This window comes from Coffea arabica, chromosome 5c (assembly GCF_036785885.1).
Source record: "Coffea arabica cultivar ET-39 chromosome 5c, Coffea Arabica ET-39 HiFi, whole genome shotgun sequence".
NCBI lineage: Eukaryota > Viridiplantae > Streptophyta > Magnoliopsida > Gentianales > Rubiaceae > Coffea > Coffea arabica.
This window is the reverse complement of record NC_092319.1, coordinates 2,804,644-2,876,732: the sequence shown is the minus strand read 5'-3', so window position 1 is coordinate 2,876,732 and position 72,089 is coordinate 2,804,644. Positions and strand designations below refer to the sequence as shown.

At 36.5% G+C, this 72,089-nt stretch overlaps 5 protein-coding genes across 10 annotated transcripts; 4 read left to right on the top strand and 1 right to left on the bottom strand.

Moving 5' to 3' along the window:
• Positions 1 to 8,403: 8,403 nt before the first annotated feature.
• Positions 8,404 to 9,495, top strand: LOC140007154 (uncharacterized). Its single transcript, XM_072049838.1, has one exon. It carries the CDS (start codon positions 8,404 to 8,406, stop codon positions 9,493 to 9,495), a length of 1,092 nt encoding a protein of 363 aa, XP_071905939.1.
• Positions 9,496 to 25,338: 15,843 nt separating this feature from the next.
• On the bottom strand, positions 25,339 to 30,298 carry LOC113690259 (uncharacterized). Of its 6 annotated transcripts, none has more exons than XM_072050421.1 (11): positions 30,040 to 30,298; positions 29,700 to 29,837; positions 28,785 to 28,850; positions 28,474 to 28,680; positions 28,280 to 28,369; positions 28,083 to 28,178; positions 27,700 to 28,005; positions 27,533 to 27,616; positions 27,296 to 27,427; positions 27,087 to 27,141; positions 25,339 to 25,614 (listed from the first exon to the last, which is right to left on the bottom strand). In XM_072050421.1, exons 4-10 carry the CDS (start codon positions 28,639 to 28,641, stop codon positions 27,088 to 27,090), a joined length of 930 nt encoding a protein of 309 aa, XP_071906522.1. In that variant the 5' UTR covers positions 28,642 to 28,680; positions 28,785 to 28,850; positions 29,700 to 29,837; positions 30,040 to 30,298; the 3' UTR covers positions 25,339 to 25,614; position 27,087. The 6 variants fall into 6 exon arrangements, with proteins under 6 accessions (XP_071906522.1, XP_071906524.1, XP_071906523.1 ...); XM_072050423.1 differs by having other exon boundaries at positions 25,339 to 25,589; XM_072050422.1 differs by having other exon boundaries at positions 28,785 to 28,838.
• A 3,360-nt stretch (positions 30,299 to 33,658) lies between these two features.
• LOC113690068 (acidic endochitinase-like) lies at positions 33,659 to 34,546 on the top strand. The gene has a single exon (XM_027207885.2). The coding sequence runs from the start codon at positions 33,659 to 33,661 to the stop codon at positions 34,544 to 34,546; it is 888 nt and encodes a 295-aa protein (XP_027063686.1).
• Positions 34,547 to 43,117: 8,571 nt separating this feature from the next.
• On the top strand, positions 43,118 to 44,361 carry LOC113689037 (acidic endochitinase SE2-like). Its single transcript, XM_027206874.2, has one exon. It carries the CDS (start codon positions 43,287 to 43,289, stop codon positions 44,298 to 44,300), a length of 1,014 nt encoding a protein of 337 aa, XP_027062675.1. The 5' UTR covers positions 43,118 to 43,286; the 3' UTR covers positions 44,301 to 44,361.
• Positions 44,362 to 56,099: 11,738 nt separating this feature from the next.
• On the top strand, positions 56,100 to 59,939 carry LOC140007153 (uncharacterized). Its single transcript, XM_072049837.1, has one exon. The coding sequence runs from the start codon at positions 56,100 to 56,102 to the stop codon at positions 59,937 to 59,939; it is 3,840 nt and encodes a 1,279-aa protein (XP_071905938.1).
• The last annotated feature ends 12,150 nt before the right edge of the window (positions 59,940 to 72,089 follow it).

Genomic DNA, 72,089 nt, shown 5'->3' with positions numbered 1-72,089 from the left:
GTCCATGGGGTGTGTCGCGCCATCTTTCAGGACCTGAAGGATGCTTATGTGATTAAGTACGGTGAGTTACAAGAGATCAGGCTTTGGCCACTATTCTTGGAGCAGGTGGAATTGAGGCGAGCCGTGCTCCAAATCACGAAAGTTCAGTGGATTCCGCCTCAATCAGGGTGGGTCAAGCTCAACACAGACGGATGTTCGATGGGCAACCCAGGAATAGGCGGAGGAAGGGGGATAATACGTGATTCTACGGGGCGGCTAATCTTGGCCTTCTCTGTGGGTTTTGGCACAAAGACGAGTATGCAAGCTGAGGCCAAAGCCATGCTAATGGGGGTACGACTGTGTGCCCAGCAGGGCCTCACACAGGTATTGGCGGAGTCGGACTCGTTGGTTTTGGTACGGATTTTAAACAACGAGTGCAGGAGGCCGTGGTCCATTGATAAGGAGCTGGAGCATATTCGCCTTACATCGTCCTCTACTTTAAAAGTCCAACATTGCTTTCGGGAAGCCAATAGAATTGCGGACATATTGGCAAAAGAAGGGTGCAGCAAATCTATGGATGAGATTAGCATCTTTGAGAGGACGGAGGATCTACCACGGTTAGTTAGGGGAGAGTATAGGTTGGATAGGATGTCGTATCCATCCTTTCGGGTGCGACGTCGTCCTAGTCGCTTGGGTTAGTTTGCAGTCTTTTGATTTCAATGTGTCTTTCGCTGGCTGAGGTTCGGTCCATGCCCCCCTCAGGAAATTTCTGTTTCTAATAAAAAATAGAAAATTCAGTTAAAAAATAAAAAGAACGGGTATCTATCGAGTAGGACCATTAATGGATTTGGGTTCATAGGTTACTAAATTGAGTCGTCAAGTGCATCAAATGCAATTAATGCTAAACCTTGACACTCAGGCTCAGGAATCATGCTCATGTTGTCACATGTATGGGCATACGACTACGAGTTGCTACAATCGAGAACCTTTCAATAGGTTATAAGAAGTCAATTTCACTGGAGCATATGGTGGGCAGAATTTGCAACCCATAAATACTCTTTTGCTACAATCCAAGTGTTGAAGATAGAATGCTTCAACACATGCAAAAGATGAATCAGATAGATCAATCACAACAAGCCTCAATTCAGAATCTTAAGAGGCAAATGGATCAATTAACTAAGGCATTGACTAAAAGGGAGCAGGGTAGATTGCCAAACAATATAGAGATGGACATATGGAGTCTACTATGGCATTGTCCCTTTGTTTAGGGAATGTGTTGGATAATCCTATTGATGAGCCTAAAAGGATACCCAAGAAGGAAGGTGTAGTGGCTAACAAGAGAGATGAGACTCAAGAGGACATACATGGTTCAGGCAAGGAGTTTCGAGTTGAAGATAAATCTATTAAGTTGCCCAAGGTTAAAGCTTATGTGTCGTCTATTCCCTTTCCTCAGTGGTTAAAGAGTCCTTATCAAAGACTTTTAGAAAGGTTACAAAAACTACACATGGATATTCCAGCTGTCGAAACTAATGAAAATATACCCTTCTATACTGAACTTTTGAAGGCAATTGTGCATAACAAGAAGAAATTGGAGACGCTTACAAGAGTTTCACTTATGAGAAGTATAGTGCAGTACTTCAAAATCATCTTCCTAACAAAATAAAGGATCCAAGGAGTATTACAGTTTCTTGTTATTTTGAGAATATTTTAGTTGAAAGGTGCTTGTGTGACCTTGATTCTAGTGTTAATCTAATGCTTTGTCCTTTTTCAGGAGATTAAAGTTTGATTAGTTCGCACACACAAATACAAGTCTATAATTAGCAGATCATTCAATTCGATATCTTATTGGTATTGTAGAGGACATGCTTGTAAAGTTGGTAAATTTTATTATCCTATGGATTTCCTCGTCTTAGATATAGGAAAGATATTAGGATGCCTACAATTCTAGGTAAAGGATTCTTAGCCATGGAAGGGCTCTTATGGATGTATCTGAAGGGAAACTTACATTAAGAGTGGGTAAAGATGCACAAGAGTTTAAAGTTTTTGAAACTTAGGTGCTAGACATTGCAAAGGAATTCACGCCAGACATTCTTAGATTCTGATGGTCCATGAGCTTCAAAACAAGTCAGAGGCCAGACATTGGGTCGGACTATATCGGAAAACATGCCAAAACCCGATTTTTGGTAGCTTTTCAAGACTTGATCCTACAATACTTGGGATACAACTTTGAGATACTATAAAGAGGCGTTCTTTAGGTCATTTTTAGGGGTGAAAAACATTAGGCTAGTACTAGTTCATCCTTTTTACATCTTCTTTTTTTGAGAGATCAACAAGAAAGGGTGGAAAAATCAAAGAGAAAGATCAATATGGCGATCAAAGCAAGGGAAATTGAGAAGTTATCTTTACTTTTATCTTCTTATTTGTATCTTTTTCTTGAATTATTGGTTTTAATTGTGAATATGTTGAGCTAAATTGTTTCTAAGGTTAGAATTCTGTGAATGAGATTTGATTATTTATTTTAGTTAAATTCTTAACTTTTGTCTTGATTTAGTTATCTTGATTCAATTATATATTTGTGATTGACCATCAAAAACATGTTCTTAGGGTTTGTATTGAGTTGAAAAAGATATACAACCGTGCATTAGATAAATAAATACAGTTAGCCTAATCAAAGAGCAGGTTAGGGTCTGTATGACGTAATTATATCATCTAAGATCTTAAAGGGTTTAGTTGAATACTTATGATCTTGAGAGAGATGTTAAATTTAATTAGGTACAACTTAGATTTATCTAGACATAATCTAAGGTACTTACGTGTGATATACTCTTGGCATGTTAAGAAATTAACTAGATAATTAACTTAAACTCTGGATTAAAATTTGAAACCCTAGCCTTTGTAATATTATTAGTTGAAATGTGAGTATTATCCTTACTTAAGTACTAAATCAAACCACAACCTAACTATCAAGCAAAAAATTATAAGATGATTATGTAGATAAATGCTAAACTATAGGAGATAAAGTGAATGTTCATATAAATCATAAGTGAATTAAGCGGATATTAAAATTCCATTGCATGTATTTTGTATGTGTTTTTTATTCATTCAATTGTAGTAATTGGTGGTGCTTTCGGTCTATCTTTCACTTTATATAAAACTATAATGACTGAGGTGGATGTTTTGAAACTTTAGGAGGATTGTATAGTAATACGTAAAACTTTGGATAGGTTATATACATAATTTACCCTTATTCTTTTTTAATGATGTGGAGAAAATATTCACTTCTGCAAAGTTGTAATTAGACCTAGATGTCAATTTTTCAACTTACATGTTATGCATGAGGGTTAATTTTTTACCCAGTTACATATGCAACCCAACATTGTTAACCATCATCACGTCTTCAAAAGTAGGACTAGACTTGTCTCCATTATATTGAATACAACTTCTCGTCATTATATTGCAACAAAATTAATTTAAAATTCTTTTGTAAGTCAACACCGTTCATAATATATTTCACCACTTTCATAAGTCATAATATATTTCACCACTTTCATAAGTCATACATAAGATTTCATATGAAATTGATTAAGTTTTTCCCTCTTATTAATCATTACAAATTTTATTACAATTTTGACTTATTTTTCACCGTTCAAATATTTCATATAAATTGAATGTCAAAATATTCTCAAAAGAATATTATTTTTTAATATGTTGATCTAAGAATCAAAAGAAAAGTAATGACATGATCAAATGATTTTATGAGACTATAATAATTTACATATAAGTAAATGGAGAGAAATTCAATAAAGATAACCTTAACCCTCAAATGTATAATGAGTATCGATAAAGGATATGAGTTTCCATCTCAAAATTAATTAAAAATGAGTACAGTAATCCAAGACCTTATATGTGTAAGGAGGACCTAATCTGTTTACTTATACATGAATCTTGAGATCCTAATAATTTCTTGATCATATTTTTTATGGCAAGACAAAAGAAAAATTGATTAGGTTCAGATCTCCAAAAACAAAATATGGAAAGACTACAGTACTATATTTGACATTTTCAATCGAGAAACTTATTCCTGTTGTCCATTCTATATCAATGTGGATACTTCAAACAATGATTTCTTGTAGGTGAAACTATGAGCTATTATTGATAAAGCAAGAGAAGACGCTTGCTAGTAGCAGCATGCAAAACAATGTCAAATTACTAAAGAGCTGCAAAACAAGTTTATCCATACAATAAATCCTATAACACCTATGAAAAGATGTTCTTCAAAAAACTTTATTCCATACAGAAATCAGATTTAGAGATTTTCTAAAAAATTAATTTTCAAAAAAAATACTATAATAAAATTCACTCCGAAAATACTTTTGATGAATCTCAAATGCATCTACAAAAATATCAAAAATAACAAAAAAAATCACCACCCCTTGCTTCATCGCCACCATCCCCTCTCTCCTCCCCCTTTTCTCCTTCCTTCTCTCCCACTCCTTTGACCTCCCTCCTCCCCCATCTTTCCCCCTCTCCTCTAATTCTTCAACAAATAATCGCAGCCCAAATGGGGCCTCAACAGGATAATGGCTAACAACCTCAAATCCACCCACGTAAGCCAAGATGGTTGGATGACACAAATGAGAGGCATGATAACTTAGAACAAGTTGAGAAAATTAAAATGGGAGTAATTTTACAAAATTAAGATGGGCTGGTCCCAAAATTCCGTGGAAGGACAATAATTTAGGATGGACTGGTACCAAAATTCTATCGAAACAAGACAAGAATTGTCACATCCCGGTGTATGGTGATGTATGGTGCATAATTCTGTATTCAATATCTTCAAATTTGCATGAACAATTTTGTGTAGCCTATGAAAAGTTCACACTTGGATGATCAAAATAAGATAAACTTGGGTGAAGACAGAAGGTTTATTTGGACTTATTCATCATCAGTTTTGATTTACGTGTTCCAACCTGTTGCCAAAAAAATATCAAGAAAAGTGAAAATTATTTTAACTATTTAATATAAGTTATCGCCACACCACACTTTTCACCATTAATCAAATCCCTACATATTGGACAAATAGAACCAAAAACTTATTGAGTAAATTTTATACACGTTGTCGGTGTATATACTATCACCTTTAGATCTATAACACATGTGCAAAATTTAAAATTTGCTCATGTATTATCCATCTAACTGTGTTAGTGTATATACTGACAGTGTATATAAAAATAATCCAAATTTATTTGTTTGCTTTGATGACAAAAATATTTCAATCATATGTTCTTGTGTTAATTTCTTGGAATGAATTGTAATTAGTTCAAGTTCAATAATAAACTTAATTTAGTTTGACTATTATTGTCCATTACAATCACAAAAAAAAAAAAGATAAACAACAACATGATTCTTTTAAATCTCTACACAACTTAAGACAATTTTGAGTTCTAATGGTCAACAACAAATCATCTAATTTTGTGCCCTAGTTTTGTGAGCAAAACCCTAGTATTCAAGCTCAACTACTAAATTCTTCACCTCACTAAACCAACAAATAAAAAAAACTTGCCACTTAAGTAACTTAATTTAATAATTAAGCTTGGTTTAACTTTTTTTAAGGCAAATCCCGTAGTAGAGGGAGGATGCCAACCCCAATTTTATTAATTAATGGTGCATCTTTAAAAACGTATAGAATCTTGGCTTTTTGTTTTAATCTTGGTATTGTTGTTCTTGGTTCAATTATCTGCACAAACATTGGTCAGCTTTCTTGGGCAATTACATATTCAACCCAAACCTTGCTAATTGTCAGCCTTGAAGGGCAACCCTTAGAAATTAATTAACAGCTTATCATGCACTACAAAATAAAGAAGTTTAATTTATAGGTTTATCTGTAGACCTTGTAATCAATTGGTGAGTTACATTGACTAAGTGATGTATGCTGATATAACTAGCATTACATTATAAAGAAAATTGATGTGGCTATAAGTCCATTAGTATTTTGGGAAATTGAGTCTACGTAAGGGTTTGATGTGGCTATAAGTCCGTGGCGCACTCCTCCGGTTTGGTGTGCCGACTTGGATCCTAAGAATTCGAGTGCATGTTTCGGATTACAAAAAAAAAAAAATTGAGTCTACCTAAAGATCTTTCAAACCTATTTAGATCAGGCTAGGCTACGTGGGAAATTAGTGACCCATAATTTAGGTCAGGTCAGTCCAATAATCGCTTCAAGCATTACCACACATTAGAAAGCACACAGATCACGTTATTGTAGTTGCATGTTTGGATTTAATTTGTTGGGTGTAGTGGGGCCCAGGCGCACATCGGCCCGGTCCATACACACGTCAGTCCAGCCCACGAGCTCGGACTGGAGGGGCTGGGCTGGAGTGTCAGGTCAGCTTGCAGCCCCCTGCGGGCGCCGCCTCTTAGGCAGATGGGCTTGATGGACCGTGGAGGCCACGTCTTCAGACCTGGGTCGTAGAGCCCTAGAAACCAGTCCTCTCCAATGAGGACTCCTTGTCCTACCAGGAAACTACCACCTGGTGTTCTATAAATACCACACCCAGAAGAAACACAAGGTACGCTACTGATAGTACAATCTCTACTCTTTTATTTACGAGCCAGTTCTGACTTGATCGTCGGAGTTGCTTCAGGGGACCTAGCCCCGCAGCTCGCTCACGTGCAGGTCGGACGTCCAACCAGCTCTTTCCTCCGAACCTAGCTCAGTTCGGATCATCACTTCGGCAGTCGCATCAATTGGCGCCGTCTGTGGGAAACGTTTTCTTCTCTTTTTTTTTTCGCGAACAACATGCCGAAGACTAGATCTCAGAGGAATATGGATGGTACTGAAGGGGGCGCTCAGGGCGGCCCCCAACCAGTTCACCAGGAAGCCAACACAGGGGAGGTAAGGGTCGAGCTCTCGCAGATCTCGCCGGAACAACTGGTGCAGTCGGTTGCCGCAAACTTGCCTACCTTTGAGGCTATTGTGACGTACCTGAAGGGACAATCTGGACAATCTGGTGCGGTGAAGGGACAATCTGGAGTCCCTCCCAGTCCGGAGCGTCGGGTGCGAAAAACGGGCAGAACAGGAAGTTCGGAATCTCGATCTGGAAGCCCCAGGTCGAAGAGGGCGCGAAGGGAGATTACACGCAAGCAGGTCCAGGTGCCAGAGCCCTCTCATAGGAATTCCCGAACTAGCCATCCGGAGCCCGTTCTGAGGCCTTCTCGGATGGAGATCCCTCACAGGAAGGAGGATTATCAGGTCCAGGATGAACTGGATCTCCTGCTGGATCCAGAGGCGGATAGGTACACTGCCTCTCCCTTCATACCGGATATCGAAGATTACCCTCTGCCTGCCAAGTTCAAAATACCATCCATGAAGTCCTACGACGCGACCACAGATCCGGAGGATCACTTGTTTGCATTCCTGACTCAGATGCGCCTTCAGACAGCTGCTGATGCGGTCAGGTGCAAGACCTTTCCGATGTTCTTGGAAGGAAAGACCCGACAATGGTTTCAGGGTTTGCCTCCCAGGTCAGTTCGGTCGTTCAGCCAGCTCGCGCGGCTGTTCGCGGCCCAGTTCGTTTCCTCCCGCGCTTATTCCAAAACCACGGCTCATCTGATGACTGTCCATCAGGGGCCCGAGGAGTCATTGCGTGAGTATATGGTACGGTTTAACAACGAATCCCTTCAGGTGCGGGACCGAGATGACAAGGTGGTGATGGCTGCCTTCGTCAACGGGTTGCGCAAGCAGAAGTTGTATACGGAGTTCGTAGAAAGACCTCCCAAGTCCGTCCGGGAGATGCTAGATCGAGCCCACGAGAAGGCGAATGCCGAGGAGGCCAACCGTCTGAAGGGCGCCCAGGAAAGGTTGCGGGATGACAAGCGAAGGAGGGGTGCCGACCTGGGGGAGTCACGGCCAGGTCAGGACCGAAAGAGCGTATCCGAGCGCTTACCTCGGAGCCAACCTTGGGAGAAGGAAAAGACCTGGACTTCGCTCACCGCGTCCAGGGCTCGGGTTCTGGCCGTGATGGAACAGCAAGGGATCTCTCGTCCTCCTCGGCCGCTAGGGGGCGACAAAACCCAGCGAGATCAGGGTTTGTATTGTGCTTACCACAGGGATGTCGGGCACGATACTGAGGACTGTCGACACCTTAAGAAGGAGATCGAAAAACTGATACGAAGAGGTCATCTCGGACAGTTCGTCCGTGACCGGCGAACGGACCAGAAGCCAGGAGGGTTCAAGCGAGATCGGACGGCCAGTTCGCACGACCGGCCTCGAGGTCCTCGTGATCGTACTCCGGAGCAGGGGGTTCAGAACCTAGCTGGAGTAATCAACACTATTGCAGGGGGACCTGCTGGAGGAGACAGCACACGGCTCGACGAAACAACCGACCTCCCCCTAGCGGAGAAAGCTCGAGCAAACGTTTGAAAATGTACGAGGAAATCATCTACGGGCCAGAGGACGCGGTACCCTTAGCCTCTAATAATCATGAGGCGATCGTGATAGAAGTTATCACGTGCAACTATAAGGTAAAGAAGGTGTACATCGATAATGGGAGTGCCATCGATGTGCTGTATTACAAAACCTTCAAGGAATTGCAGCTGGAAGACAAGCAGCTCATCCCAGTTCGGACTCCCTTGATAGGTTTTGCAGGTCCGCCGGTTAGACCAGAGGGAATGATAACCCTCATGGTCACGGTAGGGGAGTCACCGAAGTGCCGAACTGTCCCGGTGAATTTCGCGGTAGTAAAGGAGCCGTCTTCCTACAATATGATACTAGGGCGACCAACCCTCAACGCTCTCCGAGCTGTCTGCTCGACCCTACACCTTAGTATGAAGTTCCCGACGCCTGAGGGGGTGGCCGAGGTGCTGGGGGACCCGGAGGTAGCTCGGGCCTGTTACATTGCAACCCTCAAAGGTAAGGAGAAACTGGTGGCCCAGACGATCTGTCTGGAGCCCTGGGAGCCTGCTGAAAAGGAGGAAAGGTTGGAGACGGATGAGAGTCTGGTCGAGTTGTCGATCTGCCCCGAGCGAACTGATCGCGTGGTAAAAACCGGAGCTGGTCTGAGCGAGCTGACACGGAGAGCTCTGGAGTCCTTGCTGGAGGAATACGCCGAGATCTTCGCGTGGAGCGCTGATGACATGCCCGGAGTCTCTCCCGAGCTGGCAGTTCACAAGCTGCACGTTGACCCAAACATCCGGCCAGTGAAGCAAAAGAAGAGGAACTTCGCTCCTGAGCGCAACGAGATCGTCAAGGAAGAGGTAGGCAAGTTGTTGGAGGCCAAAATTGTGAAGGAGATCTACTATCCGACCTGGCTGGCCAACCCTGTGCTGGTCAAAAAGGAGGACAGGGCCTGGAGGATGTGCGTAGATTTCACCGACCTGAACAAGGCCTGTCCGAAGGATTGTTACCCCCTCCCTCGCATCGACCAGCTAGTCGACTCGACCACTGGGTACGAGATCTTCTGCTTTCTGGATGCCTTCAAGAGGTATCACCAGATAGCTCTGGACGAGGCAGATTAGGAGAAGACTGCCTTCATCACCGAATACGGTACGTATTGTTATACCACTATGCCATTCGGATTGAAAAATGCAGGCGCGACCTATCAACGGCTGGTCAACAAGCTGTTTAAAAACCAGATCGGCCGAAATATGGAGGTGTACGTGGATGACATGCTGGTGAAAAGCCGAACTCAGGAGCAGTTCATCAACGACCTCAGAGAAATCTTTGACGTCCTACGGAGCTCGCGAATGCGGCTGAACCCCAAGAAGTGCACCTTCGGGGTTAGGTCGGGCAAGTTTCTGGGGTACATGATATCCAAGGACGGGGTAAGAGCTAATCCCGACAAGGTGAAAGCTATCATGGACATGGCTCCTCCCCGAAACATAAAAGAGGTCCAGCGGCTAGCTGGCAGGATGGCGGCCCTGAACAGGTTCCTGTCGAAGTCAGCCGTTCGGGGTTCCCCCTTCTTCAGGGCCCTGCGAAGAGGTCCCCAGTTCGAATGGACTCCCGAGTGCCAGCTCGCGTTTGACGAGCTCAAAGCCCACATCGCACGCTTGCCAGCTTTGACCTCTCCCGCACAAGGAGAAGTCTTATTCATCTATCTAGCAGTTGGGGAGGAGGCGATCAGTGCGGTACTAGTTCGGGAAGAAGGTAAAATCCAGAAACCCATATACTATGTCAGCCGAGCTTTGCAGGGGGCGGAGCAGCGGTACACCTCAATTGAGCGGTATATTCTAGCATTGGTGCACGCGACCCGGAAGTTCAGGTCGTACTTGCAAACTCACCCCGTGGTGGTCATGACCGACCAACCTCTCAAGCAAATTCTCTCAAAGCCTGATGTATCAGGAAGAATGGTAAGGTGGGCCGTGGAGCTGTCTGAATACGATCTCAGCTACCAACCCCGCACGGCCATTAAGGCTCAAGCATTGGCGGATTTCATAGCCGAAGGAATCTCCTTTGGGCAAGAACAGTTGCAAGCCGAGCTAACCAGTGGCGCAGTCAAGGCTGTGCAGGCCAGAGGAACTGTCGAGGTCGCGCAGGCCGCCGAGACCAAGTCGACCCAAGACGTAGCTGAGGCCAGGCAGGTCGGGGAAGCTACCGAGGTCGTGAAAGGCACTCAGACTTCCATGGCTGAACAGACCATAGACGCAGTCGAGGCCAAGCAGGTCGAGAGACTTGCCGGGGTCGGACAGGCCACAAAGGAAGCCAAGGCCGAACAGGTCAAAGAGGCTGTTGAGGCTGAACAGGCCACGGGCCAGGTCGATCAGACCATCCCGACCTGGACACTGTTCGTGGATGGATCTTCAAGCAAGGACGGATGCGGAGCGGGACTTCTCCTGACAAGCCCCTTGGGGGATGAGTTGGCCTACGCCCTGAGATTTGATTTCAGAGCCTCCAACAATGAGTCCGAGTATGAGGCTCTGATCGCGGGGATGATGATAGCCCTGAAGCTGGGGGCTGAGTCAATAGAAGTTTACAGCGACTCACAGCTGATAGTCAACCAGGTCGGGGGAAGTTACGAAGTTAAAGAGGAGCCCTTAAGGAGATACGTCGCCAAGGTACATGAGCTGAGAACCCAGTTCAAGGCATTTACGCTTAAGCAGGTCCCGCGAAGCCAGAATAAGAGAGCAGATGCTCTGTCCAAGCTAGCTTCCACCTCGGTCGGCACGTTGAACAAAGAGGTCCTGGTGGAGGTTGTCAGAAATCGGGCGTATGACCAGCTCGAAGCAGCTGTTATTCAGGTAATAAGCTCGTGGATGGATCCCATAGTGCGGTACCTGGCTGGTGGAGAGCTCCCTCCAAGCCGAGTAGAGGCACGGAGGGTTCTCCTCAGGTCGCGGGGGTACGAGCTCTCGAATGGGGTACTTTACAAGAAATCTTACCTACGCCCGTGGCTGAGGTGCATCACTCTGGAGGAGGGAGACTACATCCTGCGTGAGCTGCACGAGAGCATCTGTGGAAACCACGTCGGCCCAAGGGTTTTGGCCAAGAAGGGAATGCTGTCCGGGCACTATTGGCCGACCATGTTCTCGGATTCAGCCGAGCTGGTAGCTCGGTGTAAGTCCTGCCAGATGCACGCGCCGATCCATCACGCCCCAACCCAGGAGATGATGCCTCTTCAGAGCCCTTGGCCCTTTTTCCAATGGGGAATCGACCTGTTAGATCCTTTTCCCCGAGCTCCGGGGGGTTATGAGCATGTAGTGGTGGCTGTAGATTATTTCACCAACTGGGTGGAGGCCGAGCCCCTTATTACCATTAGCAGCAGGTCGGTGCAAAAGTTCCTCTGGAAAAACATCGTTTGCCGATTTGGTATACCCTGTGTCCTGGTCTCAGATAACGGACGCCAATTCACTGATAGTGCTCTTCAAGGCTGGTGTTCGGAGCTCGGGATCCGGCAGCACTTCACTTCGGTAGGCCACCCTCAAGCCAATGGCCAGGTGGAGAACATCAACAGAACCATCCTGCACGGCTTGAAGACACGAATGGAGTTTGCTCGAATTGGGTGGTTGGAAGAGCTGCCAACCATACTGTGGGCTTACCGAACCACTCCCCGAACTGCTACCCAGGAGACTCCTTTTGTTCTGACCTACGGAGCAGAGGCGGTGATCCCTGCGGAGATAGGAGTTCCTTCGGGTAGGGTTCAGAATTTCATAGTTCGGGACAATGAGGAAGAGTTACGTCTTAACTTGGACCTGTTGGAAGCAAGGAGAGAAGAGGCGGCTATATGTATGGCTAAGTATAAAGGGCAGATCGCGCGACACTACAATGCTAGGGTAAGGCCTCTGTCTTTTAAGCCAGGGGACCTGGTTTTGAGGAAGAACAGTGTAAGTCGGCTTCAGGGCATAGGCAAGCTGGATCCAAACTGGGAGGGTCCCTATGTGGTGAAAGAGGCAGATCGAGCTGGGTACTGCAAGTTAGCCCACCTCGGCGGGAAGGAGGTCCCTCGTACCTGGCACAACTCCAACTTGAGGATCTTTCGTTAAAATCGCGCATGATAGCTCGTTTCAAGGTCAAGACTTTTATGAATATTGATGTTTTTCGTTAATAAGTTATTTTGTTATAGGGGATAGCTCATTTAGGTCGGCGATGGGCCGAACTGATGTATCTTAAAGTTATGACGAGAAGTTTTACAAATGCGGCTAAGTATGGAACAAAGGAAAAGTTCTTCATTTCATTCAAGCAAAAATTGTACAATGGTCTGAGCTCTTACAAAACGAACTGTCTACTAACAGTTTGAGCCCTAAAAATCCTACTCTAGTTCTTCTAGTTCTCGCCCTCTTCTTCCTCTTGCTCGGATTCAGGAGTGGTCACTGGCAGCAAGGGATCGGCGACCAGGTCAGCCAACTTTCGTCCGTGCGTGTAGCCTTCCACCAGGCGGTCGAGCTGCTCCACGGCCAGGGGGTTGTAGCTGGGAAACTTGCCCAGATCAAACCCAGGCAGGCCCAGCCTTTGCACCTCCTCCAGGGCTTGGGAATACCCATGTTGCAGCACTGGGGTGTTTAGGATGGCCAGGTCGCCCCTGAAATCCTCCGACCTGAGGAAGGCCCGTACGCCCTCTTGGCCTCCCTCAGTCCTAGCCGCCTCGACCTGAGCAGATAGTTCGGTGCTCCTCTTCTGCTCCTCATTCAGCTGAGAGGTCAGGTCGGAGTTCTTCTTCAGCTCCAGTTCGAAGTTGGAGTGAGCTTGGGCGAGCTGCTTCCTCAGGCCTTCAGCTTCGGCCACAGCTGCTTCGTTCTGGCTGAGCAGTTTCTCGTTGGCCGCCCTCGTCTCGCTCATCAGGGGGAGGAGGCCCTCGTAGCGCTTGGCCAGCTCGGATCCAACCAAGTTCACCTGGGCCGCGCCTGTGTAATAATAGTCGAGGAGGTCAGATGCCTCCATGGCCTTAACCAAGCTAAGGTCCCTTGGAATGATGGCCCCATGAGCAAGCTCCCTGGCCACCTCAGGGAATTGAGCTCGGTCGTTTATGGAAAACTTCCACTGGGGGCAGAAGTGCATAGGGTGTTGGTGCGTGATCAGCCGCGTCTGCGGGTCAAATAGCAGGGTGGAGCTCTGGCGCTGCCATAAATTAGGAGGAGCGCCAGCACGAGCTTGCTCCTCGGCGGTATTCACGCCGTAGTGACCGCCCTGACCAGGTTCCGGCGTCGATCTCTCTTCCTGAACTGGGGAGGAGGTCGTCTCCACTCTAGCCCTCTTTGCAGTTGTCTTCTTCTTCTTCTTTTTCCCCGCCTCGACAGCTTTGGCGGACTGGGCAGGAGCTGGCTGAGGCGTTGGACCTGGCGCCGAGCTGGCCGGAATGGCTGAGGAGGGCTGGGTAGTAGCACCTGGATTGCTGGCTCCTCCGATGGTGAGAAGGGAAGAAAACCTCTTCACTGCAAAGAACAGAAGACCAGAAGGTCAGTGGGTACATAAAACCAAGAGGAGAAAGAAAAGAAAGGCCAGGTCGTTTACAGGAGGTCAGCTCATCTGGTGAGAGCGGCCTATTCTCTGGCGAGGGATCTGAGGGGTTGGCTCGGATCAACCCCACCGCCCAAAGCTGGGCGTTGCTGAACTCTTTCACCTCCAGCTTCTCGCCTGAGCTGAGTAGGCGGCTGAGCTCAGCTACAGGAAGCGGGTCTGGAAGTGGATCCGAAACCTGAGTCTCCGCCCTCCAGGTCAGAGGGGGAAAGCCCAAGTTCTTTACAAAGAAGAAGTAACGCTTCCAATCTTTGATAGAGGAAGGTGCCCCCGTGAACAGCTCGCGGGTGGGGGTTTTCGCTCCACTCCGGCGGGCAAAATAGAACCACCCAGGCACCTTCCCGCTAACTTTCATCTGGAAGAAGGCTTGGAACAGGTCATGAGAGAAGGGGATTTCTAGTGCTCGGCAGAGAATGAAAAAGCCTATGATGGAGCGAACTCCATTGGGGATGACCTGAGTTATGCGGATACCCCAGAAAGTGAGAATGAAGAAGAAGAAGTTGGGAATAGGCAGGCGAAGACCAGCCATCAGCTGGTCCCTGTAGATCGCTACGAAGCCGGGAGGAGGTCGGCTGGCGACCTCCCCTGGTTGGGCAGCCCTAGGTTCGAACTGGGCTGGGATTTCATATTTCTCGGCCAGCCCGTCAACATCTCTCTGTCCCAGGGCTGGGGGAATAGTGTCGACCTCTCCAAAGTCGCCACCGGGTTCCCCCGAGGTCCCTGCGGCCGTCTGAGCTGAAGCTGCCTGTTCTGCAGCCCCGACTTGAGGCTGGGCAGTTTGTTCGGCTGGGCTCATTATTTGGACGGGGGATTGGATGGGAGAAGACGTGGATACTGACCCAGATGAAGTGAAAGGAGAAGAACTTACAGGGTCGGGAGAGGGGCTATCTAGGAGTATGGGACTAGCCGCTCTATGCCTAGGGGCTGAACTGGTGACGTCAGAACTATCGGAACTGTATGAAGACATAAAAAAGAAAGGGAACTTACTAGTGAGAGGAGATCGGATGAAAGGCTGATCTAGGTAATGCGCGAACTGACTCTGGGCTCCTAAGGCAGGGCAACCTGACGTGTTCTCGAAAGAAAATGAAGCCACGAACTAAGGACTGGAGGAGCGAACTGATAAAGTGGAGGAAGCGAAGTGAAAATGATGCCCGAGAGGCCTATTTATAGGCGATCCGTAGGGCGGGAAAGCGAAGAGGCGCGCATTTATTTGAATCATTTATGGGGAACCGTTCCGGACCATCATTACTGGTCGACGTGACGGTTGAGAAGACAGACACGAACCGACGCGACGGTTGCGTGCACCACGAGGTGAGGGTCCCACACCGAGCTGACACGATACCCAGAAAGTCGGCTAGATTCATGCGCACGTTCGATGAACTCTAGACCAGAAGGGGGGCTAGTGTAGTGGGGCCCAGGAGCACATCGGCCCGGTCCATACACACGTCAGTCCAGCCCACGAGCTCGGACTGGAGGGGCTGGGCTGGAGTGTCAGGTCAGCTTGCAGCCCCCTGCGGGCGCCGCCTCTTAGGCAGATGGGCTTGATGGACCGTGGAGGCCACGTCTTCAGACCTGGGTCGTAGAGCCCTAGAAACCAGTCCTCTCCAATGAGGACTCCTTGTCCTACCAGGAAACTAACACCTGGTGTTCTATAAATACCACACCCAGAAGAAACACAAGGTACGCTACTGATAGTACAATCTCTACTCTTTTATTTACGAGCCAGTTCTGACTTGATCGTCGGAGTTGCTTCAGGGGACCTAGCCCCGCAGCTCGCTCACGTGCAGGTCGGACGTCCAACCAGCTCTTTCCTCCCAACCTAGCTCAGTTCGGATCATCACTTCGGCAGTCGCATCATTGGGCATTTATCTAAAACGAATATTCTTTTAAGTTCATCATATGTTAAATAGTAACTATTCTTAAAGCTGTATAATTTGTATCAAGAGAAGACACTAAAAATTTCCAGCCATTTGAACAAGGAAGCATCAGACCGAAGCAAACAAGCTTCAGGAGAGGCTAAGTTTACCACTCAAATTTGTATGTGGCTATTACAACTCTCTCACACCAAAACATACGAGTGAAACCTTATCCCACCCTTACATCAGGATGAAACCAATTTGGCTCAGTTTAATATGCCAACATTTCTTTCATTTGCGAATATCCGCATCTAGCAATTTTCCAGGTACAACAGTAACAGTCAAAACTCAAAACCGACATGGAGTGTGAATCCGACAAGCAACTTCCGCACAGGATAGACATTGTATGGACATACTAAACATGGAATGGTCCCAAAATAATGCGCTGTTTGAAGGGCTGACTGTTGTGACACTTTTTTCTTCTGGATGTGCTATGTTTATGTGGTTATAAAAAATATTTAAAAAATTATAGATTGACAAATTTATACACATGCTCATACTTCACTGCTGATTCGTATTAAAACTAAATAGTTTTATCTGTAACTGACACAAGTGATAAAATTTATTATAACCCATGTTGATTTTATAAAATTATAGCAATTATGTTATAAACATATGGAGAGATCAATGGCAAAAAATCTAATGAGGAGGAGAAGCCATATGCAAAAACTTATACACAAAATATAGAAACTTCCCTTTATTTGTTGATAATAACATCGAATAGTGGTTCAAAATTAAGAATAACAATCAAAATTGAACACCAAGTTGCGCTGTTAATCCTCCAAGCAATATCCAAAGGACTATATGTGGTTTTTTCTAGTGACACACGGATGCTTCAATGTGGATACATCCACTTCAAATAAGGATTTTTTTTTCTTTTGGGTAAAGCTATGAGCTAGTATTTTTTTTTTTACGTCGCAATCATAACAATTGTATAACCCACTTTAACCTAATCTAAGGAAATGAAGAGTCGACGGAGAATCCCGTAAAAAAAATCATCCAAAAGTGACAATTACAATTAAATAATAAGTTTGATGGGAAGTAAGAGTTGAAATCTTGGAATTACCAACCGTCCAAGACTTTAAAGTTTTGGGTAAAGTCAGGCGCAAGAGGCTGCTGGCCTATGAGCTAGTAATTAACTTGTCAAAATATTACTCCCCCTGTCCCACTTTGATAATCCTATTTCTCTTTTCATCTGTTTCAAATTGTAGTCCACTTTCCAATTGAAGAATGTAGTTGTATTTTAATTTTTCTAAAATACCCTTATTCAATGTAAGTTGTTGTTACTATAAATCTACCCCATTTAATGAGAGTTGCTTTTTTTTTACTATCAATTCAAGTTTCCATAAAGTTGTACTCTATTTAATGTGAGGGTATTTTAGAAAAATAGTAATCTAAATTTATTTTTTTAATAAAATTAGCTACTTTTTCTTAAATTATATATAAAAAAAATAAAACTATTAAAGTGGGACTGAGGGAGTACTAACAGTGAATATCTGATGGAAAAGACGAACATAGACTGCTCCACCTGCTCGTCTTAAGTCTTAACCGGATCGTTCTATGGTTGGTACGTCAGGTGTCATAGCAACGAAGCGCCACATAACAAGCTGTCCAATCTATGGTCAAGTGTGTGGTAGAAAAATAAATCACGTGAATAATCCTTGCAACGCACTTGACATGAAGAAATTGGGGACCTAGTTACAAAATAGAGTAGGCCCACAAATAAATGCAATATACGAAACAATATGATGTACTTATACGGAGGGTGCGTAAACGAAATACAAGACACACTGTCGGGGTAGAGTGGGAATATTATTTGCTTATATTTTTTTTACCACTTTTTAATGTGTTTTGTATGCGACAAAACATTATTATAAACAAAAATCAATTCAGAGCTATATTTATAGAATTTTTCAACATTTTTTTTAGAAAAAGTGTACAATTCAAACCAAAAAAAAAAAAGCAAGGTATGAATGTGCTATAAAATTACACAATAGCATTTTATTTGCTCGTGAAAATCTTGTGAAAGCTGCAAGGTTAATGAAAATTACCAACACTAATCTGTTTTCAATTTAAAGGAAGAAATATAAGTGATGGAAGACTTTTTGTAGATGCTTTAGGAATTTTTAATTTTTTTCCACAATACAACTTTCCAATTCTTTGGTATTCATTTATTTTTTTTAATTTTTAAATCATCTGATTTTGTGTTTTTTTCTGGTAAGATATTTTATGTTCGAATTAAAAGTATAGCACTATTTCGAAACCATTATGTGGGGCATTAATGCCATTTTGTTACAATTTTTGATGGAGAATTTATCATTAACATTTAACTAATCAATAAAGGGTAGGAGTGTTTACATTTTGAAAAAATTGAAAAGTCGACCAACCTAATCTAGAACGGATTTTGAATTTTGGTAACACAAAATTCAGAAAAATCAAATATAATGTTCGGTAAAACAGTTTAGGAACAGATATCAAAATTACATTACCCAATTATTGATTACCAGCCAAATTTTTTGAAATTTTCATAATGCACACACACACATATACACACACTAGTTGTATGTATGCTATTGAATATAACAGTAAATGTTAATCCTATTACTAAAAACTAATTAGTAAGTACTAATTAGGTAACTTAACTATAATCATACTAGGAAGTTGAGATGTTCAAGTTTAGTTTCACAATTTAATTTGGAGTTCATATTTATTTCAAAGTTGTTTAAGAATTATGATTATAAGTTATGGCCTAGAGTTATGAACCCAAATTTTTTTTCATATCATTCTTTGAGTTAGATTGATTGAATTTTGTTGGAAAAACATATAGGATATTATTTTGTTACAAGAATTTTTTGAGAAAATTAAAGTATTTTAACTTACTATTGACATTTCTAATTTTGAATATTACCGAATTATTAGTTTTTCAATCCAATTTACTAGAACCAAAGTTTAGATGGTAATCCAATATTGGTCTAAAAAATTTGATTCCTGATTTAAACCAATTCTTTTTGCACTATTTAACACCCTTAATGAAGAGGACAAAGTTTATATATTTAAAGTTCAGGGCCAGGGGATGCTAAATGTTATAATTGGTCAAGTTTAGGGGGGCAAACTCTAATTAACCCATTTTTTATTTCCCCTTCTTTCTATTTTTCTCATTAATCTTTATTTTCCCCTTATTGTCACTACTTAATAAGTTGTTATTGCTTAGTTTCATTTTACAGCAGGCCATTTTCCATAATGTTTTCCTTTGTCATTGACTCGTTCAATATTTCCCTTAGTTGCAAATAATAAATAGCACATGTATATGTATGTATATTTTGATATGTACTACTCCTTCCGTCCCATTGAAAGTGTCATGCTTTCCTTTTTGGGCTGTCCCAAAATATTTATCACTTGCTAAATATAGTAAAGACTTTTCATTCAATTTCACTCTTTTACCCTTTTAGTCCCCACAATAATCAAGTGAAGTGTGCCCTTTGAACCCACTTGTTCAGTATTCACGTGCTTCAAAAGTTCATATGAATATATGCGTGGAGTGCAAAACCATAAGGAACTTGGTTGAAACTTCAGTGTGCAAAGCACGCACAAGACATATGCAAACAAAACAAAAGTTCTGGTCCTACCTCCAGTAGTTCTTTAGGCTTTTAATTTGAAGTAGCATCAATACCGAATTCCTAGTGCATTTACATGAAGAGCTTGGGCGAGGGACAAAATGGTAAGCAACTCACCTGTGCTGGAACTATTCATAAAAAACACTGTTTTCTAAGTGCGACGAAATTTTTGGGACGGAGGGAGTATTTCATAAGGATTCTGCATTATTTTGTTATTTAATTAATTCAATTAATGTTTTCTATTAGTTTTTAGTTTGTTTAATTCAAATATTTAAATCCTTTAGACAGTAAAATATTTTGTTTAATTAACTTATCAAAAAATCTGTCTTTATTTTAACATTTTCTTTCGGTGAAAATAGTTTAGTTTAACTAACTTATCAATAAGCCTCTCTAAGCAAAATTTTCTACTTCAATGTTTCCTTTAGATGCAAATTTGTATATATTGTTATTTGTAAAATGTTTATGTATGTAGGATATTATAAATTTAAATAAATGGTTTAACAAGCTGATAAACAACAATGAGTGACTACCTTAAAAGTGTAAAAATAATAAAATTTTCCCTCAATTTTGTTATACAAATAAGGAGTTTTGCTTATTGTCTTATTATAAAGAGTTTAAGTAAGGATATAATGTTTTTAAACTATACAAAAACAATCAGTTTCACTATTAAGAGAAGCTTTCTTTAGTAATTTTATGGAGCTTACAATTATTTTTAGTTCCTCTTAAAATTTAGTATACACCTTATAAGTTATTTTTTCAAATTATAAAGAATTCTATAAAAAATCTATAATAGTTTCAATTGTCAGAGAGTTCTACCACAATCATTACCACTTTAGAATTCAAAAAACAAATAAAAGTCCATCAATTTTTCAAAAAGAAAATAAAAGTCCATCAATTTCTTCTCTATATATTATGCTAATCATGCTACAAGCCCTTATCTTTATATTACAAAAAGTTCTACAAAAATACAATCAACTTTAAATTGTGATCAAATTTAACAAACAGAAAATAATCATTGAATTGCATGTAATTATAACAATTTTAAACAGTTTTCTGTAATAATAAAATTGTTAAATACTGTATGCTAAAATTTAAAATTTTTTAACAATTTGTCGTTCCCGTGCATAGCGTGAGACATAATGCTAGTTTATAATAAAATAATGTTTAGTTCCGATTTTGGTAGGTTGTTGAATTGGATACTCTAATCTAATGCCAAGTGGGCTATCTATATTTTCGCCACATGGACATCTTTAATGTTTATGTTTTTTATTTTTTATTCTTTTCTATTTTTGTAGCAGTTAATTCTCTTCCTTTTTCACTTGTTTATTTATAGCATGGTTTCTTATTTATAGTCGATTTCAATAAATCTATTAATGACCTACCTTATATAAATTTGTATTAATTGTAACTTCTTCATTTTTTTGTCAATCAACTTATATCCTTCCTTTTCTAATCATTTTCAACCATGTTCTTTATTCTGAATATTGGTTTAATTATTTATTGCTGTTACTACAAGGGTCTACCTAACAAGTGACCATTAGCTACTCGTTAAGATATATTTCAAGTGTAATACATTTAGAAATATAAGATTAATTAGAGAAAGTACAAAAATATAAGGGAGAGTAGGTAAGATTAAATAGAAAAAGTATATAAATAGTAAGGAAGGTAATAATGGTTCGTATGTGTATATACATGGTAAGTTAAATAAATTTTAAATGTATTAATGCATATCCAATGAACACCCACTAGAAAAACCCTTGCTAAAATTTGAACAAAGTATGCCATGTTAATACCCATATAGATAGTTTTTCCTGCAGCTAGTGAAACTGCTAGAGTCATAATTTTTTTGTCAGAATAATATTTATCCAAATACTAATATTAGTCTCAACGAGCCAATCCCATACATTCTTATTCATTGTGTTGTACCCATTCTCTACCAATTACTCCTTTTTTTTTTTCTCTTTCCCATTGACACAACAAGGTTTTGTCTTTCCAATTCTTGCTTTCCAACCTCTCTCCATCTTTCCTATTTTATAATTTCTTTTCATTTTGTTGAGACTTTTGTTGTATGTGGTTCAAGATCTTTTGCATAATATTCTTCTCTACTTCGTTCTTGCTATTTTTCCATCACTATTAGTAAGTTTTTCTTGGTTTTTTTCTTTTTTGCTTTTATTCCATTACATTTTCTATTAAATAATCTCTACTTACAATATCTTTGCTTTTATTCCATTATGTTTTCTATCACTATTAGTACATTATTATTAATTTTCATCAATTTGCTTATGACTCCTCTATGTTCTAGGTGTTTCTTATTATAAGTACTTTACCTACTCTTGGAAGGCTTCATCAATTTTAGTTGAACTTTAAAGCTTTACAATGCAATAGCTGCTTTAGCAGACAAGCTCGTCTTCATTAGCGAGAGGGGGGGTCATTAGGCCACATCTAATCCTCCATACAGAGTCATGTTTTCCATATTATAAATTAGAATCTTGAGGATCTACTATGTTTTTTCAATTCTTATTTTTGTTTATTAAAGACCATGGAAAAACTGTGTAATTGCTATTATAATGTCATTCAAACTTGATCCTGTGATATAATCAACATGTTTTATTTCTTTGAATTTTGCTTGTTTATTGTAGAAATATGCAGTTGATCTTCTTATAAACTTCACTATCTTTCCCACTTTTTTAATTATTATATAAATCATGACTTCAACAAATGTCCATATTGTCTAATAATTAGATTAAAATTATTTTAAATTGCATTTATCCCATGAATATTGAAGGCAAAGTGTGTTTACATTTTTTTTTGGATTATTTTCATTTTAAATTGTTAGTAATTTGAGTTAAATCATATTGTATTTGCAAAAAAACAAAATTCATAAAAAACTTCAAAAATTAAAAATAAGAGTGGTTTAAGTTAAAGAATTACAATATAAGAAAAAATATGGTAAAAAAACTCAAAACCAAATCAATGAGTTATGAAAATAATAGATAAATAAATTAAAGAGATAAAAGAAGTAAGCAAGCTATTCAATTAATTAGAGAGAGAATAAAAGGAGTAATCACTGAATAATGGGCCCAACAAATCATGACTTCAACATATGTTCATATTGTAGAATTGTGCAGTTGATATTATTATAAACTTCACTATCTTTTCCACTTTTCTAATTATTATATAAATCATGACTTCAACATATGTCCATATTTTCTAATAATTAGATTAAATTAATTTTAAATTGCATTTTGTTCTATATCCCATGAATATTGAAGGAAAAGTGTGTCTACATTTTTTTTTGGATTATTTTCATTTTAGATTGTTAGTAATTTGAGTTAAATCATATTGTATTTACAAAAAAAAAACTTTGAAAACTAAAAATAAGAGTGGTTTAAGTTAAAGAATTACAATATAAGAAAAATTATGGTAAAAAACTCAAAATTAATCCTATATATATTCCATATCTTTAATTAATAATAAAATTTTTAATAAAAAAAACGCCACTAGAAGAAGGAAGAAAAAAATACAGACCGCTCTACCAACTACTCAAAATTAATCCTATATATATTCCATATCTTTAATTAATAATAAAATTTTTAATAAAAAAATGCCACAAGAAGAAGGAAGAAAAACATACAGACCGCTCTACCAACTACTCAAGATTTTAAGCAAATTTTGAAATACGTCTAATTCGTCTATTGAATGGTGAAGCTATCACTTGAAGTTCTTGAGGAAGCTGCTCTGAACCTTCAGAGGAAGCCAACAGGTGCATAATAATACACCATTTTCAAGAGATGGACATATGCATGAGGTGGAAGCTGCTCAGAACTTTCAGAGGAATCCAACTAGTGCACAATAATACGCCATTTTCGAGAGATGGACATCTGCATGTGGTGGAAGCTGCTCTGAATTTTTCAGAGGAATCGAACTACTACACAATAATATCTGAAAAAGCTGCTGCTTTAGTTCTCGTAACATCGGGTGCTGATATGTGAATATTTGCACGATCCTTTGATGATATATTTTATCACTTTTAGTCACTTCCAAAGATGTTAATTAATGAAACTAGGTCATTTTGGCTAGGATTGGAGTTAATTGTTAAATAGGATTTTGTTGTGATTTTTGTCCCATTTACTCGTGTACTTTAATTATTTTGTGTAGGAGTTGAAAATGATTTGAACTTGGACAAGAAACAAACTCAAGACATGTTAATAGAAGTCCAAACAATTCATAAAGTCTGCAAATTTAAAGAAGGTTCGAACCGAGCGTGAATTGAGCGAACAATAGAGAAGCTTGACGAACAACAAATAGAGGCTGAATTCCTGCAAGAATCTATGATCGGATTATCCGCTGGATTCAAAGCAGAAGCTTCAACTTTGGAGCAACACATTGTAGAAGAAACAGGATATGAATCCATCCTAGAATCCGGCCAAAACTTGCTTAACTTGATTTCAACTTCATTATTTCGCTACGTTTGATGGACGATTTGCAGAAGATTTGCAGCTGTAAAGAAAAGATTCTAACCTTAATTCCTGACTTTGTTTCACCTATACATACATGTTTCTTGGAAGATAAGAGAGTTCTAGTTTTTTGCATTAGGAGAACATATTTTTCTCTCCTTAAAGGGGAGAAACTTGTAGAAGAACTTGGAGAAACATTCATTGTAACAATCTCATTTGGGAGGATTAATAGAAGATTTGTTGGGAGTTTGTTCACCTTTTGGCTAAACTTTTCTCAACTTTTTGTTTATTTTGATCAATATGAGTTGTTTCAATGAATCTCTAGGCTTATCTACCTTATTTCCTATATTGACCTAAATTCTAGATCTAGAGAGTAGATGAACTAATGATTTCTTAACTATGTGTTGAATCTACTTTTGTTGCATCTTGTACTAATTTGTCTATTTATTCATGCTTTAACTCTTATAATTGATTGATCACCAATTGCAAGTCATTTACTTATTGTTAATCAATGAAAATTGGTAACAATAATGGAAAGGAAATAAATGGAACGTAAGGAGTAAGTTTATAAGAGTAGAAGTGCACATAAGTGGATTTTTCTTGAACATTTCATGTAATAAATGAATTAGTTTCAGATCTTCACTACGAGAGTAGAGGAATCTAATGCTAGTAATAGTCAATCTATTATGAGAGTGGGCTTTGATTAATCAGGAATATAAATTAGTATTACGAGAACGGAATCATGAATAATTTGTGAAAGTGTCATAGTTTTATTTTTATTCATATTTTTTTTGGATATAAAGGAAAACCAAAAAATTACTATAGGCACCATACAGAAAATCTAGGATTGGACTGCAATTCTTTATATTCTTATGAAAACTTCATTATAAAAAAATCCACCATACTTTCTAGGTGAGAAGACAAAAAAAAAAAAAAAAAGAAAAGAAGAAAAGTTAAGCAAACGGGTTATTCATGTCGAGTACGGGTAATTTGTAAAATTAGCGAGTTGTGTTTGATTCAAAAAAGTTGATCCATTTAATTTTTTGAATTGTCTTTAGAAAGTATTGTTCAAATTATTTGGGTCTCAATCCAACCCGCTAACCCGTGACCCGAACTAAATACCACTACAAGAAAACTGACTTTTCACGACACCAGAAATATGCTGCAAAAAGTCCAAAAACCGCCGCGAAAACCTTTTTGCGGCACAAATGCGACGGAATTAAATTGTGTCACAAAAGTAGCCGTTACAAAAGAAAACGACACAATTTTTCAACATGTCGCATGCATTTGCATCACTCTACTTGCGGCACAAAAAATGCGCTACAAAATATCCACAATGTCATGCGACAAAAACTTGCGTCGCAAAAAAGTCACCAATATAAAGACCAGAAATCAAATTTTTCATAGTACAATAATTATCATGCTCAAATATCCTAAAATCGAATATTATAACAAAATATAGTTCCACAATACACTAGAATAAAGTACCATACATTGTTTTAGTCAAATTCTACAAACTTTATCATTTAATATTGTTCGCTCCAATTACAAGATATTTCATATATTCCAAAATGTGCTTGTCTTCAAAAGTACAACACTTCATCATACATCTCTCAAAAACATCTTCATATCTCCCAATCCGCATGCTTCCAATGTACCATCAAGTCCAGGGCTGCAAAGTGTATTCTATTAGTCCCCTGCTCATATAACCCCAACCCATTAAGCATGAAGAAAATGTTAATATAACAATAGATACTGAAATGGAATTTGTAATTCAACCTTTTCACAGACACTGAAAAGGGGCAAACAGTTACTATTATAAAGTACATGCTGAATTAAAGAAGTACAACTAATTTAAGTATGTGGAAGACCCAAAAAAGTGTATGGTCACAAGCACAGATGCAGAACCATGAGAGTTGCTTTCAAGAACTGTGAATGGAATAAAGGCAGCAATCCATGGCATCATTCATATGTGCGACTTGCCAAGTTTAATATGTTAATTAAGCCAAAAAAGTAGGCTCACGAACACATGCACAAGAGTGAGAGTTGCTTTCACAAAATCTTGGTGGAGATCCAAGAAATTCAGCAATCAAATCTGTTCTTGATCAGTACTAGCCAAGCCAGGATATCCGAGACACCTTGACTTGCCAAACCAATAACCATGTTGTCTCTGATTAACTGTGTGTAACTCAAACTCAAAGTCCATAATGACTCTGTTCTTTTCGTAGATGCAACATAAAAAGCAGGTTTTTAGTTAACAGCACTGATCATTTTCTTAGTTGGAAAGACACGAACAGGAGCAAAAGTTTTTCTCGTGAAAATGACATATTCCTAACAATGATCACTTTCCACTCGAGACTAACTCAAGAATCTATTGCACCCTTTTAACTCAGCTTTTATGGTGGATTATAAAGGTCAGCAATTTTACTTTTGCAATGTATTTGTCTTTGATTATATGGCTCTGCTTGGATTATGGAGTTTTCCAGATAGTTATTTTTGTTTTTGGAGTGTACAATAACACATTTCAAATTTACACAATTCCAAATGCACTAAAAAAAAACTATTATCTCTTTCTTCTTACACCCGCCACCGTCATCCCCGATCTTCCTTTCTCCTCAACGCTGCCACCCCCTCCCCCTCCTCCTGCTTCATTCTCTCCTTTCCTCTCCCTTCCCTCTTTCCTCCCTCCTTAAAATATATTTCAAAAACACTTATTCCAAATGGACCAGTAGTCTTTCTGCATTCAAGGCTGTGACCCCAAGTGATCACAAGGGGCCATAAAAGACAAACGAAGAAGGAACCAAAATCTAGTTCCTCAGTAGAAATGTCCAAATGTAATTCCACTTAATCAAGTTAACAGGCATATTCATTTCCATTTAAATGCCTGAGTGGACAGAACTCTTGGTACAAAGTTTAGACAGTCATTATCCCATTTTCCCCACTCTTGGACATTGATATCTTGAATTACCAAGACACTGCCTAGCTTGGTAGCTACGCTAGCTGGCTGCCTGAGTATGCTAGTGTACCAGAAAGTCTTAGGCCACTCGTACGCTAAAAAGTTCCCTAAGGAAACATGGGGGATTCTTCGTAGTTCATACCAATCCATCAAATTGTTCAACATTTGGAAAACTTGACAGAATAGAGTTATTTCCAGAAACTTTTCCAGTACCTCAAGCAAGTCGTTTGCAAGTAGTCCTGCTCCTTTTCTTCTTTGTATGATGGTTCTGGTATAACAAAAGACTAGTCAATTAAATATCAACAAGGAGCTCATGCACAAATAGTCATCAACAAGGAAGTCATGCACAATTCAATATCAACAAGGAACTCAGCAAAATTGGTCTTCTATAGAAGGACCAACTCAAAGTACGCATACTATACCTCAAGAATATCAGCAATTGAAGAAACTTTTTTATTCATTTCACACTTGTTTATTTCAGCATCATTTGTTCCAACTTCCTTGTACATTTCAGCATCATTTGTTCCAACTTCCCTGTTCATTCTATCACCAACCTATTACATTATCAACAAAGTGTGAAGAAAAGAAAATCAGGCCATAGCTGCTGATATTTCAGAGAGTTTGAACACAAAATCGAATTGTATGAATTAATATACAACCTCTAATGAGTCCGAAATTTGAGATTGTTTTGCTGCATTCATTTCTCTTCTTTGGAGTGATGCCAAGTCACATGTGGATGCCCTCTGGAAGAACAAAGACCAATAGTAACTAAAGCAATAAAAAAATTAGAAAAACTATAATATTTAACAAAATAGTTATCCCAAACCATTCTTGCTTCAAATTGAGCAATCAACTCCTCCTTAAAATCTGCCAATTTCGAATTCATTTCTTCTCGTAGTTCACCACGTATGATTTCCACTTTCTCATTCACTGCATCCTCAAATGCTTTCTTTTGTCCATCATTCATGTTATCTGACATCCTATACACGTCTTTTGGAGTCGCACCTACCCCATAAGTTCGAAGACGACCTGGTTTTTCAGGTCCAAGAATATTTTCATAGAGTATATCTTTCACAAAATTATCATCCCTGGATGTCTCTGGCAGTTTTTGTATTTCCTCATTCATAGTTGTCTAAATTGAAAAACAGACAGAAGAAAGAATTATTTATGAAGTAAAACCAATAAAAAGTGACTAAAAGCTATTCTTACAATTGTTTGTGAAGTCAACTCATCCATTTGTTTTCCTTGTCTTGAATGAATAAAAACGTCTAGTTTCGAAGGCTCTTTTCCAGTTTTAATCCGAAGCTGCCACATATTCAATGTACAAACTAAAGTGTTAATATTTCTAAATAAGACTATGTTCCAGAAAAAATTGCTAGAAACATAAGCATTAGAATTTAATATACCTCTTCCCTGAGGTTCACATGATCTTTTCGCCCTGTTCGATGTGGCATCTTTTGTTTTTTTCGATTCTTGCTATTAATCTTGCTTTGCTTCTAATTATGTACAAAACAGAAAAAGGTAGTTAACAACACATCAAAATCATAATAGCACTAGAATTTAATTCAAAAGCAAAAGAGATGTGACAATAAATACATGCCTTGACATCTTCTGAGCTCCAATAATCAACCAAAATAGGCCATTGATCCTCCTCAACTCTTGCAGGACAGTGTGCTAATAGCCATGACCTGTGCCTCCTATAAGGAATGAAATACATGCTCTTGACTTTTGATTTCCAATTTCTCCACAATTTGCTGACCCTTATCATTTGTACTTTCTTGCATGTATCATCAATATTTGTATTTCTCTATCAAAAATTACAAAACAAAAGTTTAAACATTCACAAGCTACAAGATTGTATGAAATAAAAAGAAAAAAAATGTTGCTAACTTTGATAGTGAGTCAAAATACCTATTTATTTCAAAGTACGGATTATTGACTCGGTCTTCAATAAAGATCCAAGACCTATCATCCATTCTACAAGAAACAAGATTGAGAAGGCAAGAAAAGAGACCTTATAAACAGAATTGAAAAATAGCAAATTTATTAACATGCAAAAAAAATAAAAAATAAAGTGCAGCATGTGCATCCCAGTTTGCTATGCTCATAGTGGAATGCGATGTTAACAGTTAACCCAACTTCTCAATGCCAAAAGAATGTGGTGAATTTATGTCAATATGCAAACCAGTGTTCTGTTTGCAAGAAAAAGAAACATAGATAAATCAGGGGAGCTAGATTGTCTTACACATCAGCAATTATTAATGGATCACCACAATCATAATTTGAGAATGCTGCAATCATAATTTGTAAGGAGGGAAGTGGAGAGAGAATAAGTAAGTAAAAGGGATTTTCCAATCAAAATCTACTCGGAGAGAAGTAAAATTCAGCTATATACAAACGTGTGTGTATATATATTATGTGTATATCTTGCTAAATTGTTGTAGAAAAGATGGAAATTTAACAAAGCACTACATATTACATACTCTCCTCATGTTGCATGATCAAATTCTACCGATAAGAGATTCAGGACACCTTAAAGTGCCTCTCCAGTCTCTAGTGAATAGGAAAATAATATCCAGAAAAGAGCTACACAAAGAAGGAGTGTATTTCAAGATTGATGTCCATTTCCAGTGCTTTTGTAGTCTCAAGAATGCCGCTTATATAAAACACTCAGAAATCAGAATGGAGAATGCCATGCGTAATGCTTTCATTATGATGATCCATTAATAATTGCTGATGTGAAAATGGTGATCCATTAAAGCAAAATTCATAATGAAGGATGCAGATTCATAATCCGCATTTCATTAAATTACAAGAAACACTTACATGAACACACCAATATCAACGAACAGGGGCTGTAGTGGGGCAGACTCTTCTAGTTGCCGCGAGACCTAATTTTTGAAGTCAATGACTCAAATGGTTGGGTCAATTTGTTCGAGCTTTCAGCTGTAGGAATTTCAACAACTGTGGTTGACAAAATTCAGAATCAACGGAAGACCAATTACTTTGCCCAATCAAATTAGGGCTTTGTGCCAAATCTTATTAACCGAAATTCAGTTAAGATCCTAGGGTTATTAATATATATGCAACAGAGAAGAGTGCAGGTCACAAAGACATACGAGGGAAAAAAACATAGAAATCGAAAATCATATGGAAGAATTTTTACCTTTTTCTCTGTAATAGTGATGGCGTAAGAGCTTTTGATTTCTGCTATATTTGAAGCAGAGATGGTGAAAAAATTGACAAACTCTTATCCGAGTTGCGTACTGCAGTGGTTTTGGATGAGCGGAAGAATTCGGTCGTTGGAGAGTTAAGATCTGAATATTGTGAGGTGGGGTACTGAAGAGTGAGAAAGGATTTGTCTATTCAATAGGTGCTTTTCTCAGGTGGTTCACTGGACTCAGAAAAAGAACCAGACAATCAATTTATACTATTGTAAAGAATATTTATCTTTCCTCCAAAAAGCAAATAGAGACAAGTATTTCAAAAGTGTGGATTACAAATAAAGTAAAGTATCCGAGTGAAAATGTTTTCTGTCTTTAGCAAGTCAAGGCAATCTTAAGCCAATCACAGAAAGTGATTACTATGTCCTCCTCACGTGGATAAATATACGACGTACGGAGTTGGGATTACGACACCGTTGTTTGGTACCGTTGTGCTAGGAAACTATCTTTTATGGGTTTTATTAAAACTATGTCATTTTTATGTAAAAATTAGGAACCGTTGTGAAATTTGCAGCACAAATTGAAATTTGCTGCTTATTTACCGCACTTTATCCTTGTGCCACAGCAAAAGCGTTGCAAAAAGCCCGTTTTCTTGTAGTGTACCATCCTAGGTCAATTGATAGCAAAGATTCGAGCACTAAGTAAGCATACCGAAATAAGCAATTGATTAGTAAATTCTCTTAAATTGATTATTCAAATAAAAATTGTATTCTGATCGAAAATTATGCCACTTAATTGTCAATTAATTGTGCCACGTAATACAGGAAATTCCATTTCTAGTTGGCTGTTTGGATTCGTCAAATGCGGCAGTGGTTCATCTCCCTTTGAATTCTGATAGGAAGAGAATACTGCTGGCGGGATATCTCCATTCATTAAAATGCACTCACACGCACAGCTCAAGAAAAAAGCTTTGACATAACTCTCTTCTTTCTTTCTTTCTTTCCCTTCTAGAAGGATGTTAGGACAACAAATTCAGTCTCGAATTATCTAACGTCTATAAATCATTTACTTTAAATTGCCAAATTGTCCATATACGTAACGGAATCATGGACAACTTTTAAAAATAATTTAAAAAAAGAACAAAGAGGATTAGTACATAAATTGTACTCGGCAAACTAACCTAATTGTTATCAAAATTATTTATCACTTGAACTGGACTGTTGGACAAACTGGTACCAAGAAAGATACAAACAATTTCAGAATTTGGAGACACAAAACTTGAATTTGGTACCCAAGGGATTTATCCTTTCTTACGCCACAAATAAAAAGATCAATTATGGGTGTTTTAAACCTTACCCATCCGCTGCTAAAAAAAAATCTTTTTAAAATAACTTTCTCTTTTTAGTTTACCCCACCTGCATGGGGCAGGGATCCCAACCCCGGGCCCCGTTTGACAAGTGAGTTTTTTGAGTGTTTGTCTTAAACTTTACTGTAACTTACTGTAGAAATTTAAAAATTTTTTGTTGAAGTATGTAAATTTTTGAATATTTTGAAATGTATAGTTTAAAAACTTTGAAAATTTTTTTGAGATTATTGTAACTAAAGTTTTTAAAAAATTTGTAGCAGATAAACTTGACAAGAAACTCAAATGCCAATAGGGCCTCTATTTTACTGAAACCTAGGGCCTGTTTGGAACCTTGATTTTTTACCAAGTTTGTATAATACTAGTTTTTTAACAATTTTTGCTACAGAAATCCCAAAAATCTTCACAAAGTTTTTTACCTACACAATTCAAAATATCCAAAACACACAAAAAAAAATTCCCTTCCCTTTTTCTTTTTTTTCCTCCCCCACCACCACCTCCGTCGCCGACCACCACCTCCGTCGCCGGTTTCGGCGCCAATCACCTCTTCCCATGCCGGTCTTCTTTTTTTTTTTTTTTTTTTTTTCCATTTCTCCCTATCTCCCTCTTCCTCCCCTGCCATCCTCCCCTGTTACAGAGTTCGGTTGCACAATAAAAACCTCCGTCCAGGAAATCAAAGAAATGACAATCCAAGTGTAAGATTTCTCTTTGCAAGATGGGGAATAGTTTTAGCATTAATGTCTTTCACTGATCTAACAAGAAAGACATCTTTCCTGGCGCCTTTTTCTGCTCCCAAAGAGAAACTCAAATGCCAGACTGGATAGTACTAGTCCGGGAAAACGGTTCAGGCTGCCGCCTTTCTTCAGTTGGCTTTGCACTGCACCGGGGGAGGGTGAGAGTGGCGGGGGAAGGGGAGGAGAGGGGGGAGATGGAAAATTGCAAATAAACCTATTGCTGCTTCATCTGCCAGCAAGAGAGAGGATGGGGAGCGGGGAAGAAAGGGGTGGCGGGGGAGGGGGGAGAGAAAAAAAGCAAAACAAAAAAAAAGAAAAAAGTTGCTGCTGTTGCTACTTCATTAGCAGTTTCGGGAGAGGGAACAGGGGAGGGGGAAGGGGAAGGGAGAAGAAGCGGGAAGGGAGGAAGGAAAAGAAAAAAGAAAGAAAGAAAAAAAAGAAAAAAGAAAAAGGCAAAAAAAAGAAAGAAAAGAAAAAACAAAGAAAAAAAAGTTTTTTCAAGTGATATACTGTAAAGTTTTATACAAACACTCAAAAAACTCACATTTCAAACTGGTTTCTAACTTCCAATTATATGTATATGAGGCCTACACATGATCAACATCATTATATTTGTTGTGGATGTAGAGAGTTATTTGGGGAAACTCATTTTAAACATTATCAATGGAAACCGTTTTTGGTATTGTTCTAAAATTGCTATCAATTTTGTACATTTGTGATCAGTTTGATATCAGATTGGCCGTTGCTCCAAACAGGGGATCGATTATAGCGTAATTTCGAGGAAATTGGGGGTCTTTTGTTTTGTTAGGGGTCGTCCGCTGGCTGCACGTGGGAAATTGGTGGTGTTCAATTAGTTTGCAAGTTGACAAACTGTCCTGTTTTCGTGCGGTTGGCTTTTTACCACGGATTTATTATCTTGTCTCCCTTTACTTTCGTCAGCACTCAAACAGGGGAAGTTTCCATTTTTTTTTTGGGATTTATTGTCACAATCTACCTCTACTTTTACAATTATTCTAATTTATACTCTGAGGGATGACCCAACAGAGTCACAGAGAATTAATTTAAATTAAATTATTATCAAATCATACGGATACAAGAGACAATCATATAAATCTAAAAGAAGTCACGTTAAATGACAAATTTTTTAAAAAAATAAAATTTATATACTTGGCCCCGTCGATTTCAACCCCAGCACCTCACACTCCTAAAGAATGATCAACGGTTAGATTTTGAATTGGATGCAATGCAATCCAGTGGTGCGCAGACAGCTGCACCAATGTCTACGAAGTTCACGTGCACCTATATTATATATGTATGTATATATGTACGTATACACACATATATATATATGTATGTATATATCTATATTATATACATACACACACAAATATATACATATATATATATATACACACATGAATATATATATATATATATGTATATATGTATGTATGTATATTTAAAACAGCTCAAGTGAGCCAAAACCACCACTCCAAAACCGCTAAAACAGCTAAAAAACTATCAATGGCTGCTAATTTGCGACCTCTGTTCTTAGCAATAATATCCCTGCTGATGATTTCATGCTTGATCAGGTCCTCAGAAGGCTCCGTAGCTGGGATCTACTGGGGCCGAAGCTCTCGTGAAGCAAACCTGAGTGAGATATGCACCAACAGTACCTACGAAATCGTGGTTATCGCCTCCCTTAAATTTGTCGGTTACCAAGCAGTCTTGGAGTTGGATCACCATTGCGACCCAAGCATCAACGGCAGCTGCGCCTTCCTAGGTGCTCAGATAGAATCCTGCCAGAGCAAAGGCATCAAGGTGTTTGTTTCCCTTGATGGGAGGCCTGACTTTTGTTCCCGTGATGTTCAATATGTTGCAGAACATATCTGGAACAATTTTTTGGGTGGTCAGTCAGACTCCCGTCCTTTCGGTGATGCCGTTGTAGATGGAATAGACTTTCATATTCAAAGCGGATCAAACAGGTATTTGGATGCCCTCGCCGAGACACTCTCGAAGTATAGCACAGCTGACAAAAAGGTGTACTTATCTGCAGCACCACGATGTCGCATTCCTGACTATTATCTTGACATTGCTATCAAAAAAGGCCTCTTTGACTACGTGTGGGTGCAATTTTTCGAGGAACCTTCATGCGATTACAGTTCAGGCAACATCACTAACCTCTCCATAAGTTGGGAAGAATGGCATAGTTATGTACCCGATAATACTGCATTGTTCCTGGGATTAACTGGAATTTCTGGCGTCGAAGGCTACATCAAATGTCGCGACCTCAGGAATGTGGTTATCCCCTATGTGGAGCAGTATTCCAAATATGGAGGGCTTATGGTGCTTGAGGGCACAACCTATTGCGGTCATTATGATGAAATAATCAGGCCTTATGTTAAACTCTGATGTTCTGGCTTATGATCAAAAGTCCATGATAATATTCTAAGCCATCAACTGAGTTCCTCTCGTTGTCTACTGAGAGTTGAAATGTAGTCCTGGTTGTTTGCCAGATATGTATAATAATGGGTTATGAAATCCCAAATTAAATAAAATGTTGGAGGATAAATATTGTGTTTTACGTTCTCTATATATTGCATGAACAGGTACAAGATTTGGGCTTCAAGTCTTGGTGGGGTGGGAGGTCAACTTTCAAACCTTGCCTACTATTATCTACCACAATATGTGGTTTCTTTAAATTCATACAAGTGTGTGGTGTATTCATTTGGTTCGATAGTGTTTCAATCCCCGTTAATTTCCCGTATGCTCAATTAGACATCTCCTTTGATTAGGCTGAAGTAAGAATAGGAGAAATACAAAATAAGTGACAAATGAAAAAAAAAAAACACAAGATCTTGACAACTCACAAACTACAGTATACTAATTTGGACAACCATTTGCGCCTTCATTCCGCAGCATATTTTAGATTGGTTTTAGAGCGGATGAAATCAGGGCTTATTAATTTTCTTACTAGACTAATTTTTCAACGGATTAAAGGTAATTCGGTGATGATGTTTTTCTTTTTTTTTTAAAAAGGGCTCCCAAACAGCCCTCTAACCCTTTTTTTTGTTGAATTCAACTTCAATACAAACAGTAGCAATTTAAGAGGGGCAAAGTGGTCAAGTTATATTTTTTATGACTGTGCCAAGTGTTAAAATTGATTAGAAAAAACAAAATAAAAGCCCATAAATTTGCAAAACATACAAATCAAGTAGGGAAAATTAGATGACCAAACTGGACCAATAATAATGAGGAGTAGTTAAGAGACAACATTTCCTCAAATTAAATTGGATGGGCCAAATAGGTCTATTAATAAAAGTTAAAAGACAATATAGTCCCAAATTAAAGATGAATTATCAAAAGTGGCTCAATTAAAAAAAATTGGTACACTATTTGGGTCATTTGCCCTTATTTTGTATATAAAACTTCAATTGATCATACAAACCAAACATCAAAGAAAAATGACCAACCCTCACATTAGCAGGTAGGTTACTCGTACTAAAGGACTGCAATTCCACAACTGATGCAAGGCAAATATGACTGTCATATACCAATGGGCACAATGCAGATAAAACCCTCCTCTTTCTTGCAAATCTCGACAGGTTTGGAGTAAATTAAAAGAATTTAAAGGTTAAAAAAATTATATTTTAGGAAAGTGAGTTGAATATTTTTTTAAATCATTTAAGAAGAAGATAGATCTCTGCAATTCCTCTTTTTTAATTTCAATCATTAAATTGAAGATTTTTGTGTGAAAGAGGAAGAATTAAATAAAGAAAAAAGAGAAAAAGAAATAAAAGAAAGGAAAACAAGGTAAATAAAAAGTCAAAATAATGCAAGGGCAATTTTGTCCTATAGGGGGTTAATTGAGCAAAATTAAAGGTTGGGGGGTAAATTGAGAAATAGGGTATATCTTAAGGGGATTAAATGTGATTAACCCTTTCCATTTCGTTTCTGTACTTTGGTTTTGTTTTGTTTCGTTTTGTTTCATTAAGGGTTAATCACATTTTATCCCCTTAATGAATACCTTATTTCTCAGTTTACCCCCTAACCTTTAATTTTGCTCATTTAACCCCCTTTAGGACAAAATTGCCCTTGCATTATTTTGACTTTTCATTTACCTTGTTTTCCTTTTTTTTTATTTCTTTTTCTCTTTCTTCTTTATTTAATTCTTCCTCTTTCCCACAAAAATCTTCACCTTAATGATTGAAATTAAAAAAAGAGGAATTGCAAAGATCTATCTTCTCCTTAAATAATTAAAAAAATATTCAAATCACTTTCCTAAAATACAAATTTTTTAGCATTTCAATTCTTTTAATTTTGGGTTTTCCTCTTTCCTTTCTAGTTTCTCATTTTATTGCCAAGAAAATATCTTAAAATGAAATTGTGACCTGATTAATAACCATCAATTGAAATTTGTGACACATGGCATCATACAAAAAATAAAATTTAGTTTTTGACGCTTTTTAAACCTTCACCCAGAAATATGCAATTACAAACTCAAAACAAAAATTTTCGTTGAAATGAAATTCCTATTGGGAAGGAATAAAGTAGAGAAGAAAGAGAAAAGAAATAAAAGAAAGGAAAACAATTTCATCTTATGATATTTTCTTGAGAATAAAATGAGAAACTAGAAAGGAAAGAGAAAAACCCAAAATTAAAAGAATTGAAAGGCTAAAAAATTGTATTTTAGGAAAGTGATTTGAATATTTTTTTAATCATTTAAAGAGAAGATAGATATCTGCAATTCCTCTTTTTTAATTTCAATCATTAAGGTGAAGATTTTTGTGGGAAAGAGGAAGAATTAAATAAAGAAGAAAGAGAAAAAGAAATAAAAGAAAGGAAAACAAGGTAAATGAAAAGTCAAAATAATGCAAGGGTAATTTTGTCCTAAAGGGGGTTAAGTGAGCAAAATTAAAGGTTAGGGAGTAAACTGAGAAATGGGGTATTCTTTAAGGGGATAAAATGTAATTAACCCTTACATCATTGATGTAAGGGTTAATTACATTTTATCCCCTTAATGATGTAAGGGTTAATTACATTTTATCCCCTTAAAGAATACCCCATTTCTCAGTTTACTCCCTAACCTTTAATTTTGCTCACTTAACCCCCTTTAGGACAAAATTACCCTTGCATTATTTTGACTTTTCATTTACCTTGTTTTCCTTTCTTTTATTTCTTTTTCTCTTTCTTCTTTATTTAATTCTTCCTCTTTCCCACAAAAATCTTCACCTTAATGATTGAAATTAAAAAAAAGGAATTGCAGAGATCTATCTTCTCCTTAAATGATTAAAAAAAATATTCAACTCACTTTCCTAAAATACAATTTTTTTAGCCTTTCAATTCTTTTAATTTTGGATTTTCCTCTTTCCTTTCTAGTTTCTCATTTTATTCTCAAGAAAATATCATAAGATGAAATTGTTTTCCTTTCTTTTATTTCTTTTTCTCTTTTTTCTCTCTTTCATCCTTCCTAATAGAAATTCCATTTCAACGAAATTTTTTGTTTTGAGTTTGTAGTTGTATATTTTTGGGTGAATGTTTAAAAGATATCAAAAACTAATTTTGATTTTTTTGTATGATGTCACGTGTCACAAATTTCAATTGATGATTATTACTTAGGTTACAATTTCATTTTAAGATATTTTCTTGGGAATAAAATGAGAAACTAGAAAGGAAAGAAGAAAACCCAAAATTAAAGGAATTGAAAGGCTAAAAAAATTGTATTTTAGGAAAGTGAGTTGAATATTTTTTTAATCATTTAAGGAGAAGATAGATCTCTGCAATTCCTCTTTTTTAATTTCAATCATTAAGGTGAAGATTTTTGTGGGAAAGATGAAGAATTAAATAAAGAAGAAAGAGAAAAAAAAATAAAATAAGAGAAAACAAGGTAAATGAAAAATCAAAATAATGCAAGGGCAATTTTGTCCTAAAGGGGGTTAAATGAGCAAAATTAAAGGTTAGGAAATAAACTGAGAAATGAGGTATTCTTTAAGGGGATAAAATGTGATAAACCCATGATGTAAATAGGTGTAATATATTGGTTGGGTTGAATTTAGATTGTGGCATAGGCTGATTGACATTTTTTTCTTGGGCTTCCTTATTGTTTTACCTTGTCTTGTTTGTGAAATTGAACATGCACTAAAATACAAGTTTAGTTAGTTTTAAGGGTTATTATCACTTTACCCCCTTAACATTTAGTGCTACTATCAATTTCCCCTATAACATTATTTTTTAGTAACTTTACCTCCAAGACTAACGGTCAAACTTAACGGACTTTGTTAATTAAAGTGAAAAGACATGTTTAACCCTTAAAATTATTATCACTTTATCCCCATAAAATATAGTTTCATTATCAATTTACCCCATAGAGTTATTTTTTAAGCAGTTTATCCTACCATTAAACCAACTGAGCATGTTAAAAAACTTTAGAAGAAAATACCCTCCTCTTTGCATAATAAAAATAATAAAAAATTTAGAGTGACACTTCTCCTTTTTAGTATCAAGAAAAAAAAATCAAAGTATTAATTTCTTTCTTCTTGGCAATCTTATTAATATTGAAAAAAATAGAAAGATGGAGAGGAGGAGAGGGAGAGAGAGAGAGAGAGAGCTCAATTCTTTTTTTTTTTAAATTACAAATAAGAAAGAATTAAATACTTTTATTATTTTAAAATTATTTCACTTTTTTGTTAATCACCAAATTCCAATCCTAATTTCAACAATCTTAAAGTAATATGATAATGTTAGACTTTTCTTTATTTTCTTTTTTTGTAAAATCTAATTTTTTGTATCATTCTTTCCTATCTCTTTTTCTTTTTCTAGTATTAATAAATATGAAAAAAAGAAATTTGAGAAAATCCTTTTGTTTTTATGTTTTTGGATCTATTAAAGTGAAAAAAGGAAGAATAACCATTTCAACTTTTATTTTTAATTATATATAAAAAAGGTAAATATATTTAAAATTTTTTGACCATACTAGTTAGATTAACGATGAGGTAAAATGCCTAGAAAATAATGTTAGAAACTAAAGTGATTGTATTACTATAATCTAAACGAATAAAGTGATAAAAACAATGTAGTAATGCTATAAAATAAAAGGGTATTTTTGTCCAAAATTTCTTAACATGTTGAGCTGAATTACTTATGGGGGTAAAGTGATTAAAATATAACGTTAGGGGGTAAACTGCTAGTAGTGATATAGTTTAAGGGGGTAAAGTGATAATAACCCTAGTTTTAATGGAATAACTTTGTTGAGATTTAAGGCCTGTTTGGAAGTTGAATTTTTACTCAAGTTTGTTTTATACTAATTTTTTACCAACTTCATCTATAGTAATCTAAAAAAACTTCTCAAAATTTTTTATCTACACACTTCAAAATACCTAAAACACAAAAAAAAAAAAAAAATCCCCTTCCCCTTTTCTTCTTCTTCCTCCCCCACCCCAACCTACCACCACCTCCGTCGCCGGCCACCACCTCCGCCGCCGGCACCGGCGCCGATCACCTCTTCCGGTGCCGGTCTTTTTTTTTTCTTTCTTCCTCTCCCCCGCCATCCTCCCCTTTTGCCCGATTTTGATCCTCCCCTTTTTTTTCTTCCTTTCCCTCTCCCCCACCACCCTTCCCGTCAAGAAATGTAGAAGACCATATGCAAAAGGAAGCCTTAAACGTCTAATATCGACTGACTAGCTAGAAGCATAGTTCTTGAGCTGCACAGCTATTTCAAGCAAATAGTCGTAAAGCTATTCCGGCTTCGAGATCATGACCATATGATCTGCACCGTCTATTACTCTAACCAAATTAGGCGGATTATTTTGTACCATCCACCTTTGAAGATCAACTGGTATGGCGGGGGAAGGGGAGGACAGGGAGAGAGGGAAAATTGCAAACAAAAAAAAATTCTGTTGCTGGTTCATCTGCCGACAAGAGAAGGAGAGGAGAGGGGAGGGGAGGGAGAGGGAAAATTGGAAAAAAAAAAGTTTCTGTTGCTGTAAAACTCAAGTGCCGACAGGTAAAGCAGCTGCGGGCGAGAGAAGGGGGAAGGGAAGAGGGGAGGAGATAGGTGGCCGGGGAGGGAGAAGAGGGGTGGCGGGGTAAGGAAGGGGAAGGGGAGAGGGGAGGAGAGGAAGAGGGAGAGGAGGGCTGACGGGGGAAGAAGAGAGAGGGGTGGCGGACAGGAGAGAGGGAGAGAAAAAAAGCCAAAAAAAAAAGGAGAAAGAAAGTTGCTGCCTCATTGGCAGTTTCGGGAGAGGGAACGGGGGAGGGAAGGGAGAAGGGGAAAGGAGGAAGGGGAAGGGGAAGGGAGAAGAAGCGGGAAGGGAGGAAGGAAAAGAAAAAAGAAAGAAAGAAAAAAAGAAAGAAAGAAAAAAAGAAAGAAAGAAAAAAAGAAAGAAAAAGAAAGAAAGAAAAGGAAAAGGAAAAAAAGTTTTTTCATCTTACAAAAAGTTTTTCTACAACTTCTACAGTGATCTACAGTAAAGTTTTATGCAAACACTCAAAAAACTCACCTTCCAAACGGGGCCTTAAGTTTGAGTTATTTTTTGGCTGGGCTTTGTTATTTCTCTATAGTCAGACTACAGGCATTCTATTCAAGTTACTTAGATAGTGTTGTTTGGGCCAAGAAACTTAGCCCACTGTCCAGATTCGTTATGTTATGGATTGGGTTAGAGAATATGGACCAAGATTTTGTTTTCTATTTTCTTTATTTTTCTTTTTATATGTAGTTTTAGACATTTTATGTGTTTTACGAATTATTTAATTTTTTTAAAAATTTTTGTTTGTGTCGCTATATTTGCTGAATTTTATCTAAGTCCACAATAATATTTATAATTTGACCCCTAACTTTTGCTTAATTATGTCAGGACTCAAAAATTGTGGAAATGGATACATGTCTTTCGTTTAGAGTCTTAATCTCTCTTTATGATGTTTATGCATATTTTGGTGAATTAATTCTTGGTTTCTAAGTATAATTAGAATTTAAATAAACTTGTTATGTTTAAATTTTCAATATGGCAAATTTAGAAACTAGTGTAAATATTTGTTTGGTTTGATGGCTTAAAACTACTTTCAGTGATTGAATTAATCTAGTTTTGAGTAGATTATCGATAATAAGGATAGTAAAACTAATTTTATAGAATTTGTATTTTTGGCCCCTAGATTCTTAAAATTTATATTTTTGCCCCAAAACTTTTACTTTTCTCACTTTGGACCTTAGGAATCTTTATTCATGTTTGTGATTTTAATTTATCACTTGTTTCATGATATTAGTGAGTTTCATTTAAATGAATTGAGTTTTTTTTATTTCTAATAATTAATTGTCAATTAAATTGGTGTTTTGACGCATTTGTTAATCTTGAGTAATTTATAACATTTTTCTTCTCATTTAGCCATTACATCAAAAGAGAGGTACTCTTATTATCCTTTAAATTCTTATCATGTGCTCTTATGTGCTTCTACGTGTTTATATGTTTTATGTAATTTTCTTTTATTTATTTCTTTTAAGCTTTTATCCATTTCTATGTTTATTTAAATTCAAGTCTTATAACAATTTATTCTATGTTGATTATGCTCTATATGTTTTATTATTAATAAATAATGAGTGCGTGATGTCACCACATTACGTTAATGCTCGTTGTGGCTTTTCTCTCCACTTCCTCACTAGTTAGACACTAGTGAGAACTTGTAAAAATGGGTGAGTCCTATACTAGATCTTTAACCCATCCACATGTTACATTTATACTTTGTGTGACATTTATTGTATTTTCATGCATTTTTTTTCTATTTTAGGTTATTTTCTAACATTTGCATGATATGCTCTCTTATATTATTCCCTTACTCTTATATGCATGAAGTATATCATTCAGACTTCCATTTCACTCTTATATGCGTGAACTATATCATTCGGACTTCCATTTCACATAGGAAATTAGAACATAGATTGGTCCATTTGCTTGTTTAGATTAGAAGAGTTATCCTTCGAATATGGAAAATGAGCGAGTATGACTTTTTAACTTTAGCACACTATTATCCCTTTATAAGAAAAAAATTATGTCACGAGTTTTAGCTTTCCATACTCATTATGTTGCATTCCTCTCTTTTAGGTTAGTAATGTTTATCTATATAGCATAATTTTCTTTTCTACGAATATTATCTTTTGCATTTTCATTATGTTGCATTCCTCTCTTTTAGATCAGGTATATTTATCTATATAGCATGATTTTCTTTTCTTCAAATATTATCTTTTGCATTTTCATTACCTTTTCAAGACATCACATCCATATAGATGCATTCGAATGTGATAAATTTAAAGGTTAGATTAGAAAAATTTTTCACTAAATCTTGCAACTAACTTTTGCTGAATTGAAAGGGTGCCTTAGATTCAAGTCAATTGAATCTTTACCTTCTTTTTTTTAACCATGACTTCCGAAACTTTTTCACTTGTTTTCAAAGACCTGAATTTGTCTAAAAGGGTTTTATTCATTTTTTTGGTAAAAAACATTTTTTAGTAACTTGGTATGCCTAAAATCAATACCAAATGGTGGTTATCTTTTTCTAAAACTGGAGTGTATTATGTCAAGATTTTCTTGAGCTTATGAAGTGTATTATTCTTAGTTTATTTGTGTAAATAGTGTGATTGGTGTGGTTGATGAATATGGAGTTTTTCTTCTGATTTTCCCCTTAGTTCTCGAATGCTTTGTTCAAGAATCACGTACCTATACAAATAAAAAACACAATCAATAGGTTTTCGGAATGCATTCGCTGAATATATATTTTCACGCTCTGAAAAAAAAAGAAAATTTTAATAAATTTAGCTTTTGGGAATTTTCTTTACAAAGTCACAAAATTTGAGAAATGACTCGGAATTAAGATCGGGTTGGTATAAGATAGTGGTCCCAAGCGCAATTATACAGTAAAAGGGAGGCATTTGACGTTTCTGTACGTACATCTTTGAATTTTCAGGGCTTTTATCTTCAAAGGGACATTTTCAAGTGTCTGCTGATGCTGAATAGTAACTATTCTCAAATTTAGCAAGAATATGAATAAGCAAGTATTTGGCACATGTTGAATTTGGCGCCTAGGATGAACTCTTCTATAAATGGTCCATCATTTAGCAGCGAAAATCACCAGTGCATAACCACTACAACAACTGAAAAAATATTCAATGGCTGCTAGATTACTACCCTTGTTCTTAGCTATAATATCCCTGCTGATGATTTCGTCCTTGATCAGGTCCTTAGAAGGCTCTGGAATTGGGATCTACTGGGGCCAAAATGGTGACGAAGGAGACCTGTATGAGACATGCAACAGACGCACCTATGACTACGTGATTATTGCCTTTCTAGCAACTTTTGGCAGTGGCCAAACACCAGTCTTGAACTTAGCTGGCCATTGTATCCCAAGCCCCTGCACCTTCCTAAGTTCTCAGATCCAATTCTGCCAGAGCCTAGGCATCAAAGTGTTTCTTTCCCTTGGTGGGGGTGGTAGTGGGAGGCCTGTTCTTTCTTCCCCGGATGATGCTCTCGAAGTTGCAGCCCATCTCTGGAATAATTTTTTGGGTGGTCAGTCAGACTCTCGTCCATTAGGTGATGCTATTTTAGATGGTATAGACTTCGATATTGAAAGTGGATCAAACTTGTATTGGGATGATCTCGCCCGGGCACTCTCGAATTATAGCACACCTGAAAGAAAGGTGTACTTATCTGCAGCACCACAATGTCCCCTTCCTGACTATTACCTTGACCGTGCTATCAGAACTGGTGTCTTTGACTACGTGTGGGTGCAATTTTACAAGAATCCTCCTTGTCAGTATAGTCTAGGCGATACTAATAACCTCTTCAATTGTTGGAGTCAATGGGCTTCGTATCCAGGCGTTAATACATCATTCCCAGCGGTTAATACATCATTAAGCCTGGGATTACTTGCAGCTCCTGAGGCTGCACCTAGTAGCGGTTACATCCCACCTCAAGTGCTAATTGATCAGGTTCTTCCCTTTGTAGAGCAGATTTCCAACTATGGAGGGGTCATGCTGTGGAGCAAATACTATGACACTTATTACAGTGAGTTAATCAGGTCCTACGTTAACCCCGATGTTGTGGCTTATGATAAAAAAGTCCATGATAAAGTTCTATGCCATCGACTAAGTTCCTCTCGTTATCTATTGAGAGATGAAATGTAATCCGGGTTGTTTGCCAGATAAAGTATAATAATGGGTTATGAATTCCCAAATTAAAGAAAAATGTTGGAGGATGAATATTGTGCTTTGAGTTCTCTCTGGCATGACTACACCCCGTGTTTGCCAGATACCTGAGGTACGCCTCGTGTTTCCTACCTCATGAATCTTGATTTCAGTTTTGCAAGTTGTAGAGCAAGTTGTAGACATCTTACAAATCTTTTTTGGACAAATTTCCTACAAGAAATTCGGCTGGATATGCACAAGAAAGTATGGAGATTTCAAGAATCAACTTTTGGCAATTTTAAGACACAATTTTGTATCAACTTTTATTAATTGATTGGAGCTTTAATCTTATATAAATAGAGTCTCTGGAGAACATTTATTACAACTTTAGAAGGCTAGGAAACACTGACTCCTACAAAGTGCCATTCCCTTCTTGCAGCTCACCATCTCCTACAAAAGTTTCATCCTTAATCAACAATAGTTAAGTACCAACTTTTAATCATACATAAACACTTCCCTTCTTGATTTCAAGTAAAAAAGCTTAAAAATTCTTAAAATAGCCACAAAATATGCTATAAATTAGGCACTTATCAAATATCTCATAGTGTTCTAGATTTTCTGCAGGTAGATGAATCAAACTTAGTAGTTTTGTCTAGTTATTTAGCAGTGTTATTGCAGTCAAATTTTGCAAGGACAAAATAAACGTGGAATGGTCACAAAATAATGCCAAAACTCAAATACAGTTAGAAAGGGCTTGTCCAACATGTAATCATGATGCTAAAGAGGCCTCGGTATAATGAATAACGTTGAAAGCCTTAGAATTAGAGGTTGAATATGTAAGAAGGGAAAAAAAAAAGACCTAGGTATTTACAGGGAAAAAAAAAAGAAAACATGAGTAATATCTATTTAATATGATTATGCTACATTAATACAAAATATCTACTCCTAATATCTATTTACAACATTCAAGAGTTGGGTTGAGTGGTAATGTAGGAGGTGTTGTAAGTAGGAGGTCTTGAATGTCCTGAATTCAAAACTTCTTACTTAAAAAAAGTATGGCACTTATTTTGATTTGTTAATTTGGTGAGTTGAAGAATTTAGAAGTTGATGCGGCAAAGAAATAATTCTTTATGTCCCGGTTATTAAACTTTGGCAAATTACACTTACCATGGTGGTACAGGGATACTCCTAGTCGGTGAGGAATTGCAATGTTGTTTTGTCCATTATTAATAATGTTGGATACTCTATAAATTGAGTAGTGCCGTTTCATTATTTTCTTGAAGAGAGAGTTGAGTCGTAGGGATTGAGGGAAAGTCTCTAAAATTGTTATTTATGGAGTTATTGTTGAGTTTTGGTTAATAAAATTGCTGAGTTATTCCCATATATTATTATATGTATTTTTATGTATAAAGGTTTCGCATTGTTATCCTGTGCCGCTTGATATTGATTATTATTATTACCAAAAAGAAAAAGCAACTTGATATTGATTATGGCTCGAGACAGCAGGAAAGCCAGAGATATTGCCGTTGTTTATAAGAAGATCAAAGTTATTTGTTCATTTGGTGCTTCATGTTTAACTATTAGTCATTAACCAAGTTTAAGATGATGTACTGCAGATAAGATCACCAAATTAATGCCATTTTTGAAGTCTGCATATGTATTCTCTCTACTCTTTTCCCCAAATTGCACCTTTGGACTTGAAATACATTTTGGAGCATCAAAAGGATTGACGTTTTGCACCTTCAGAATACTTTCTTTGTAATAAAATTTTGTTGTATTTTTGAATTATTTTTCAATTTCTGCAAAGTTTGAAAGTGTGGATAACAATAACAATAAATCTTCCTAGTTATACACAGAATAGCACTTGCCTATATATCACAATTTTTTTTTATAATTTAATACCTATGCATATAATAAGATAATAAAATTTTAATAAATTTATTGTCGGGGACATAAGAATAAACGTTAAACTTGCATCAAAGAGCAATAAGACAAATTATTAGGTTACGACACGACAAATTATTTCATAATTAAAGTATGAGACAATCAATGTACGAGATAGGCTAAAATAATAGAGCACTACTTATCTTCACCAAATCTCAAGAACATCTTTTCTTTCTTCAATGGGCCATGGTAGTAAATTTTTTAAAGGCTGATTTCATTTCATCGCTTTCATTTCTTTTTGTTTCAGTAGAAAAATTAAAACTTGTTCCGTTTAAGTTGATTGATGTGTACTTCCTGTTCCTTGTTAATTAGTCCCTACACATCCGTCTAAACCTGATCTACTGTCATGGGCAGTTTTGGGAGCATTCCATGTTTGTTATGTCCATGCAAAACTAGTCAGGTTTTAATTTCTTAGTCCTTCAAGAGAGGCAGTTCAACACAATTTGGGTTGGCGATGGTGCAATTTGGAAATCAGGTTCTCAACCCAAACCATGCAGTTTTTATGTCAATTTGGAAAGAAGCACATCCATTCTATGGGGAAGTTGCTTGAAGGATTGACACTCCATACTGGTTTTAAGTTTTGAGTGTCATGATTAAATTTGAACAATTTCTAGATGTGAATATCAGCAAAAGAAGGAAATGTTGGCACATTAAACTAAGCAAATTAATTAGAAGGTCATTCGCTGGGGAATAAGCATGAGAAAGGAAGTGTTGGTTTTAATTGTGGGTTCGAGAAATTTAATGGAAATTCTAGAAATTGAAAATTTTTGTGGTGGAATTAATTGTCAAAAGTAAAAATTTGATTTCTTCTACTGTAAAAAATGGTGGTACCATTCTCTGTTTCAATACCCTTCAATCCAATAGTTCAGCACCAATTTGATTTATCAGATGATCCTCAACAACTGAGTACTTCACAAAAAATGTTTTGCACTAATTCCAACTGCCAAAAATCTCAAGACCAATCTTAGAGTCTGACTCTTGATATCAGTTGTAGAACTCTAATTTCGTATTCTATTGACAACAAATTGTAAAGTTATAAATTAAGAAACTAAAAAAAAAAGCCCTGTAGAGAAAACTGGCAGCTCAGCATTGCTTGGAAATTTAACCAATCTATTTTTTCTTAAAGGTTCATCTGGGAGTGGATGATTTGGATAGAAAAGAAAGGAAAAGAAGAGAAAGTTAACTTTTGCTTTATTTATTAGTTTTTATTAGGAAAGAAGAGAAAGGAAATGGAAGGATGAATAGTTATCAAAATGCTTCCTTCCAAATCGGAAGGAAATGGGAAGAAAGTTTGGAGAAAACTTGATAATTTTTTTAAAATGCCTATTTTATCCTTAAAAAGGTTTTGAACAAATATTTAATGATTTTCATATTCAAAATCATTCCACTAATTCTCAAAACTCCCAAACAATATAACAATCTCTTCTCTTCTCTTCTCTCATAACTTAAGATTTCCCTTCTTTTCTTTTCTATCCTCAACTCCCAAACTAAGCCTAAAGTTTTCTGTTGCTATATATAGACGTTTGCATTTGTTTGTATTGGTTCTCTGAGGCTGATAATTAAAGGTGGTTTTGGATTTCTCTTAAATTGTGGAAACTCCATTGCCTCCCTATTAACAAAGCTCGAGCTTATACACAAAAAAAAAAAAAAGAAAAAAGAAAAAAAAGAAACTAAACAAATTGCAAAGATATAAATTGAGAAACTAAACAATTGCACAAAAACATGTGGAGTTGTCCTTCTCCTATTTTAGATTTGTATTTGATTGGTTGCTTGATGATTTTTTTTTTTTTTTTTTGATAAACAATCGACAACAGAGGTAAGTTTCTCTACCGATCAATTAAATTATATTACATTTATCTTTCATTTTTTTTTTATAAATTTCAGTTGAACTTAATAAGTGGGAGAGATCTCATGGTGTATGTAAACTGAAGGGGACAAGATAATTGATATATATATATATATATATATATATATATATATATATATGCATTTGAGTGGAATTTTATAAGTTGGAGAGACCACGTCGTGTTTGTAATCTGACGAGGGATACCATTGAATAAAAAAATTAATTACCGAGCAATAAGACAAGTAATTAGGTTACAACATGACAAATTTTTTCATCAAGAATGAGACGAGACAATCAATGAACGAGGTAGCCTGAAATAATAGGGGCTTTGAATACTTATATCCTCACCTAATTTCAGGACTGGAATTCAGCTTAGATATCTCGTGTTCAAAATGTTTTATTGCACGTGTAGAATGTGCATTTCCACGATATCTAATCTAATCATTTCATACTCTTCATTTCCTAGTGAGATTGTGATTTGCAAAAAAGATTGTTCATGTGTCAATCTCTAGTTTTTTTTTTTTTTTCCCTCTCCATTGGGCCACGTTAGTAAATTGACATCGCTAAAAAAAAAAAAACTTTCACTTTCATTCCTTTTTGTTTCAATATATAATTAAAACATGTTCTCTTTAAGTTGATTGACATGTATTTCCTTGTTAGGCCCTATGCATCCATCTGAACCTAATTATTTGGAAATGGTGGTAACCTATCTCTGGTCTCAGTTTCGTCGCAAATTTGAGCGAGAGATCAAGGTAATAGTGTGGGAGGGTTGGGTTGGACGGTACGGGGGAGGGAGTGTAAGCGAGAGATCTCGAGTTCGAGTCCTCCAACTTACACTTAAAAAAAAGGGGAGATGGGTTGGGTAGTACGGGCGAAGAGAGTGTAAGCGAGAGGAGACCTCCAACTTATACTTTAAAAAAAAAAAAAAAAAAAGCTAACAGTAAATGCAGACTCCAAAAAATAAATGAATTATAGTTAATGAATATCTTAACGTAGGTTAATGAATTATAGTTAAACATGAAGGACCAAATGAACAAATAAATTTAATCTTCTTATAAATAACGGCAACATCTCTGGCTTTCCCGCTGTCTCCAACCATAATCAATATCAAGTTGTTTTTTTTTATTTATTTTTTATTTTTTTCCTGGTAATGATAATCAACATCAAGTGGCACAGCTGACAATGCAAAACCTTTCTACATCAAATTTCTTTTGGTTTCATCTTAATGCATTGATTACACTTACTAAGCTAATAGAAATAACAGCTGTCAGACTAGCCACCGTCATCCTGTCCTACCCACCTACGATGTTGAAAGAACATTAATGTAAACAGTGGTTAAGTGATGAAAATTGGATTTGCCTTTGTAAATGAGTCTGCAAATTATGTTAGAATATTATTATGGTGCGTTTCATGACCACATGATTAGATACCACGAATACTTAATTGTTTCCCTCATCAATTATTTGACAAATTATTACGTAGGACAAGTTACCACACGGGTAAACTATTATGAATAGTTAATTGTTTCTCTCATCAATTAAATGACAAATAATTATGTGGGGCATGTTACTACACGTAATATGCATAGACAGATAAGTATAGAATTTGATAAACATAACAATTGAAAGGGTATGATTAATTGTGAATAGAATACTGAGCTTTTAGCTGTTTTTTTTTTCTTTTCCTTCATCTGTTTTAAAATTCTTTTAATTGTGTATATCTTGACGAATTAAGGTCAGGTCAGCACAGTAGTGCTCTCAAAGAAAAAAAAATCACATTTTTGTGCATAAATGTTTGGATTGGCTATTAATCGACAATTTCTGCAAGTGTACAGAGTCAATCTCAGTAATAAATCGTTTAGAGCATTTTAAGGGTTGAATCCATAGGGAAGAGTTAATTTTTCTTACTCTTTTTTTTTTTTCTAGAGTAAATGGAAGGGTTCGACCTCGAAACTTCTTACTTACACTATCTTCCTTCAAACCTCCCAACCCATCTCTTTCTCTATTTTTTCTACTTTAATTATTATAAAAACAACAATAAAAGAAAATTTAAGAGATTTGTTATTCACTAACTAAGAATAAATTGAATAGTCAAGTTAAAGAAAATGGGTTGGGGAAAAACAATTGGCAAGAAATTGGAGTTAGGTCGAATTTTGTTTCAGAACTTGAATTGATTTTCCAATTATTTTATTAACATACCAAAAATGTATCATACAAAGCTACTTTAGATTATTTCTTGATATATCTAAATTGTGCTCAATTAAATCTCATGTCTCTCTTGAGATTATAAGTATTCAATTGAACTCTTTAGGATCTTATGTGATTTTAATTACATCATACAAATCCTAAATTACTCTCATATTTAGGCGAAGTATATGTATCTATCCAATACTCGATCATATAGCCCTTTACAGTTTATACATACAAACCATAAAAGCATGATCACGGTGATCAAGCATAAACATAAAATTAAAACAAGATAGATAAATCAAGGCAAAAACCAAGAATTGAACTAAAATAATTAGCCAATATTCCTTTGCAAAACCCTAACCTTAGAAATAATTTAGCTCAACATAGCCATGAATACCAACAAGAATTCAAAGAATAAATATAAGATTAAAGATGAGAGTAAGAAAAACTTCACAATCTTTATTGCTCTAATCTCCGACTTCACTGCTTCTTGATTCTTGTGGCTTGATCTTGATTTCTCAAGAAGAATATATAAAAGAGTGAACTAAGCTACTGTCTAACCTTCCCTAAAACAACCTAGACAATTCCTATTTATAGCTTCCTAAAGTACAAGTCCAATTATGGTAAAGATTAGGGGGGTGCTTGGTTGGAGGGTATAGGAATCAAGAATTGGATTGAATCCCAAAATTGTTGCTTGGCTAATGGGTATAGGTCTTGAAATCTTGGAATGATTCATGAAAAATCAGCCACTCTCCATACCCAAGTAGATTGGAGGGTTTTGATGAATCCCACATTTGATTCCAAAATCTTAAAAAAAAATTTATTTTTGGGATTTTTTTTAAATATATACTGGCTCTGTTTCTATATATTAATATTTATTTATATATATAATATTTTTTATTTCAATTTTTTTTATAATATGTATATTAATATATATATATCTATATATATATAGATATATATAGATATATATATATTAATATACATATTATAAAAAAATTGAAATATATATTTATAAATATTTATCCTTATATATAAATATATATATTTATTTCAATTGATATAATATATCTAATATACATAGTAATATTAATATAATTTATATATATAATAAAATATAAATATTAATTGAAATATACATATTATAAAACAAAATTGAAATAAATATATTTATAAATTTATATAAATATATATATAAATGAATATATTTATATATTTATATAAATATATTTATAAATATTTATAAATATATTTTAAACAGAAAATTAATATTTATATATGAATATATATATATGGTGGATGGGTATGTGGGATAAGCATTTGAACGAGGAAGAAGAAAGATATGAAAAGAAAAAAGAAATTAAAGGTAAAAAATTGATTATTAAATTTGATACTCATTCCTTACCAATATTTACCAAGCACCTCCATTTGTAATCATACCTTTGTCCAAAACCCATACTAATTTTTTGTAAATGATTCCAATTACAATTCTTGAAGAGTAGAATTTCCGATGATGTTTGGCCAATGTATGGGCCTAAACATGGTTCAAAACAGAATTTCCAAAGGCGTCCAGCTCCATGTTCGGTGACATGTCAAAAGCCGAATGTGAGACAACTCCTCGTCGCTTTTTTCAGATGAAGTCTGGTAATAACTCTGGGCGCCGAACTTCCTTTAAGCCCTTTCCAACTTTTTTGTCTCATTTTCAATCCGTTTCTTACTTGATCGTGCATTTTTCCTGTAAAAATCAAAATACACTTGAATCAGGCATAGGGATGGCAACGGGGCGGGGTTGGGGGTCCCCGCCCCCCGCCCCGTTGCCTATTAGTTCCCCCCGTCCCCTGCCTCCCGCTCCCCCCGCCCTGCCCCGCCCCGCCTTGCCCCGCTTCCCCCGCGGGTGCCCTGCGGGGTTAATAAAATTTTATTATATAATTTTATTATAATTAAATTTTAATAAATAATCAAGTACTAAAATATCAACACATCACCAAATTATTATTCATTGTAATTTTACAATTGAAACTCATAAAAACAATCAAACAAAAGTTATTTGAATACAATCCAATATGATGAAATAAATATAACTAAAATAGTCAAGTTTTCACTTTTAGTACAAATGCAATCACTAATTCATTATTGTGTTTGTGCTTTTTTTTTTTTGAGAAAAAAGTGTTATTCTATTAAGTGTAATTAGAAATTTAGTATAAATGTATTAGTAAATTTAGTATAACTAATTAATAAATTTTATTAATAGACATGTATAATTATTCATATAATTGATAATATCAATTATATTACATAAACTACTATACATTATATAATACATCTAACTAATAATATCATTATCATAAGTTTATAACTAATTAACTTACATATTATATATAATTATATATATATATTTTTTTTTTTGCGGGTGGCGGGGCGGGGGATGGGGCGGGGGTATACTCCTCCCCCGTCCCCTGCCCCGTTTTTAAGGGGGGGGGAAATTCCCCCCCGCCCCCGCCCCCGCCCCACCCCCCGCCCCAATCCCCGCCCCGAGAGCCCCCCGCGGGGCGGGTGCCCGCGTTGCCATCCCTAATCAGGCAGTTTCCATTCAAACTAAGGCCAAATAACGCAATCAACTAACAATTCACATGTATAAAATCACTTAAATTCACATCTTATCAACTGGCCAGTTATTTGTAAAGGCTTTGGACAGACCATAAATAGTTAGTATTCTTATCACTATAGTAGCAAGTGTAAGAATGAATACTATTTATTGCGTGTTAAATTCGACAACTAAAATAACCTACACTACGGAAAAAGAAAAGATAGTGGTTTTACTGTTAGCAGAAAAGGAGAAAAAATATGGTTCCAAATATATGTACAAAAATGCCTTTTTGACACAACTTTTACAATTGTGGTGTCAAAGAACTTGTTACTACGATATCTTTTTCGTTGCTTAACTATTTTTGGAAATAATTAACTTATAGCGTAATTAATAAGTACATATAAAAAAAGATCAGTAGCTTTGTCACAATTTTCATTTCATTTGGTGTGGTAATACCTATGAATATTACGTAATTAACTAAAATCGTATTTTGGTCAACTTTAATGTTATCCAATTATCAGTAATCACCTTAATCCCAAATATACATGGTTATAGAAACATAGACAAAAGCACTACTGGTTACTTGTTTTTACAAACATACATAAATTAGGTATTCAATGAGCATATAAACATGACTAACAAATCATTTGAATTTGGACAGACCATAAATAGTTAGTATTCTTATCACTATAGTAGCAAGTGTAAGAATGAATACTATTTATTGCGTGTTAAATTCGACAACTAAAATAACCTACACTACGGAAAAAGAAAAGATAGTGGTTTTACTGTTAGCAGAAAAGGAGAAAAAATATGGTTCCAAATATATGTACAAAAATGCCTTTTTGACACAACTTTTACAATTGTGGTGTCAAAGAACTTGTTACTACGATATCTTTTTCGTTGCTTAACTATTTTTGGAAATAATTAACTTATAGCGTAATTAATAAGTACATATAAAAAAAGATCAGTAGCTTTGTCACAATTTTCATTTCATTTGGTGTGGTAATACCTATGAATATTACGTAATTAACTAAAATCGTATTTTGGTCAACTTTAATGTTATCCAATTATCAGTAATCACCTTAATCCCAAATATACATGGTTATAGAAACATAGACAAAAGCACTACTGGTTACTTGTTTTTACAAACATACATAAATTAGGTATTCAATGAGCATATAAACATGACTAACAAATCATTTGAAAGTAGTTCAGTCAGATTAAGCATTTTCTGTTGCAAATCAAATCTATGTAGAGTTTCTCTCTGCAAATTTTCTCTCTGCAAATTTCTCTTAGGGTTAGTACTTCTTGCATGGCTGCCCTTCAGCCATCGGCTGAGGGGCAAGGATCTCCTTCAGGAAAAAAATCTTTCTCCCAACTTTTCTCACAGCCTTCAACATCTCCTATCCAAATTCGGCAGGCAACTGTTTATAAAGGTGAAGCTGCGGTCATCTTCTCCAAAGCAGATGCGGAAAAACTGGCGGCGCCGTTTCGATGGGCTTTGGTTGGAAAATTTTCTCATGGGAGACCTTCGTTAGAGGATATTCGCAAGTTCTTTGCTTCTTTAAATCTAAAAGACCACATTTCCATTGGATTGATGGATTATAGGCACGTCCTGATTAAGTGCTCTGCTGAAGTAGATTTTAACAGGATTTGGACAAGAGGAATTTGGCAATTGGGCAGTTATCCGATGCGTGTATTTCGATGGACCAGGGAGTTTCATGTGCAAAGAGAGTCATCTCTGGTACCGGTTTGGGTGGAGCTTCCAAATTTACCCATTCATTTTTTCGACAAACATTCTTTGTTCTCCATATTATCTCCAGTAGGTAGACCATTGTTTCTGGATTCGGCAACGGCTGCTGGGACACGTCCTAGTGTGGCCAGGGTGTGCGTGGAGATCGATGTAGCGAAACTTGTTGTGCCGAGGATCTGGGTAGCTGTTGAAGGTGAAACAGGATTTTGGCAAAGAATTGTTCCAGACAACATTCCACCATATTGTTCATCTTGTTGGCGATTGGGTCATTCATCAAGCAACTGCAAGAATAACTCTTCCAAGGGAGACCTTCAATATCCCAATCATCAAACAACCTGGCTGCAGCATGGGTCTAAGATACTTGGGACCAAACCAAATGGGTTAGTTAATACACATGCGGACATCCCAGAAGCTACAGGGAAATCAACAATGGTGGTTATGACTTCGACTGATGCTGCGCGAGATGTTGCTGTTGCAACCGAAGGAGCTTCAACATCTGAAATGGAAAAATCTGGTGGACCTGATCGGATAGCTGAGATAGATAATACAACACTTCCACAAGCTGATAAACTCAAATGTATTTCTGTCCAAGCTCAAGCTGCCGAAGCATCTCCTGCTGATGCAAATGGACAGTCGGTGATTGATGATGACAGGGATGGACCATTGCACAAAGTTCAGCAGCAAATCTTGACTCAAGATCATGTGCATAATTGTGAAGGGTCCCATAATCTAGTGGAGCAAATCTTGGGAGATATTCAGCAGCCAATTGCCGACACTAGCACTTTGATTAATCACAATGCCAACAATGCTAATTGGGATACATGTGAAGGGTCCCAATCTGTGGAGGAGAAGCATTTGGGAGGTAAACATTTTCAAAAGGCCGACACCACAGACCTGGAAAGTCTTTATGTTGATTTGCGTGGGGTCGAGGAGGAAGATTCCAAATCCGATGCGGTTGATAATGTAGCTTTGCCAATTTTAGCAGGGAATTTATCTCCACGCTTGGTTGTAACAAGTGAGAGGTTGGTGGAGCCATCAATTAACACATTAAACATTGACCAATCTGTAGCTATGGAAAGGGATTGCCGACAAGAGAAGGTGAAAGGTGTGCGAGCTTACTTCCCATCCAACAGACAGCTACGTTCGGCAACATCATCCCAAAACTCATTCCAGGTTTTTTCTCATGATTAATGGAATATTTTGGAATATTAGAGGTGTATCAAAAGCCCCTAATCTAAGAAGGTTGATTAAATTAGTTCGTTCTTACCATCTTCAGTTTGTTGTCATTTGTGAACCAAAGCTAGATAAGTCAAAAATTGAGTCCATTCGTCTACGTTTAAATTTTGATTTTTCCTTTGTTAATCTCTCGGGTGATATTTGGGTATTCTATAATAGTCCTTTTATATGTTCCATTGTGGGTAGTTCGGAGCAGCATATTTCTATAAATGTCCAAAGTCTATTGTTTTCTACTCCAATCGTCATGTCCTTTGTTCATGCTAAGTGCTCAGTGGAGGAGCGCCGTGCTTTATGGTTTGCATTATTAAACGATAAGCCAATTTCTCTTCCTTGGTGTATTGGAGGTGATTTTAACGTTATATTAGCTCCTCATGAAAAACGAGGGGGGCGGCCGTTTGCTATAGCGGAGGGGATGGAATTCATGTCTTTTATGGAAGATGCCGGAGTCTTTGACGTAGGATTTTCTGGAGCTAGTTTCACGTGGTCTAATAATAGGAGAGGAAGAGCTCGAGTTTCAAAGAGGTTGGATAGGTTTTTAATCAATGGGGCTTGTTTGGATATCTCAAACGTAATTTCTGTGCTTCACCTACCTAGACACCCTTCAGACCATGCACCGTTGAAAATTTCATTTTCTGACCGATCAGATCATACCCCATGCCCTTTCAGATTTTTGAACGTCTGGACAACCAAACCCGAACTCTTGGAGGTAATTCGCCATGCTTGGAACCAAGATGTGGGTGGTTCTCCACTGCGTGTTCTGTGCTCTAAATTATTGGCAACGAGGAGGGCAATTCAATCTTGGAACAAACAATACTTTGGGAATGTATTTGATGCTGTTCGTTCTGCGGAATTGGAGGTCCAACGCGCAGAGGAAGCTATGGATCAATATGTATCGGAGGAATGCCAAATTCAGCTTAGCAAGGCTCAGGCAGAGTTGCGGCATGCATTGTCAATTGAAGAGCAATTTTGGAGCCAAAAGGCCAGAGTCAAATGGCTTAAACACGGAGATCGTAATTCAAGGTATTTTCATGCGGTGGTAAGACAGAGACGTGCTCACGGAATGATACACCGCATCAAAAAGTCAACCGGTGTTTGGGTGGACACAAATGATGATATAGCATCTGAGGCAATATCATATTTCTCTGAGCTATTCACGTGCTCTCCGGAGTCTTCCTCTGATATGCGGCACCTAATCCCAACCATAATTTCAGAAGAGGACAATGAAAAATTGGAAGAAGTTCCTTCGATTGAAGAAGTCTATCGAGTCGTTAGCTCAATGGATGGCGACAGTGCTGCTGGCCCAAATGGTTTCACTGGCAAATTTTTTACATTTGCCTGGGAAGTTATCGCCCAAGATGTTTATAATGCAATACTCAGTTTTTTCTGTGGGGCAGAGTTGCCTCGATTCATCACATCTACTTCCATTGTGTTAATTCCGAAGATGCCAAATCCTCAGGATTTTTCTCAATATAGGCCCATCAGTTTGTGCAACTTCTTCAACAAATTATTATCCAGGATCTTAGCTGATAGAGTTGCTTATGTTTTGCCCAAAATTATTTCACCCCAGCAGACAGGCTTTGTGCAGGGGCGTAATATAACACAAAACTTTCTGCTAGCTCAGGAGATGGTTTCGGGTATTGGGAAAAAGAATAGAGGAGGCAATGTGGTAATGAAGCTTGACATGTCTAAGGCATATGATCGGGTGGCATGGTATCATATTATTGGTGTTCTCAGGAGGTTTGGCTTCGGAGAAATATTTATTGATCTAGTATGGAGATTGATCTCTAACGTCTGGTTGTCGGTCATTATAAATGGGGGATCTCATGGTTTCTTTAAATCTACAAGAGGACTCCGTCAGGGTGATCCTTTATCGCCTGCATTATTCATTATAGGGGCTGAGGTATTATCTAGAGGATTGAATAATCTCGCCATGCAATCGGGTTTTGTGGGATACAAAGTTCCGTATGGATGTCCTGCTATAACTCATTTGGCGTTTGCGGATGACGTTCTCATATTTGCAAACGGATCTTCTAATTCTCTGAAGGTTATCATGCAGGTGCTAGAGGCGTATCAAAGGTGTTCGGGACAGCTAATAAATGTGCTAAAAAGTTGCTACCTAGTTCATCCTTCCTTATCACCGGCAAGACGAAGGGTGATTGAACGCACCACTAAGTTTACCTGGCAATCATTTCCAATTCCATATTTGGGATTTCCGCTTTATTTTGGGAGATGCAAATCATCATATTTTGGAGAAGCGTGTCAGTCTATTCTAGGGAGAATTATATCCTGGAAATCAAGGATGCTTTCATTTGGAGGGAAAATAGTTCTAATCAAACATGTCTTGGCATCGATGCCAGTACATCTGATGTCGGCTGCGATTATCCCAAGTAAGGTATTTAGAACTATAGAAAAGGCTTTCTCGACCTTCATATGGGGTTCATCACCCGAGGATTCAAAATTTCACTGGATACGTTGGTCCCATATGTGTTATCCGGTAAATGAGGGAGGGGTTGGATTTCGGAAGCTACAAGATATCTATACAGCCTTCTCATTCAAACTTTGGTGGAATTTTAGAAAAGGTTTGTCTTTATGGGCTGTATTCATGAAAGCAAAATACTGTAGACATCTCCATCCTTGTCAGGTAGAAATCAAGGCAATGGACTCCGCACTCTGGCGAAGGATGGTCAATGTGAGTCGACAAGTGGAACTCTCAATACTATGGATTGCCAAAGACGGGGCTTGTAATTTTTGGTACGATAACTGGTTGGGAGGTGGTGCTTTGTTCCACAGAGCGACCGTTGTCCCTAATTTGTCTTTTGGTAATTTCATCATCAATGGTCACTGGGATGTGAATTTGTTATATCAGACACTGCCGATAGAAATGGTGCCCTCTATTTTAAATCACCCAATTCCAGAAGAAGGAGGTGAATCTGAAGTCATCTGGATACCCACAACATCTGGAAATTTCTCTATAGCTTCGGCATTTCAGGATATTAGGCAAGCCCGTAACAAGTCTATGGTATTTGATACAATTTGGCATCCTCAGCTCCCTTTCAAAATTTCATTCTTCATGTTACGATTGATGCTGGGGAGACTGCCAGTTCCAGATAAGTTATGCAAACTTGGTTTCCATTTACCCTCAAAGTGTTTTTGCTGCTCTTCGGCATCTGAGGAATCAATCGAACATTTGTTTTCTAATGGCCAAGTAGCGTCGACAGTTTGGAATTATTTTGGAGCCTCTTGTGGTTTGTCTTCTCCAGGGTCATCTTTGAGGCCCCGTATAGTTGGTTGGTGGCTCAGCTCACACGACTCTGAGATACAACGATTCATTGGACACACTCTGCCCAGTGTTGTTTGTTGGCAAATTTGGAAAGCAAGAAATAAAGCAATGTTTGAGGATGTCCAGATGAGGCCGCTTGCCATTTGTCATGCCATTTTCTTGGAGATCCAGACCATGGTGGGTATTCAGTTCAAACAAGTGTTCAGAGCCCAGTCATTTCATCATTTGTATGATTGGTCGTATTCTTCTCATATTGGGGTTATTTACAAACTTGTTCGTTGGGAAACAAAGAACTCTGATCGGTTCATATTAAATACGGATGGATGTTCCAAGGGTAATCCAGGAGTGAGTGGAGGCGGTGGGGTTCTTCGGAATTCAAATGGCATACCTTTGATTGGCTTTTCGACATATCTTGGGGAAACTACAAGTCTACGTGCAGAGGCTCGTGCCCTCCTTATTGGGCTTCAAACTTGTGTACATAGGGGTATTGATAATCTCTATGTTCAATCCGATTCTTTGATATTAGTTGCAATTCTTCAGAATCGCATTCAGTGCCCCTGGAAGATTCGCCGAGAGATTAGGCAAATTTGGCAGTTTGTGAAAGACCCTGATCGGTTTTCACATTGTTACAGGGAAGCGAACAAAGTTGCAGATGCGCTGTTCAACGTGGGAGTATTGCATCCAGAGCATCAAATCAAGCTTTACGAGGCCTTTAGTTCATTCCCAACTATGGCACGTGGGGCACTTCGCCTTGATAGATTAGGAATGCCTTCAATTCGGAAAAGTAGGCGTATGAAGGGCTGACAACAAAACACAATTGAAGCTAGTTGTGGCTGAATGGGACACGGAGGTTTTGTGTTTGAATTTTTACCTTTTAGTTGATTGCTGTACTTCAAACTAGTTTTTCTCGGTGTGTAAAATTTTGCTACTATCAATAAAAGTTTTATGAAATTTAAAAAAAAAAAAAAAAAAAAAAGCATTTTCTGTTGTGATATTTCCAGTTGCACATATAGACCTAATTACACAAGTTTGTTTCTGTATGGCACAGAACACATGCATGTAATTTACTTTATGAGAGCCAATGAATACTTGGAGGCCATATTTTTTTATCATATGGAAATATACCTATGGAAAGAATATTCTTCTAATAATTTTATTTGTAAAACGCCAAATTTTAAATTTTAATTGTAGTGAAATGCTAATATTGTTATTATGATTGGGATATGGTAAGAAACATGTTAAGAGCATCAAAATCTTGAGAAAGCATAAGCTGTGCTTGTGGTTGGTTACCATAGCAGCAATCTTTGGAGACCGATTATGAACTGCTGTCTACATGTGGTTATTCTTGCTTATTTCAACACCAAACCTTAGCTAGTTTAGAAGTCAAATTACATAGTTTATGCTACCCTTAATTATGTTAGATTAAAATCAAGGTTGTCGTCATGTTTTGGGTACAGGGATAGCAACCTCATCTCCGCGGAGACAGGGCGATGGCTAGATATTGTAGTATAGCAGGCATCTGAGGGAGCACAAAGTGAGGAAATTAAAACGCTTGACTAATTTTCCATGCAAAAATAAACATGGAATGGTCCCAAAATAATGCCGAAACACAATACAGATAGAAAGGGCTTGTCCAACATGTGTGATCACATGCTGAAGAGGCCTTGGTTTAATAGATAAGGTTCAGACCTTTGGAATTAAACGTTCAACATATAAGAAGGAAAAATAAAGGACACAATGATTTAGAGAGAGGGAAAACAAAACGCTGAGCGGACTATTCCGACTGAACACTGGATTCTGTGCTATGCTTGACGTATACATGATAGTAATCACATTGCTACCATTTTAATGCCAATCCAACTCTTCAAAACCCATTGCAGTTGCCCCATTACTCACCTAACCCCGGCATCCTAGTAAAACAGTCAATTCTTTGTTTCTCTTGTACTAAAGAAAGAAAACAAAAGAGGGAGGGAGAGACTACCAACACGAAAAATGGAATCATGAAAAGAATTTCGAATGTGGCTTTTTCACAAAGCAGTTTGTGTTTATAATCCATGGTCCTTATATCGCATTAACATGGATTAACTGGTTGATATGTTTCTCAACTTTTTTTCCTCTTCTGCATGGTAAAATTGAATGCTTACATTGAATAAGTGTTTTCTAAAGGAATTTAACACTAGAAAGGGGATTAATTTTGATTAATTTCTAAAACCACAACGGAGCTTCTGATAATTGAAAAGATGTTCACTAAAAATTCCATTCTAAATAGAACTCCCAGTTTTCTCTACTCCTCGAAATCCTCCTCCATGCCACAATCACGGGAATTAAGGGAGTCCCAAATTATGCTACTTTTTAAGAAGAGTTCCGGAATAGTCTTATAAAACGCATTTACTGAATACTTTGTTTAAGAATTGCATACTTGACAGGTGTCAATCCCATGCAATAATCAATATCTATTCAAATAAGATACAAATTTTTGTATACAACAGTGAGTAGGGTCGAATCCATAGGGATTAGAAAAAATTCGTTTCTTATAGAGTTCAGAGTTTGGGGGAATTTTATAAAATCAAGAATAATTAAATTAACTCAAATAAAATAAATAAATAAAAACTAAATGACAATTTATTAAAATAGAAGTAATAATAGACAAACTCTAGTCAAGAAATAACTTCAAAGATAGTTCACTCAATTAATCATCGACGCAATAATAATTCATTTACTCACCGATTTATAACCGTCAAACAAACGATGATAATTAACCTTTTTTACTGTATTGGTGATTAAGGTACAACTGTTAACCACTGTTTTAATCAAGAAATAACCCTACATATGACCTTAGAGTTCAATTTTTCAACTGTCTTACAAATTAGAGAAACTCTGTTCTAACCAAACAACAAGTTACGAAGGTTGTTTTAAGTTAGCCCATATATTTTTCTAATACAAATCCAATCATGCATATTAATTACTACTAATTTAGAGTAATTAAACAATTATAGATTTAATTACTTTAATTAATATCAGGTTATTAGATTGTACTAAATATCGAGCGTCCTTAATATTCAAACAACATAAGAGCCATAAGAAATTAAAGTAGAAGACATATGAATACCAGTGAATAAAAGAAATAAAAACAATCAATTCGATCTCAGAATTTTGAATGAATCAAATCCTCCATTGTTTCTTGACTAAAGTAAAGTGTTTAGTTCATCGTCATGGAAAAAGCCACGCACGAAATATTAAAATTTATTACTGCGGCCATTCTCCAAAGAGTGCGATGAAGTATTGAAAAAAAGTAGAAAAGAAAAAAAAAACTTCCGTTTGTTCCTTGCAACCAATGAGAAAAAGAAGAGTTACTCCTTAGTGTCTTGGACCTGTAGCTTTTTTATTCCCATTCGAAACTATTTTTCCTAAAACAAAACAAACTCCTAATAGATAGACTAGATTAGTCTCCTAGTAAGAATAGGAAACTATTCTGTTGGTAAAGAGTCCCGAGTTCCACGGCTCCAATCTGACTCCAATCCAAGATTGGAAATCATATACCAAATTTTGAGTTCTCACACTTGTAGAGTTAGATTTTACTACGCTCACACTGAATTGTACAGAAATTAGTTAAGATTTACATTCTTAACTCCTTTGCACTTCGGATCCCTATAACCAACACCAATCACCAAATATAAGCAGAATCCATACATAAATGTAATATTTGGCTAAAATCAAAGAAAAACTAATAATAAATTTTATAACAAAAATACAATCTATCAATTTTCCCTACACCTAAACTACGCTTGTTCTCAAACATGAAAACAACAAATCAAATAATTGAGTTCAAACAATAGTTATTATTCAAATCATCTATTGTCAGGGTACATTTAAAATATGTGTCTGTTGATCTTGGTCCCTATCTTTTGATGTTTAGAAAACAATGAATAATACTAATATCTCTCCAAGAAATATTTTCAGTTATGAAGCAAATCAGATTCAATGATTAATCACATTTGAAAGGGACAAAGTATGTTGAAACTGTCGGACGCTCAAGAAGCTTGGATCGGACGTCCGATAATCATTGCACAACTTCGGACGCAAGTACCGGACGTCCAATAGGATCCTTCAAACTCGACGAAAGCTGTCGGACGCTCACAAATACAGCACCGGACGTCCGAAAGAATTGAAGAAGAATTTCCAGTTTTACATCATACATTCGGACGCAGAAAACCAGCCTACCGGACGTCCGAAAAAATTGAAGAAAATATCTTAAACTCACTGCCTACTGACGAACACAAAAAACAGGAGTACCGGACGTCCGATGCTCCAACGGCTAGTTGACTCTTCAGCTACTTTCTATCCGTTGGAAGCATTAATGAGACACTTTCTTGGTCTCATATAAATAGTGGTTGGTCAGATTCTTCAAACAACTTTTGTACACTGAAGATACAAAAGATCTAAAGTGATTTTAGTGAGAAAATACTCTTCAAAAAAGATTTGTAGTCTTAGTGGTATGAGGTTCATTATAAGTTTTTCATTTGTGAGTGAATATTTCATGAGTGTAGCTCTGCGAGGGTTGTCCTGAGGGATAGTAAAACGTCCTAATTTGACCGAGTGGAGTTCGGGCCAAGGAGGAGGTGAACCTTCCTTTGTACACAAGAGTGATTGTAATTCATCAACTTGAAGTAGCTTGTCTGAATTAATCTACAAGCTCAAGAGGAGTTGGGTAGTTAATTGATTTGCAATTCTTTCCTTTTTATTTACTTTTTGTTACGTTTGTGATCTTTACATTATTTATCTCTTCCACTTGGTTGTTTTCGATCCTTACAATTGGTATCAGAGGTTGGTCTCCTAGAAATTAAGCTCAATCGGCTTGGGAGTAAAAATGACAACCAATAATACTATGTTTTTTGAAGGACATTCTGTCATGTGACCACCTATGTTTAATATGTCAAATTATGTGAGTTGGAAAGAAAGAATGATTATGTTTTTACAATCTATTGATATTGAATTGTGGTTTATTATTAGTGATGGTCCATATGATGCATCTCTTTTAGATGAAAATACTCATAGATCTAGATAAAAAACAAGAAGTGAACTGACTGCTATAGATAGAAGTCATCTCACCTTAAATGCAAAAGTCATGAATGTGTTATATTGTGCTTTAGATTCAAATGAATCTATTAGAGTCAAAAGCTGCAAGTCAGCCAAGGAAATTTGGGATAAATTGAGAGAAATTTATGAAGGTTGTGAGAATGTTAGAGAACAAAAGAAGTCTATTCTGGTTACCAAGTATGAATCGTTCAAGATGGAACCTCATGAAAACATTGATGAGATGTACTGTAGATTCAATAACCTCATTAAGAACTTAGAGGTGCTGGAAAAAGAATATTCTCTTGGTGAGAAAAATAGAAAAATCCTGAACGCTTGTCCAATGATTGGGAAAATAAAGTGACTGCTATTGAGGAGGTTAAAGATTTGAATACTATGCCTATTGAATCTCTTATTAATTCTCTAATCTCTTATGAGATGAAACTTAAGTCCAAAGTGCAAGAGGAAGAGAATGTGAAAGTAAGAAGGAGCATTGCTCTAAAGGTATCTCAAGATGAAGATGATTATGCCTCCCTAAATGAAGAAGATGCGGAAGTTGATGACAGTGATCTTGCTCTCATCACAAGAAGTATCAAGAGGATTCTCAACAATAAGAGATTTAGAAGAGGAGGACTTAGCAATTCAGATTCTAATCAATTCAACAATGCAAGAAACAAAGGAAGATATGAGGCCAACAAAAAGTAAGGTGACAAATGCTATGAATGTGGCCAGCTTGGACACTACATGAGTAAGTGTCCAATGAAGAAGAGAAAAGGTGAAAGAAAACCAAGATTCAACAACTTCCAATTCACATAGAATGAATGCAACACCGATGGTGATATTGAAGAGGAAGATGAATCTGCTCAATTGGCTTTCATGGCCATTGGAGATGATGAGGTAACATCTTCTAACTCTCAATTTGAAAGTGATGATGAAACTGATGATGATCTTGAATCTTTCATTATAAAACTGCATGATAGTTTGAAAAAATCTTATGCTAGAAATAAGGAATTAAAACATAAAATTAGCTTTCTTCTTCAGGACAATGCACGTCTTTTTCAAGAAAATAAAAAGTTGAAAACTGAAAGTGATTTCTTAAAAAAGAGTGAGACTGTTTTACACTTTGAACTTGATAGAAAAACAAGTTTTTGTGAAATGTTCAAAAAAGAACAAGATAATTTGAAAAGAATGATGGATAATTTAAATGAATTACTCCAACATAAAAAATAAGACTGTTTTCAAAGTAATAAATCAAAATCTCATTTTAAGATAAATTCTGCTGCAAATGAATTTGCTATTTATAGGAGAAGACAAGTAAGATTTATTAAATCTGTTCATGTAAATAACTCTTTGATTATGTGTAATTTTTGTTGTCAAAAAAGTCACATAAAAAGTGATTGTTATGTGAGAAAGAATTTGAGAAAAGGCATAAAACGCATGTGGATAGTTAGATATGATACTAACAAGTAGGAGATATTGATAAGTTTGATGAGATTCTTGTTCATAATGCTCTTTTATAATTTTCTTTTGATGTTTCTAATATTTTGAACTGAGTTTTTCTTGATATTTTTGAATATTACTGAATTTTTATGATGACAAAAAGGGGGAGAAATGGATGATATGTGTAAGGAGGAGTTATTCTGCAATTACAAGTTTGGATGCATTGAGTGAGGGGGAGCTTATGCTCATATGCTCGATCTTTTTCATTTTTTCATCCATTGTTTTGTCATCATCAAAAAGAGGGAGAATGTTGATCTTGGTCCCTATCTTTTAATGTTTACAAAACAATGGATAATACTAATATCTCTCCAAGAAATATTTTCAGTTATGAAACAAATCAGATTCAATGATTAATCACATTTGAAAGGGACAAAGTATGCTGAAACTGTCGGACGCTCAAGAAGCTTGGATCGGACGTCCGATAATCATTGCACAACTTCGGACGCAAGTACCGGACGTCCAATAGGATCCTTCAAACTCGACGAAAGCTGTCGGACGCTCACAAATACAGCACCGGACGTCTGAAAGAATTGAAGAAGAATTTCCAGTTTTACATCATACCTTCGGATGCAGAAAACCAGCCTACCGGACGTCCGAAAGAATTGAAGAAAATCTCTTAAACTCACTGCCTACTGACGAACACAAAAAACGGGAGTACCGGACGTCCGATACTCCAACGGCTAGTTGACTCTTCAGCTACTTTCTATCCGTTGGAAACATTAATGAGGCACTTTCTTGGTCTCATATAAATAGTGGTTGGTCAGATTCTTCAAACAACTTTTGCACACTGAAAATACAAAAGATTTAGAGTGATTTTAGTGAGAAAATACTCTTCAAAGAAAATTTGTAGTCTTAGTGGTGTGAAGTTCATTGTAAGGTTTTCATTTGTGAGTGAATACTTCATGAGTGTAGCTCTGCGAGGGTTGTCTTGAGGGATAGTAAAACATCCTAACTTGACCGAGTGGAGTTCGGGGCAAGGAGGATGTGAACCTTCCTTTGTACACAAGAGTGATTGTAATTCATCAACTTGAAGTAGCTTGTCTGAATTAATCTACAAGTTCAAGAGGAGTTGGGTAGTTAATTGGTTTGCAATTCTTTCCTTTTTATTTACTTTTTGTTACGTTTGTAATCTTTACATTGTTTATCTCTTCCACTTGGTTGTCTTCGATCCTTACAATGTCAAGTATTAGTAGTTAGGCTCCAAGAAATATCTCTTTGATTAACTTTTAAAATCAAGGACTCTTCCAATTTCTGACTAACTATTCTAAGAAAATAAAATATTCAACTGGCAAATGGTTTGACTATCAAGTAAAATCTCAACTTCAAAACTCATGGACCAGCAAGCTAATATAACAATTCACATACTCTTTCTTTCATATACACTTTTCCATTTTTCTTTTCATTTTTTTAAAGATGTTCCCCATACTTGATTTGATTTTTTTCAATTTTCCAGGGAAAATGTTTAATCCTTAGCTATTCAAGCCTTTTGACGCAAATTCCGACATTTACTAAATGAAGGAAACCAATTACTCAACTCTCATCGTTTAAGGACCACATACTCATACCTATCACTACTTTTTAACGCAAAAGTCAACATTTATGGTGAATACCCTCGATTACTAGGTAACAATAACCAGTGGAGTACGGCTAAATATTATTCACAAATAAGCACAAAATTAAAACTAAAGTCCACATAAGCCCACTTCATTTCCCAAATATAGAGAACTAAGATTAATAGACGAACCAATGTACCCATGAAAAATGCCAAAGGAATATTTACAATGCATAGAAAAGTTAACCAATAATTGTAAAAGCCAAAATCTCAAATATTTACCAGAAAGACACCTTTAGACCTTGCTACATCATACTTAACACATTAGTATCTAAAACCTTGGCAATAGTCAAAGAATCCAACCATCGTTTATCAAGGATAACCACAAAAATGTACAAGAAGTGGCAAAAATTGGATAAAATTTGAAAAAAGTCAAACAAAAAATTTCAACAAAAGTGTCTACACTTGCACTTTTCTAATATACTACCCCCACACCTAAATTTTACATTGTCCCTAATGTAAGAAATAAATAATAAAATAAAAAGAAAGGGGACAATGACAATTCCTTGAACGCGAAGGAGGGTATTACATTGCTAAGGATGTGGAGCAAAAGGTGGGGTGAAACCAATAGAATGAAAATAACCACCAAATTCTTCAGTCATTTTAGACGCGGGCATGCCTAAAACATAGGGAGTCTTCTACTCAAAAATTTTCAATTCGCCAATTTCAGCATGACTCATAGACGTGGGCACGTCTTATCAATCATCAGTCTTCTGAAATTTCTGAACATGTCTTTAGAACTGATTAGCTAGTTAGGCGCAGGTGCAGCTTATCTGGTAGTAGTTTTTTGTCCCCTAAAACGGCAAAACGAAAATCAAATGCACAAAATATAAGAAACCTAATATACAAATTTAAAAAAAAAAGTGAACTAAAAAATGAATTGAGTTGCCTCTTAATAAGTGCCTTTCTTTAATATTTTTGACTAGACATTATCATATTTGTTCAAGGAGAATAAAATCTTGTAAGTCGTTCCAGTGCTTCATCCTTTATATAATCCTGATAACCCTCGTAAATAGAGTGATCCTTAAGCACATAAGTTACTTTCTTCCATTGACTAGAAGATAGCGCTAAACAAGCAAGCAATAATCTTAATTCTTCATTCATTCCTCCATCACGAGCAATTACCTATTCAAAATATTTGGCCATCGCAACTTCTAACTTATTCCTGCTATAGAACTCAAAAACTTCTGGTATAACAAAATCAATCTCACTAATAGAAATTATAGAATAAGAGTTAGGAGAATGTTGGCTAGAGAATGGAGGAGATGTCACAACATCTGAAAATTATTCACTAGATTTAGTCACTAGAGTGATTTGAGGTTGGAGTCTCATTTCTTCCTTTTCAACTGCATCTTTAAATCCTTCTTCTTGAGATTCGTATAGTTTCTCGTTACTTGTCAGGGTAGTTGCACTCTCATCTTTCGTAAGGTCGATAATGGTCTGTGATAGCAATTCTTCACAAATTTAAGAAGCCAATTGCGCCACTGACTCACTCTAGATGCCAATAGACACATTTGATCCACCAGGTTACAAATGCTTATTTCTATCTCTTGTTGAAATTGATATGTGTTGGTACCTAGTGATTTTATCAGTTTTCAAGAGATATACCTGACATGGATGATGATTGTTACTGTTGAAATTGATGTTGAAAATTTATTTGCCTTGCTGCATAATTAAAGTTGGAGTTATCCCACCATCCTTGATCATATACGTTTGAATAAGGGTCATCCTACATTTGAGAAAAGGGAGAACAATCTCCAAAGTATTGATTGAGACTTCAGGTAATCTTGAAATGTAGGGCACACGCTGATTGAATGATATGAGACATAATGAATTCCACCAGTTGCAACAGCCAATTGTTCTACAAGACTAATGTAGGGCACACGTTGATTGAATGATCTGAGACATAACAAATTCCACCAGTTGCAACAGCCAATTGTTGTACAAGAGAAGTCAGTATATCTAAATGTTGATTATTAGAAGAGACACAAATCTCATTAATCCTCCTAAAAATAAAATCCAATCTATCGCCAAAATATTGAATATTGGCAGCCATAAACTAGTACAAAAAAAAGAGGAAAATAAAATAAAAATAAGATGAATTCAAAAAGAAACAAATTAATCAAGTATCAGTCCTCCTATAGATATTGTAAACATATTAGGCTGGATCTTGTCTCTCCTTGATTTCATATTATTAAAAAAGATAAAGAGTATTAGCAGAAAAAAATTTTTAAATCGAGATTTTATTGTGATTTAACAATCTGTCGAATAAATGTTTGGTAGAAGAATCAATATTCTCATGTTAGTCAACTCGTTTAATGAATCAAGTCACCATTGATAGCAATATTGTTTCATACTATTTGTCCATTATCCTTGTGCATATTTGATGACAAGAATTTGTTTGCGGCTTTAAAAAATAATACACAAGCTAAGTAACTTTCTCGATCTTCTTTAGGTACACCATTCCACACCCGCCTTCAATTCCCATTTTTACTTTCATCTATTTATTAATTTATTTGTAAACATCCTATTATTTATTCTATTCATAGGATATTATAGGTCCCTATCTGCTTTCCTCTATCTAGTTTTTTTTTTTTTTTTTTTTTTAACTATGCTCATTGTTTCTAACTGCATAAATCCCACCATATACTCTGACTATATATTGGTAAGAGCCATATAGTACTGCAATTAAAGGAAAGATGGACACATGAATGCCGATGCAATTTGCTAGCGCTGATTTGATCGGTTAATTACCTAAATTAATGACTAACAACTCCAATCTATGAAACGCATAGAACAAATAACTTATAATGATTTGGAAATAAGTAAAAGACAATCACCAAAAGTATAATATTGAAATTACCTATCCCAAAATTTTCTATTTGTTTGGGCTTTATCTCAACAAAAAATTGTTGATTTATTCCCAAAATAATGTATCTACCTTGTAACGACGAATTGTAGAGTAATCTTCAATGGCGACAAAAAGAAAAAAAAAATATAATAATACATAACTGATTTTTTCATGATTTATATATCTATGATTATGAGATGTCAATTCCGAATTTTCAAGTATTATGGCTTTTGTGTCGTTTCTGTTTCATAAAGGATATTATTTTGTTGGGTTAATTGCATTTACTTCCCTTAAAGTTTGGCCAAACTACCAACTGATTCTTGAAGTTTGGTCAAATAACAAATGCCTCCTATTAGTAACTTGCGTTAAGTATCATAGATGGAATTGGTGAAAAGACAAGATAACCATAAGCATTATTAGCTGGACTAGTGCCTGTATTGTAATTTAAAATAGGAACGAATTTTCAAACACCCAAATATAATTTTATATTCTAAGAAAATCATAACTCCTTCCTTTTATTCTAATCTTCTTCATCTCTAACGTTCCAAAAGCTTGAATATGGCAACCATGGCAACAACAGATGAAGGCTGTCCAGCCCATCTGGCCATGTTTAACCACCGCCGGTTACTAACATTCAATGGTAGATCTTTGTCAGATTTGCAATTGCGACTTGAAATTTTGTGTAAATTATGATTTGACCATCAATTTTGGCTAAAGCTGACTACAAAACTACCAAAAAAGTCTAACTAACTGTGCCCCGTATTCTCATCACTACTCAAACCAAATTCCACAAAATTTTTATGAACAATATATTCATGATAAATAGAATAAAAACCAAACAGTTGCATCTCCTATTCTCATCACCACTCAAACCACATTCTACAAATTTTGTGTGAAAATTATGTTCATGACAAATAGAATACAAACCAGCCAACAAGTCAACAAGAAAACATCAAGATCCCTCTTTTCAAGAGCCAAAGAGACAAAGCCCATTTCATTTTAAATTTATAGACCTCTAATAACAAAATATATACATTTCACTTTAGATTTGCAAATTCCTCATATTTACCATGTAGAAAATTGGCATGGGGCATATAGCAACTATTTATTTGTACCAATAGGAGTAGAAAAGTGACAAATCGTCCATGCAATTACATGCCATTTTGTGCTTCAAAGCTAATAGATGGTATTATCCCAATCGAACCCAATACATAGTTATCGGTTTTGAAGAAGTGCATCGAACAAAGGTTACTGGCAGATTATATGTTATTCCAATTGACAGTCCTAGCTTCAACTCTCGCAATCAAACTAAAAGGCTGTTTAAATCTAAACCCACTACAAGGTGAAACTCTCAACTCGAAAGGACTTTCATTTTTTCTTTTCTTTTCTCGATTTTGGTTTACCCTCTTTTTCCTTTGTTCCTTTGTTTTTCATAATTTTCATTTAATTTCTTCTCTTTTTGTTATTGCAAAGCTCTTTTTTTCCTAATATTTTATTATTGTTTTGTTACTTCGAATCTTCTTCTATGAGGTAACCAATAGTGAAATTGACTTTTCGTAAAAATTTGCGACTCTTTTCTTTTTCTTTTCTGGTTTTTGGTCAGTCAATCTCTTTTAGTATCTTCTAGGAAACAAAGAAAAAAAATATTATTATTACTTCAGGAAAAAGTCAAAGAAATTAGTGAGGACACATGGGTCTATAAGGGCATTTTTGGCCTCTCATAATAGTTTTGTTGCTAACATCAATACCTGAACTAACGTCTTAGATCAACGTTTGCTTGGTCAAGGGATTAGATTGTTATTTGATTAAATCTCAAGGTTTGACTGGTAGTTTGGCTAAACTTTAGGGGAAGTAAATGTAATTAACCCTATTTTGTTTGTATACCATTCCTAAACATGAATACAGTAATTCTATTTCC

What these genes read in the sequence shown, in the direction of transcription:
- LOC140007154 (XM_072049838.1), top strand. Translation starts at nt 8,404, where the DNA reads ATGTACGAGGAAATCATCTACGGGCCAGAGGACGCGGTACCCTTAGCC.
- LOC113690259 (XM_072050421.1), bottom strand. Translation starts at nt 28,641, where the DNA reads ATGATAAGGGTCAGCAAATTGTGGAGAAATTGGAAATCAAAAGTCAAG. An exon ending in ATGTGAACCTCAGGGAAGAG is followed by an intron (nt 28,179 to 28,279) that starts GTATATTAAATT and finishes AATATGTGGCAG; the next exon opens with CTTCGGATTAAAACTGGAAA. An exon ending in CTCAATTTGAAGCAAGAATG is followed by an intron (nt 27,617 to 27,699) that starts GTTTGGGATAAC and finishes TTGTTCTTCCAG; the next exon opens with AGGGCATCCACATGTGACTT.
- LOC113690068 (XM_027207885.2), top strand. Translation starts at nt 33,659, where the DNA reads ATGGCTGCTAATTTGCGACCTCTGTTCTTAGCAATAATATCCCTGCTG.
- LOC113689037 (XM_027206874.2), top strand. Translation starts at nt 43,287, where the DNA reads ATGGCTGCTAGATTACTACCCTTGTTCTTAGCTATAATATCCCTGCTG.
- LOC140007153 (XM_072049837.1), top strand. Translation starts at nt 56,100, where the DNA reads ATGTCCTTTGTTCATGCTAAGTGCTCAGTGGAGGAGCGCCGTGCTTTA.